The 72,089-nt window shown below is 31.4% G+C and overlaps 6 protein-coding genes, 1 non-coding gene and 1 pseudogene across 9 annotated transcripts; 1 reads left to right on the forward strand and 7 right to left on the reverse strand.

The window, feature by feature from the left end:
- Positions 1-332: 332 nt before the first annotated feature.
- On the reverse strand, positions 333-4,469 carry LOC100800937 (UDP-glycosyltransferase 83A1). Its single transcript, XM_006602873.4, has 3 exons — positions 3,873-4,469; positions 1,843-2,412; positions 333-805 (listed from the first exon to the last, which is right to left on the reverse strand). Exons 1-3 carry the CDS (start codon positions 4,357-4,359, stop codon positions 525-527), a joined length of 1,338 nt encoding a protein of 445 aa, XP_006602936.2. The 5' UTR covers positions 4,360-4,469; the 3' UTR covers positions 333-524.
- A 1,742-nt stretch (positions 4,470-6,211) lies between these two features.
- On the reverse strand, positions 6,212-6,299 carry MIR4368A (microRNA MIR4368a). Its single transcript, NR_048689.1, has one exon. It is a non-coding gene; the product is annotated as a microRNA MIR4368a (primary transcript).
- Positions 6,300-13,921: 7,622 nt separating this feature from the next.
- LOC100306416 (histone H3.2) lies at positions 13,922-14,792 on the reverse strand. Its single transcript, NM_001251580.3, has one exon. The coding sequence runs from the start codon at positions 14,705-14,707 to the stop codon at positions 14,297-14,299; it is 411 nt and encodes a 136-aa protein (NP_001238509.1). The 5' UTR covers positions 14,708-14,792; the 3' UTR covers positions 13,922-14,296.
- A 3,692-nt stretch (positions 14,793-18,484) lies between these two features.
- LOC100802012 (double-stranded RNA-binding protein 4) lies at positions 18,485-22,307 on the reverse strand (annotated as a pseudogene).
- A 2,150-nt stretch (positions 22,308-24,457) lies between these two features.
- Positions 24,458-34,133, forward strand: LOC100806616 (protein RIK). 3 transcript variants are annotated; one of them, XM_041012185.1, is made up of 13 exons: positions 24,458-24,868; positions 25,183-25,405; positions 27,169-27,270; positions 27,354-27,388; positions 27,478-27,553; positions 27,941-28,072; positions 28,160-28,237; positions 29,345-29,438; positions 29,545-29,662; positions 30,819-30,864; positions 30,955-31,485; positions 33,266-33,497; positions 33,641-34,133. In XM_041012185.1, the coding sequence occupies exons 1-13, from the start codon at positions 24,789-24,791 to the stop codon at positions 33,760-33,762; spliced, it is 1,869 nt and encodes a 622-aa protein (XP_040868119.1). In that variant the 5' UTR covers positions 24,458-24,788; the 3' UTR covers positions 33,763-34,133. The 3 variants fall into 3 exon arrangements, with proteins under 3 accessions (XP_040868119.1, XP_006602937.1, XP_040868120.1); XM_006602874.4 differs by having other exon boundaries at positions 30,819-31,485; XM_041012186.1 differs by lacking the exon at positions 33,641-34,133 and having other exon boundaries at positions 30,819-31,485; positions 32,172-33,411.
- Positions 34,134-36,347: 2,214 nt separating this feature from the next.
- Positions 36,348-39,422, reverse strand: LOC100807155 (glycine-rich RNA-binding protein 4, mitochondrial). The gene is made up of 5 exons (XM_003552517.4): positions 39,267-39,422; positions 38,372-38,516; positions 38,233-38,301; positions 37,667-37,773; positions 36,348-36,969 (listed from the first exon to the last, which is right to left on the reverse strand). Exons 2-5 carry the CDS (start codon positions 38,505-38,507, stop codon positions 36,547-36,549), a joined length of 735 nt encoding a protein of 244 aa, XP_003552565.1. The 5' UTR covers positions 38,508-38,516; positions 39,267-39,422; the 3' UTR covers positions 36,348-36,546.
- A 4,741-nt stretch (positions 39,423-44,163) lies between these two features.
- On the reverse strand, positions 44,164-47,067 carry LOC100802534 (exocyst complex component EXO70E2). Its single transcript, XM_006602875.4, has 2 exons — positions 46,782-47,067; positions 44,164-46,612 (listed from the first exon to the last, which is right to left on the reverse strand). The coding sequence occupies exon 2, from the start codon at positions 46,431-46,433 to the stop codon at positions 44,391-44,393; it is 2,043 nt and encodes a 680-aa protein (XP_006602938.1). The 5' UTR covers positions 46,434-46,612; positions 46,782-47,067; the 3' UTR covers positions 44,164-44,390.
- Positions 47,068-53,363: 6,296 nt separating this feature from the next.
- On the reverse strand, positions 53,364-60,392 carry LOC100807680 (serine carboxypeptidase-like 25). The gene is made up of 8 exons (XM_003552518.5): positions 59,891-60,392; positions 58,043-58,246; positions 57,211-57,386; positions 56,041-56,328; positions 55,307-55,437; positions 55,108-55,203; positions 54,587-54,692; positions 53,364-53,725 (listed from the first exon to the last, which is right to left on the reverse strand). The coding sequence occupies exons 1-8, from the start codon at positions 60,147-60,149 to the stop codon at positions 53,582-53,584; spliced, it is 1,404 nt and encodes a 467-aa protein (XP_003552566.1). The 5' UTR covers positions 60,150-60,392; the 3' UTR covers positions 53,364-53,581.
- Between the last annotated feature and the right edge of the window lie 11,697 nt (positions 60,393-72,089).

A 72,089-nucleotide genomic window follows, 5' to 3' on the forward strand; every position in this document is an offset into this window, starting at 1 on the left:
ACTTTCACAGAAATCAAAGATGGTCGGTGTTATATTGCTATATACAATTTTGGTCGTGTGCATGAATTCGTACTAATAAGCATTTCCATTTAGGACTAGAAATAAATCTCCTCCCTTCAAAATAGTGAACAGTTACTAAATTTTTCTGAGACAGTTAGTAAAGGTTAAGGAAAAATTTAGGAAACTAGAAATATTTTTTTCTGTTCAAAATAGTGAACAGTTACACACAGACCCTCTTTTTGTGTCAGAAAAGCTACCATACAGAATAAGGTTTCTTAGTCATCAAAGAAACAAGAAAAGGAATGGGAGAGAGGGGACAAAACCACCTTCAAGGATCAAGAATCAAAGAAAGGAAAGAACCAAAAAAATATGAGAAATAGATCCGGGTAAAGGTATCTAATCCTTTATCGTGGAAATAATGAGATTCATAATTTTCAATATACTCAAAAACTACATAACAGAATGAACAATTTTACTAACTAGTAACTAAATTACAACGATTTCCAAACTATACCAAAGCATTATTAATCTGCCCAGCTGATAAAGTTTTTGAGATTCTTTGAAGAGTGACCACCTTCTACTGTGTTATTCAAGGTCAATTCCTTCAGTTTCAATGACCTTGCTTTTATGCAGTCATCACCAAGTAATTGCTCTACCTTCTTCCTTATCTCTCCCTTTGATATGAATCCATTCTCATCCTTGTCTAATCCCAATCCAACCTTCCACACATCACAAATATGTGACTTGTTAACAAACTGATCCTGGGCTAATGGCCAACACAAGAAAGGTACGCCACCACATACACCTTCTATAGTAGAATTCCAACCACAGTGACTAATGAAACAAGCTATGGCAGGGTGGTTCAATATCTTCTTCTGTGGTGTACAACCTACAATTCTGCCTTTACTTCCATGAAATTCATCAAAGTATGCATTGTTTACCTCGTTATCATTACTCGGCCCTACAACCCAAAGAAAAGACGTGTCAAGGAAATCAAGTCCAAGAGCTAATTCCTTAAGTTTGTTGTGATCAATTACTGCCGAACTACCAAAGGAAATCAAGTCCAAAACATATTTAGTCAATATTATTCAACTAAAAATTACAACATATAATAAATTTATTAATTTTTATAAAAATTACATATAATCGTTACTACCATGATTTAATTTTAGTTAATAGGGTAAAAACAATTCTGCCTTTACTTCCATGATTTAATTTTTAGTTAATAGGGTAAATAATTTTTCACATTATTTATGCATTTTAATTAAATTACAAACACAAACACACACACACACACACACATATATATATATATATATATATATATATATATATAAATTAATCCTTTCATGTAATGATCATTGATTATGCAGGGAGACATAAGGTTAATATTATAATTGAGAAAGTCAATTTAACTCACAGGTATGAATCTCTCGTTTACATTTTTAATAAAAACTAATAAATTAACATTTATCGATAAAAATAAATTATTAATTATGCTATACTACCATAATAACAAAACAAAAATAACTAGTTGAATACAAAACCAAATTAAGCATAATTACTTCGCCCAATCCATAAAGAAGTTGAGATTCTTTGATGACTGACCACCTTCTAGTATGTTATTTATGATCATGTCCTTCAATTTCAATGACCTAGCTTTTATGTCTTCATCAACAAGCAGTTGATTCGCCTTCTTCCTTATCTCTTCCCTTAAAATTATTCCATTTTCATCCTTGTCTAGTCCAAGCCCAATCTTCCACACATCACATATATATGACGTGTCAAGATATTGATCAGTGGCACATGGCCAACACAAGAAAGGTACACCAGCACATATACCTTCAAGGGTAGAATTCCAACCACAGTGACTAATGAAGCAAGCCAATGCAGGGTGGTTCAATATCTTCTTCTGTGGTGCCCAACCAATTATTTTACCTTTACTTCCATGAAAATCATGTGGGTATGCATTAGCATTTTCCTTGTTGTCATTACTTGGACGTACAACCCAAATAAAAGGCTTGTCAAGGAGATCAAGTGCAAGAGCTAATTCTCCAAATTGGTTTGGATCCAATACTGCTAAACTGCCAAAGGAAACATATATGACAGATTGAGGTTGTTGTTGATCTAACCACTCTAAGCAAGTTGTGTCTTCTTCCCAGAATGAACTTTTGTTGCTCTCACTCTCCATCAATGGCCCAATGGATAGGAACTTTGGTGATATGGAAAATGCTCCAGGCTCAAGATCATAAGTAGTGTTGCAAAGCCACCACTCTCCTAACTCCGAAGTTTGCAGCTCTTGCACAAGATGGTCAAAGAATATCTTATTAAAGCCACGCCATGGAAAGTTTTGTGTGTTCATCGTAGGCATATTTGGAGAGAGTTGAATTTCTTGTTTTTTGGTAGGAAGTCCTGCAATGCCAAAGGGAAATAATGAAAACTCCGGTTGTCTCTACTTGCACTATTAATTAACCGAGTGATTGGGATCAACCATCAGGAAAATTTTGACGTGGGAAATACCAAGTTAACATCGACTATATTTGAAAGTTAACAAAAATTACGAAAATTTCTTTGTTCTTTTGCCATAATGAAGTAAATTAGGTTGACCCCTTCGGTTAACATAATTAAAATTGGAAGAATCAAATTACAAATCAAAAGCCAGCAGTACGAAATTTGCCATGTACAACTGAATTGCATGAAAATTATCAGTGACTTTGATTTACATGTATATCTAACTAATATTTTGAATAGTGGTATGATAACTTTCACGCGAGGTTCTGTAAAAAAAAAAAAAAAACAACTTTGACACGGGATTTAGATATTTAATGATAGAAGATGGAATGGCAAAATTTAACATAAAATGAAATAGCATACGTGTCATGGTATGGAACAAAATCAAATAAAATTATCATAACATTATGATTAAGTTCCTCTCCAGTGATTCCATCCAATATTTAATGATATTAATTGATGACTTGACTTGACAAATGATATAGTTAGTAAACACAATATACTAAGTAAAAAAACACAAAATATTTAGACTAGCTACAATAACCTAAAAAAAAGTATTCTAATTGTTGTGTTTTTGATAATACTTATAGGTAAATACATTTTTATGAAACAAAAATAAATAAATAAAAAATAAATATTTTTCTATTTTAAGAAAATTTAGGGTTGCAAATGAATCGACCTAAATCGAGTTCAATTTAATTTTGTTTGAGTTTAATTCAAGCTCAACATGAATATTTTTTTCAACTCATTTCAAGCTTAGGAGAAAAAAAGAAGATCAGTTCAGCTAGTTAGTTTGAATTATATGAATCAAAAGTCATTTTTTTTAAATTTTATAAATTTTAAATTTATTAATAGATTTTAGACAAAATTAAATTTATTCTATTAACTTTAAAGGATCATAAGGTATAACAAAAAAAATATAACTATAACAAAAGTTTACATAAATAAAAACTATCACACTTTACATATATAAAATTATAGAAAACATAATCAATTATATATATATTTGACCGATTCTTGAATTAAATGAGTTTAACTATATGCAACTCAAGTTTTATTCATTTATTTAACCACTTCATTTTTTAGTTTAAATTTAACTTTTTTAAGTCATGAATTACATTTATCGAGCTTAATATCAAATTAAATTTTAAATTATCTTTGAGCTGATTCGATTCATTGTGAACCCTAAATAAATTCATCATCTAAATATGGATGAAATTAGGATGGAGTGACCCTATTGTTTATATTGAAAACTTTTAAAGATTCATTTAATCAACTCAATAAAAACTTAGGATATCAAAATCTCACAATACAATGCATAAGGAACTAAAAATATAATTTTAGCCAAAAGAATTATTTACCTTGAGAATCAATAATGCCATCATCAATCAGCTTTGGGATGCAAGCAACAGAAGCCAAGGAAGTTGCAGATGCTGGACAGAGAAGAGCCCCTTTGATTCCCAGTCTGTGGCCAACTTCCAAAGCCCAACTCATAGTAAATGTAACAATAATACATGTGATCTTTTTGTCAACATCCAAGGCATTAACATCTTCTATGAGCTTTGGAAGCAAAGCAGGCATGTTGCTTTTAATAGACAAAAGAACTTTCGTAACATCACTTCTGTCATCTTCAGCATCCAAACCATCAGGGAGAGTCACCAACCCTACTTGCGAATGCTCGAGGTTGTCAGCACCAGAAGTCTTGGCTCGTTTGTGGTTGAACTCAGTGTGCACAAAAGTGACCTTGCAACCATGCTTGGCCAAAAGCTGAGAGAATTGCATAAGGGGGTTCACATGTCCTTGAACTGGAAATGGTATACAAAGAAAGTGAGGGATGCCCATTAGCATGAACTGTTGATGAAGGCAAACAAGAGAATTATTAGAAGACTCGAAGATAAAAGGGTGTGATTGTTATTTATTTGTTGAGTCAGGAGGGCTTGGTGAAATTAATGTTTGTAGTTTATATGCATAATGCTTTTTCTCTTATATAAAAGGTCATGGCTATTAAAACGCAAGTATATATGTAACGGAGGTACTTGATTGTACTATTCAAAGTTGGTGGGTTTGAATACACTGGCAAGGACATTTCAAATGGATAAATTATTATAAAATACATAGTCTCAATGAATTTTCATGCAACATTTAGTTAATTAAATATATTTTTTTTCTTCTAAAGTATAAATTTTAATTAAATCAACAAGAAAATATTAGTTTAAACCGTAGTTAGAGACTACACAAGAATTTCAGCTTCAAAGGTGAACCATACCCTACTTCTTCATCCTAGAAGCCGCCCGTACACAAGAATTTCAGCTTCAAAGGTGACCAAATTATTCATAGAATTATTATTTAAAATACTTATTTAAAATGACTTTAATGAAATCCCTCTATTTTATTTGGCTACGTGCTTTCATCTTATTTTGGCTGGTTGTGGTTGTCTTATCCTATCATTAAGTCTTGAAAAGCTTAAGAAATTACTTACTACTCCTTATGTCATATTATTATGTGGCTATAAGCAGAGCAGAAGTTTTGATAGCTCCACGCCACTGCCACTCTATTCTTTTTAGGCGCCAAACTCATGAAATTTTTGCCGCCAATTCTTCTTCACTTTATTTAAACCATAGATTATATTGTATTTTTAGCCATGCTAGTTGTTACTTGTAGATAAAGTTCATCAATATATGATTTTTTTTTTAAAAAGGAAACTTGGAGTATAAAAATGTATTATTCTATATAAAAGTTTAATTTTTATATATTTTTTATATAATTTTCTTACAGTAAATTATTAAGAAATATAATAGTTATAATTTTTAAAGTAATTATAATACAAATGAACAAATTTTTTTATATATAAAAAAAAAGCTTTTTACTTTTTAGTGTATCTTTTATTTAATTTTATTCTTATATATACTTTTAAGAGTAAGAAATTACATTAATTGTAATATGAAAATATACTTGAAGTAGAAGAATATTATATATATGATGACATCTTTTATTTAATTAAGAAATTACATTATTTTTTTCTTTTGCAAGTGTTTCTAGAAAAATTTACTTAAACATGCTCTAAAGAAGCTAAATCTACCATTTTATGATAATTCTGGCTAAAATAGAAAAATTACATACAAATAAAAAAGTTACTACATTTTTTTTCTAAAAAAAAGAAAAAACTATGATACATGCCTGATTTTTTGTTTTGTAAATGAAGTTGTATGAGAAGGGCACTTGGTGTGGTTCCTAATCCATTGAAGAGAAATTATTAAAATATGAAATCTGCTCTTATCTAAATTACCCTTATTTATTCAAATTAAGAGAACCTTTAGTAGAATATAGGAAGCTGCAAAGTTAGGATACTCATTTTATGTCAAAGTTTGGATTTTTTTATTTTTTCAACCCTAGTCTGGAAAGAGTGTGCAAAAGGGGCATTTATGCTTTAAGTTATTTACAAAATCCATTTTTGATTATGATTTTGTATTTTTGGTTTTCAATTTTTAATTTGTCTTCTTGTTCTTCCTTGTGGATATGGTATATTAACTTATGGCTTATGTATTTTGTGGGATCGATGGATCAATATGGGTTGCTGATATATATTATATTTGATTATTTATATTTTTTCTGATGGGATAGCAACCAGAAAAAGTATAAATAATTAAAAATAATATTCAATTCAAAGACGGTGTTTACATCAACACCGTCTTTGAAAGTAGGCATTCTAAAACGGTGCTTACATCAGCAACGTCTTAGAATGTTTACTTTCAAAGATGTTACTGAGGTAAGTACCGTCTTTGAATGCCTACTTTCAAAGATGATACTTACCTCAGCAACGTCTTAAAATGCATACTTTCAAAGACATTGCTGAGCACCATCTTTGAAAGTTGTTCACTTTCAAAGACAGTGTTTTGAAACTTGTCGTTGAAATTTTAAAGTTTTGACGACGTCATATTCAACGACGTTCGAAGAACAACGTTGTATCTCCTATTTGACCGTTGTAGAATCACTTTTTTTCTAGTAGTGCAGTTATTATGTCAACTGCTCTGCGGAATGTAGAAATGATATTTTACTCTAACTTTCTACAAGATTAATTCTACACAAAATACTGTTCATGGATACTCGTCATGGGTAACAGCTGACGTTTTAAGTCATACTTTTATAAGAAAAAAAAATTACCTAAATTCAAAATGCTTGTACAGATTAATGAATACATAAATACTGATCATGAACACTCGTCAAAGTCGATCGTGCGTAATTGCTAACGTGTTAAAACATAAAACTCCCTGCCCAGGAGAAATTTTGTCTAGCTAATATTCAAAGTTGGAGACATGTATCATCAATTCAACAGAAAAAAGAAATGTCATCATCCAAATACCAAAGTTACTTGTAGACAACATCTGCCACGTCGTAACTATATACATAAAGCATATAGGACCATATTAAATATATATATATATATATATATATATATATATATATATATATATATATATATATTGAGAATCGGAAATAAATAATAGTATTTGATTTTAGAGAAAGCATATATATTTGATTTAGAGGAAATAGAATCTCCATTATGTGTAGTAAATATGACTAGCCTATATAAATGGATACCGTAATGTCATTTACACATACAGTTTCAGTTTAATATGCTTCTAGTTATTATTGTTTAATATGGTATAAGAGCTAGCTCTCCGTGGGAGACTCAAAGCAGGGAATATACTCAAAGAATGAGACATCAACGGAGATGAAGTACCGTCGCAGAGTAGGAGAAAAAGGACAATATGAATGCGGTACCTGAGTAGACAATACAGTAGTGAAGGGCACACGATTGAAGCTTGGAGGTGTTGTCTCAATGAGATGGTCTATTTTTGTGCTCAACAACCCTATTTTGTTTAGGGTGTGAGCACATGAAGTTGTTGGATAATTGACGAGAATAAATGTTTTTCTCACTTACTTATATCTTCATTAACATCACCCTTATATTCCAACATAAGTTTGATGGAGAATACCTAGCCATAAATGTCTAAAATTGGCGAGATAAATATTCATGTATTATCATTGCGAAGAGAATGTATAGGGATACCAAATTGAGTCATGATAAAAAATTCAAAAGGGAAAACAATTCAGATCTATTCTTCTTTAGACACAGCCATGTATAACATGAAAAATTATGTGTAAAGGTTACAAAATATTTAAAATTAGAATGAGAAACAAATACAAGAGGGACCTCACACATCTGAATAGACTAAGGCAACCCTTTTTTTCACTCTATCAGGAAAGCTGAACTATCTTATAGTTACTCGACCAAATATTATTTTTGCAGTGTAGTGAGCCAGTTCTTGAATTCTCCTTGCCAAGATTATTAGGATGCAGTAATATGCATTCTGAAAGCATATTAATAGTGCTCCGGGAAAAGGTCTTATTTATGAAGACAAAGGACATGCTCGAATTGTTGGTTATTCTGATACAGATTGAGATTGGGCTGGTTCTCCTAGTGATAGACTCAGATATTGTGTGCTAATTTGAGGAAATTTAATATCCTGAAAGTGCAAGAAACAAAATGTTTTAATGAAATCCAGTGCTGAGGCAGAACACAGAGTTATGGGTTTCGTGACTTGTAAACTCATGTGGCTGAAGCATCTCCTAAGAGAGCTCAAGTTTGAAGACTCCCGTGCAAATGACAGTGATATGTTATAACTGGATAACATTGCATATTGCATCTAATCCAATCTTTTCGGAGAGAACAAAAGATATTGAGATAGATTATCACTTCATAAAAAAAATTAAGTTCAAACAAAATTATAAGATTTGTCAACTAATGATCAGATACATCTTCCCTAAGTCTTTGAGGGATTCTAAGATTTACTTTTAAATAGTTATTATAAAAAGTAATAAATTAAAATACAAAATTTTATTTTTAATAATAAAAATATACTAATTATAAATTAAAATATAAAATAAATGAAAAACTCCATAAATGAACAAGAGTCAAGTTTCTTTTCACTACAAGAATTTTTCTATATACATATGATACTTTTTAAGGATAGTCATTAAAATCATAGCTATAAATATTGTGTATCTACAATTACAAACATGGACCTATCAAAAAAAAATTGTTCTGAAAAAATAATAAATATAAATAGAGAAAACAGATTATTTTGTTAATATAAAAAAATTATAATGTGATTCAATTAATAATCACTACATATAAGTTTATCGACTTTTAAAAAAATTACATTAAAATCCTTAGTATCAAGATTTCTCTATTACTTAACAATATAAAAGCAAACTTTCTACATTATGAATATACAAAAATTAAACTCTCACAGGTACAAATTACACATGAATTTTCAATACAGAACCAAATTAAGCATACTTAATTACTTTGTCCACTCCATAAAGAAATTGAGATTCTTTGATGATTGACCGCCTTCTAGTATGTTATTTATTCATGTCCTTCAATTTCAATGACCTAGCTTTCAAGTCAACTATAGTGTAAATTTATATATATATATATATATATATATATATATATATATATATATATATATATATATATATATATATATATGTGTGTGTGTGTGTGTTCTTGAGTGTAGGAATTATTAATTGTTTTAAAATATATATATTTAAACATAATTAATTTTTTTATTGCAGGACTGTTAGAGTAAAATGTTTTGCTTTTTTTATAAAATTATGTGTCTGTTAATGTAAAGGTATAAGTATAAATATATATATAACTCATCAAGACATACAAGATATGACTTTTCACTAAAATTTAAAAGATGTAGCTATTCATCAAAAGTCATGAGATGTGTATTTTAAAAGATGAGATCACTTCATTAAAAGACATGATGAGATTATTATAAATAGAATCAATCTACATCCAGAAAAATAGAGAATAAAACCACAAAACTCGTCATATTCTTTCCATTTAAATCACTTCCTTTCTTTTGTTATGCACCAAGAGAATTGAGGAAACTATATTATCCTATAAACTACCATTGACGAACGCATAATGTGGGTGTAGAAATTATGTCAAGGAACTCTATTATTATTATATCATAAAGTGACTTCAGGGGTATACCTTATTACGTCCAATTTCTATAGAGATAGATGGGGACAAATCAAACCTATAATAGTGTTTTAGGCATATCTTGGAGATTTGTGTTTTTTCTTTATTGTTTCTTCTTTCTTGCAAGACCATTACCATAAATGATCTCTTCAAAGGTATTTTCAAGTTGTTACGGAGCCATCACCACCAATTCCCCGCAACAATCTTTAGGTTCCACTACCAATCAATAAAGATCGATTGTTCCAACAATCTTTAATTTTGAGTTTTGTCAAATATGATTATTCCAACCATCTTTAGATTTGAGTAGTAGCCAATAAAAGTTGTTCCAACAATCTTTAGGTTTAATTTTCAATCAATAAAGATTGCTCAAACAGGGGCATTTCATATACATAAATTTGTGTGACCAGTACTTATATATTGAGTTTTTATATTGCATTTCCTACTATGAGGACATTTTATAAATACACATGTATATAATATTAAGAAAATTTTAAAATTTGTGTGGGCAATTGCTTCCAATGTTTCCCAAGTAAACTCGTTCTTAGTCATCGGCAATGAATATATATTTCACTCTTATAACGTGATAACAAAAGAAAAACTATTGTTTTTAACTTATAAAAAAAATATTTTTTATTTAAAAAACTTACATAGTTACTATTCATTATTTGGAAAATGTATTTATGACCGGCTAGTTTCTTCCTATATTTAGAATAAACCTTGACAAATTAAGCATCAATGTTTCTTTGTAAGTTTTTTTTTTGGGGGGGGGGGGGGGGGGGGGGGTAAAAATTCTTTGCAAGTATTTAACCCTACACTCTATAAATGGAGCTACCAAAAAGGTAGCAGCAGCACCAACACGAAAGATCCAAAATGTAGTTTGATTCATTTTAGGGCAAACTAATAGCCTTCATTGCGTGCTTGTGAATCTAATAGGCTGGATTTTAAGGAAGATTAGTCAAACCTCATTTTAGTGGAAACAAAGTTGCAAGTGCATTCATTATGAGCTCATAAAGCAAAATATTCTTCTTTTTTTTCTTATGATGTGTGTGCTTTATTGAAGCTATTTTCAATTTCCATTAAAAAAAGAGCAATGTCTACAGATTGGGATTAAACTATTACCTCAACCACACTTGTTGGTCTGTTCCTTCTGCCACTTCCAATTAAACTGCCCAAGCTTCATATTACGAGAGCAATGTCTACAGATTGGTATCAAACTATATATTGTCTCAACCACACTTGGTAGTCTGATTCTTTGTAAACAAAGCGTTCTCCTTTGAGGGATCCCAATCAAACTTCCCAAGCTTCATTACTAGTGCATCACCAACCTCAGCTACATAACCTTCATTGTTTGCATGGTATATATCTTGATAGAGCTCCCACAATGGATCCTAGCTCGTCTCCGAGCCTCAATCAACTCGGTCATTACATCATGGATGCCAAAATCGTAGAAATGGTCATAAAATATTGTAGGCTGCAAAAAAAATAAAATTAAACACAACAAAAGTAAAGCTTAAAGATTCCAAGATTTGTGCAAGCAAACAGATTATCTTAATGCCTTAGTCCTTAGTCCTTGCAAACAAGAAACTACAATTTTTTAAGCGACTGTAATATTATTGAACTAACTTAAAAATGACAGGCTTATCATGAAAGCATTAGATGATATTGTATTATAAGGACTCACAGTTCCGGGATGAGTCAAAATATATGCATATTCCTGCATGAGCTTATCCTGTGGGAATGCCCAGTGACCCTGAAAATAAAATGAAATGTTAAATCCATTTTTCTCTTTCTCTAGCATGATTAAGTTGTAACTTGAACATAAGAAGCAGTAATAGTAATGCAACAGTGCCATGACTCACAATTACCTAGGAAAACAAAGATCAAACTTTGAAATCAATAGAAAACAAAGGAATCTTATGTTACAGCCACACACTTAAAGTGCAAAGTAACAGACAAAATACCACACAACACAATTCATTTCTGTAATCATTTAATCGCACCTCTTTCTAATTGATGTAGTAGAAGTTGTTCTACAGATCAAAGGGTGCCTGGGAACAATGGAAAAACGTGGAAATATTCCAAATGCTGCATCAGGCAACAGAACAGCTCCCATTTTATTTCTGCATATCATACAATAATATATTATACAATCAATTCATAAAACATTTAACATTCAATCATCGCATTGAATAGCAGAAGGGTGTACCAGTAAATTAACAATAACAGCACAACACACCACTATTCCTTTTTTTCTTATCTCAGCCTCACATCTAGAGCCATTAAAAACAAGTATCTGAAAATAAAAAATAAACCGAAAAAATAAAACTAAATCCATCTCCAATAAAAATTTTAAGTGAGTTTCTTAACTTATTTTTTTGTCCCCACAATATTTTTTATAATCCCCAAAGTATATGTAAAATTCACACACAATTTTATTTCAATAATAAAAAAATTATAAAACTTCAAAAAACTCACACTTTTATATTTTTTTTTCCCACTTAACTATGATTAAATTATGGTATTATTATTTATCAGATAAATATTATTTTTTTAACTAAGAAATTTACGCAAAATACATATCTTATTTTTACGAGATTGATTCTTCTTAAGTAGATTTACTCTAATAAAAAATAAACTATAACGCGGACAACGAGAGCTTTCCACGCCCAGAAGAGTTAAGTTGGGTGAGGAAAGTAAATATAAAGTCCTTATTTTCAGAACTCGGTGTTATCTTATCTACCGTTATTAAGGCTATTTTTGGAAGTTCCACCCTATATTTTAGATTTTTGAATAACAAAATGAACAAAGAATTTTACTCTATTCATCCTATAATAATCCTCTATAAAAAAATTAAAATAATTATTATTTTAACTTTTTAATGTATGATTAATTAATTTTTATTTAAAGTCACTTTTGATGTATTATACAGATATTTTGTTTTGGTATATTAAATTTTAAAAATTTTATTATAATTTTTATATTTTTAAAATTTATCATTTTTTTAATTTTTCACTAAGAATCTTAGTGTCCTGTTAAATTTTAAATTTTAAAACATTTTTTATTTATTATGGTTTGCAATTATTTTATTTGGTAGATTATATTTTAAAATTTTCAAATCATTTATATTTTCATGCTTTAGTCCTTTTTTAAAAAAATTGTTAAAAATGTTAGTGTCATTTTTTTTTATCTATAAGAAAACCTAAACCACAATTACAATGGGACGAAAGGAAATATTTATTATTTCACAAGTAAATATTTTTTAGAGAATTCAAATATACACAAATTTTCTTGGGATTAATCAACAAGGTGTTAGTTCGAGTAATATTAAACTCAATTATCTCTTAAACAAGGTCTTACATGAGAAGAAAAAATCATCCTTAAAAAAAAAGTTTCTTAAAAATAATGAGTCAATCAAATTTTTCTGATACAATTTAATATTATTTTAAAAATTGATATATCTAAAAAGTGCTCCAAATTATATGAATAGAGTATTTTAGTATCTTAAAGTTTTTAAACTTTTGTTTCTAACTTTAAAAAAGTATTTTATTTTAATTTTTTACTTAAAAATTATCATTATTTTGCATTAAAACTTTGAAGGATCAAATTTTAAAAATAAATAAATAATAACCAGTGTGTTGATATTAATATTATTGAAAAAAGATGCATGATGCGAGAATCATCTGTTCCTAGATCCTTTTCATGGATTATGCCGGGGGCATACCTATAAAATAAAGAGAGCAACTTTATTAGACATGTAACTGCTAACCCAAAGAAATTTAAAAATCAAAGCAAAAATTCCATGTAGCCACAACCCACAATCAATGAAAGTTACAGATAGAACTGTGCAACATGCACAACTGAATGCACCATAAAACTGCTCGGGCCTTCGTCCTTTCATCGAAATTCAACCCTTGACTCCATTAAGTACAATGAACTGAAGCACACACAATCGATGGAACAGAAAAGCAACAGTCATAGTATAATGTCTTTCTCTTGCCAAATTCTATATACTCACAAGTGTGGGAACATTTTCCTTCAAGCTAAAATCAGTGAATTTACAAATGAACTTGTATTGTGACCATATACAAATTCATTTGTAAAATTCACTAATTATACAAATGAATGAATTTTATTTTGTGGACTCGAATAAAATTCACTAGCTGAAAAAATGGTAGAAATTTGCAAAATCGGAAGTTGATGGGGGTTCAAGATTGCCAGGGCAATAAAATCCACAAGCCATTTCATTGAATCATTCGTTTCTTTCCAAAAGGACCCAAGTCCCATAATCTCATGACAAACTGCGAGATTTACAATGTCACCGACGACCGGGACAAACAGAAACATCCTGCTAAGAAACTCCAAACTATTGAATGCTTCTCTTTTAGAGAATGCAAAGGAAAAAAAAGTGCAATTTTACACATAAAAAGCACGCAAACTGCTATGTTGATTGTCACTCTTAGAATAGTTTTAATTTCTCCGGGATCAAGTTCTTCAAGACCATTCACATCTTCGTAACAATTTTCTTCAATAACCATAGCATTTTCATTAACTCCTCATAGTAACACAATATAATTACAAAAGCAAAGAGATTCACATTTCACATTCCACATAAACACACAGATGGAGAGGATTCCTACAACCAAACTCCCAAACACATCCTTCAAGACCAGAACCCTAACCCTAACCCTAAGCACCTAACACCCAAACCTCTCAACCTTGTTTCTAAGCCCTCTCGCCTCTGATCCTGCGTGCAAGCTGGATATCCTTGGGCATAATGGTAACCCTCTTAGCATGAATCGCGCAGAGGTTAGTGTCCTCGAACAACCCAACGAGGTAAGCCTCAGCAGCCTCCTGAAGCGCGGAAACAGCGCTGCTCTGGAAACGCAAATCGGTCTTGAAATCCTGCGCGATTTCTCTCACGAGCCTCTGAAACGGAAGCTTCCTGATGAGAAGCTCGGTGCTCTTCTGGTACTTTCTGATTTCCCTCAGCGCCACGGTTCCCGGCCTGAAGCGGTGGGGCTTCTTCACTCCTCCGGTCGCCGGAGCGGACTTCCGAGCGGCCTTGGTGGCGAGCTGCTTACGTGGCGCCTTGCCACCGGTGGACTTGCGAGCGGTTTGCTTCGTACGAGCCATATCGAAGTGAGAACGTAGTGAAGAAAGTGAAATGTGTTATTTTTTTCTCGGGAAAGTGAAGGAAAAGAAAATTTGAAACTGCGAGAAATAAATGGGTATTTGGTCGGATATATATATGGGGAAATTTTTGGAGAAGGAGATGAAGGGGAATGGCGCGGGAATTGAAAACTTTTTTTCGGAAGATGATAAGGGAAAAGCATGGCCGTTGATGGGAAGGGATATCAACGGTCGCCCGTCACTTAAACTAAGGGCACACGGATCGCTATCCGTGGCACTAGAAAGTAACCAATAGGGTTGTTTTGTCTCGTTAACAACAACTTTGGCATTGAGTATTGAGATTGAGAGGCAAAGTTCACGGAAATACTAGCTTGTTATTCTTTTAGTTTTATGCTTTAAAATTAATTAATTAAGTATAGGTTTAGTAAGATGCACATTGCTTATATTTTCTTATTTTTAAAGAAATAAAAATAAACTGAATTAAATATAACTTTAATACTTCAGTAAATAAAATATGTTCTTGTCCTCGAAAAATAAACTAGATTTGATTTTAGTCCTTTTAAAAAATTTATTGGCATTTCATCCCAGAATTTTAGAAATACTAGATTTTAGTCTGAGTGACATGGGAAAATATATGTAGGAGGAAGAAAGGGTGTGGGTTAGGGGTTAAGAATTTGAATGCTTTTTAATTTGGTGTTACTTGAAAAATAAAGGCAGCAAGCGAAGGGAAAGCAACAGAATTTTTAGTATAGAGTCATCAAGTGCAAGATGAAAGATGGAAGGTGGAAAAAATAAAGGTATAAGATGCTTCAGGTGTTGGATAAACATAAACTATGTGGGAAAGGATTGCAACTTACACCAAAGTTATTTGTCAAGCAATATTTAAAGGTAAGGGGGTAAGGTTATGTAAAAAGTTTATGCAATTTAAATTATTGCAAAAGATTGAAGGGTGGATGACTTAGGTGGTAAAGGTATGGAAATAGAGATGTAGATAGGTTGTTTCAGTGATAACAAAAGCTATTGGATGGGTTGGAAATCTCGTTAAACAATACAATTTTGAGAAAATAGAAGGAGCATGGGTTGGGTGCAAAGCAGAGAAATTAAGTATTTATTTACTGAAGTCAACATATTAAGTAATTATGTATAAACTCAAGGAACATGTAGAAGAGTTTTTCAACTAGACGTTGGAGAAAAATGTACCTTCAAAAGGTGCAAATATTTCTGGAAGCTTGCTTTGGATATATTATAATACCATAGTCAAGGGATGTGGTAAAAAAAAGTAGAACATTTAACACATTTGTTTTTTGAATGTGTAGTCTCGGCTAAAATATGAAAGGCGTGTTTAAGTTGATGGGAAATTATCTTGGTTTTACATAATGATGTACAGACAAATCTACGATTTTATGGGATTGTTAGATTGTGAATGGGCAAGAAAATATATAGGGTGTCAATATGGTTTGTACTAAAGCCGTTTTACAGATGTTTTTTCTCACTGTGTAGCATGTAACAGAAGAGATTATGACTTTATATACTTCTTTTTTTTATTATTAATAATAATAATAATAGTATTACTATATCAGTCTAAATGAAAAATAATAAAAATATTAATATTTAATAGTAAAGGAAGAAAATAACATTGATTAAATTTTCAAAACTATAAATGTCTGATTCATTTTCCTAAACTAAATAGTTAATTTTGTCTATGAAAGTGTGATGCATTAATTAATTAATTTCTTAAAAATAAAAAATATAAATTTAATCGATTCATTTTTCTAAACTAAATAGTTAATTTTGTCTATGAAAGTATGATGCATTAATTAATTAATTTTTTAAAAATAAAAAATATAAATTTAATTCATGAATATGTAAAAAGTGTATAAATTAATCTTATCGTTAAATTTGTGAGATTAAATTATCTACATAACTAATTTGTCTCACTTTTGTACGCAGATATTAAATATGAATTTTTATCTTTTAAAAATTAATTTGTTAGTGGATCACATTTTTATGGATGAATTTAGTTATTTACCTCATTTTTGTGAGTTATGATATTCAATATTAGAGAGAAAGGTACATTATCATTTATTTAATCCCTAACTATTATGAAAAAAGATTTTTTCGACGCTCAAAAAGCTATTTGACACCTAGAAAGAGAATTTAAAAAGAGAAAAAAAAAATAAGTATGATAAGTGATATGAAGAGATAGATAGAGAAAAAGTTGACATTTTTTCAATTTTGGTTCTTATAATTTTATTTTTTTTAGTCATGTAAGTTTGTGTGCTTTTCAAATCTAGTCTCTTTGAGAATCTAATTTTTTCTATCTATAGTCCCTATAAGTTTGCACTTACAAGGACCACAGTTGGAAAAACTCAAATTTACAAGGACTAAAAATGGACAAAATATCTTATAGGGACTAAAATTAAAAAAAAGAATTTACAAAGACCAAAAATGAAAAAAAAAACGTTAATTTAAACATATTTAAACTTTTAAAAATTATATCAATAATGATTTGTAATTAAATGATATTGTAAAACTATTTTACATTATTAGTGTATAGTTGTTAAACTCTTTATTTAATTAATATTGTTTTAGAAAATTAGAAATGTAATTAGTACACTTGATCTTTTTAAGAGACTTTATTTTTGTATTTTATTCCTCTTGAGTGTGTATAACGAAACATGTAGAAGGAGTTAGTGTGAGACAATATAAGTGACATGTTGAAGTTAGCACGGAACAATGTGTGTGAGACACAAAAGTTAGTGAGGTAGTGTGCATGATAGGCAAGAGTTAGCATGTGGCAGTGTGTGTGTGACAGGAAAACATTAGCATGGAGCAATGTGCGTGACAGGAAGGAGTTAACATGGGACAATATGTGTGACAGAGAAGAGTTAATGTGGGATAGTGTGCATGACAGACATGAGTTACTATAGAGCAGTGTGTGCGACAGACAAAAGTTAAAGTAGGGGCAGTGTGCGTGATAGACATGAGTTAGTGTGGGACAATATGCATATAGGAAGGAGTTAGCGTGGGACAATATAAGTGACATGTAAGAGTTAGCATGAGACAATGTGTGTGACGCTAAAGCTAGAATGGGACATGATAAGAGAAAGATACCCAAATACTAAACGTATTGATAGTCAAAATCCGTTTATTATTTCAACTTAGTAAAGAAGAAATAAGGAGCTCATGAGTTAAACTATTACTTGAAACTCATTGAGTAAAATAAAAAAACTTTAACTTCTTCCACACCAAATAAACTAATCACTAATCTTTTGAGTAGGCTCTCTTGTGCTTAAAGCATAAGAGTTTATGTTTTCATTAAGAGTTAGACTACAAAAAGAACTACCTATAAGCTAGATCAATATTGCAATTTAACAATACTTAAGCAATAAAACTTTTCCACTTAATGAAATAGTCTTGAGTTAAACTCTCCCTAGTTTTTTGCTCTAACAACTTAACAAGACCACATCTCAAGAGTATCCAAATCCCAAATCAAAATTCAAAACACTCTTGCTGATTATATTCACACCATTAACGGATGCACCATTCATTCAACTCTTCAATATTCTGATAATTTTCAAATTCATCAATCACTTAATAGCAAGTCATAAACGGATGCACAATTTATTCAACTCATTGTATTCTAATAATTATCAATTTCATCACTCATTTAATAGCGAGTAATGGCATGGCATCATCACACTTGCCATAATTAAAACTAATGAACAACTTGGAAATATGCAAGTTAGCAACAACTCAGCATAGAGCCAAAAGCCAAAATGAGCCACAGCCAACAACTTGGCGCCATTGATTCAAATGGATACAAGCTAATACCAAAATGCACTAGCAAATTAGTTTTCATTCTACAACAGAAGTTTCAAAATCCAAAGCATCACAAAATAAAACAAGTAAAAAATGTCCCAAAAGCATTCAAATATAACCAAAGATATCTATATTCTATACAACTCTCCCGACTCCCGGCTATGCTGCTGCCTATGCAGAAGGCCAAAATGATCATTAATCACTTTCACATGCTCCTGTGGCACTGAATAAGAAGCGATTCTGCTCAAAGAAAATGCCTTAATTGTCAACCTGCAAAATTCCCACAACAAAACGTTCAATTAATTAATACCAAACACATCTACAGGTAAACATCAAGCTTTGCTTCTAAACCAACATCTCTTTGTACATACAAAACTTGCTAGCTTTAATTACATAGCCACTAAAGCAAGCACATTCTCCCCACTACAATACACACACAAACAAACAAACTTATTTTACCCAGAAATACAATACCCCAATGGCTCATCTTAAACATGGTTGAATAAGTTTTATTTAGAATGAGAAGCATGCAGAAGATTGTTATAGGGATGGAATCAAATGCATGACTTATTACTAAAATAACACTTTTAAATTTTAATAAATCCTCTAATAAGGACCCATTCTCCTTTACTAAATATCCATTGGCTTATTGCAAGTTGACCCCATTAGAATTGACAAAGAGCATTAAGATCAATCTAGACAGTAGGAATGGGAAATGGGAAATGGGAACTTTCAAAATTATGGACAGATAAGGAATATACCAAAAAGAGAGAATAAAATTTATTGTTTACAACTAAAGTTACACAGACATGGAAAAGTATAAAAAAAAGGCTGAAGAGAAAGGGAAAAGGCAGTATGATAGTAAATAACAACAATGAGATATTAAGAAACTTACTATTCCAATCCCAACTTCTTATTAGCCTTTGACTTGTTCCTTTTCCGCTTTTTTGAACCTGAACCATCACCAACAGACAGTTCACGTGACCCATCACCAATAGACAGTGCACCAGAACCAATGCCAATGGACAGTTCACATGAAACACCAGCAGTAGACTGTTCTGGGCCTGGAAGGAGATTCAAATTTGGAACTTCAGTAATGGTGATGGCTTGAACGGATGATACATGTTCCCGCATCTGACATTCCTGATTGAAGGAAGGCACAGGAAGTGCAACTTTTGTCTCATTCCCATTAGCAGCCACAGGAACTGCAACCAGGGATGGTACATGTTTGACGGTTGCTGAACTAGCATTAATGCATTCCGATTTGGTCGATCTGACTGCACCAAAAGTACTATATTTCGACTTTATTGTCTCATATAGTAGCCCTGAGGTAGCACCATCTGTTTTATATATTCATTCAATTCAATTAGTTACTGCACAACCAAAAAGGAAAAAAATCTAAAAACATGTAGTAAAGAATACCTAGAATTGACGTAATAGCGTTACGTGCTGCTAACTGTTCAGCCTCTTTTTTGCTTCTAGCTGCATCACCAACGTATGTTGTACCCTGGAAGGTCATAGATGATACGAAAAGAGGAAGCAGCCCTTATAGCTGAACAGTGTTGTATGCAGGCTTTTCCACCTTCAGCTTAGCAGCATATTCATGTAAGATAGATTTTGACAAAGTAGTGTTCTGGAAAAAAGATCACAAGTAGTAATATAAGGATTTTATGACGAAATATAATATTGAATCATTTCCTATATGTCAATAGAAAGTTACTGATGACATCAGATACCAGCAGCGATCACTCAGCTCTTGTACAATGTCACTTTTCCCAAGCCCATAAAATAAGAACACAACTACTTCATGCTATACTGGACTGTTTCAAACCTTTAACAAAATAAAATAAAAAAGATAGAATTGTTTCCCCATAAGCAACAAATTTCATTTTTCATTATGATACTTCGATAGAACTTGTCACTAGTGAACAGATTTTGTGTACAAAACAAAAATCTGAAAATAAGTTAAACAAGAAATATAATTTCCACATAATTCAGTAGCTTAAAAAATTGATCCAAACAATCGAACAGCTAAGCATGTGTTTGGAAAGATGTTCACTTCTGATAAACACCAATCCAATGTGAGAGACAAATTAGCATTGAACAAGCTTTGGATTGCATGTTGGGCGTAAAACAAACACACTATAAATCAGACCAAAGACACGATATGTGTCACATCATAGTTATGAGTTCTCAAAAGGTCAGTGGAGAGGCTAGCCTAAAATGTCTTCACATGGACATGCATAAATCTATGCGGCCAAAAAAGATTATACGGAATATGGAACACACTGCAGTATTACACGCAGAGTCACAGACCCAAGATAGTTAGTTATACATAAAAACATTTTATAGCCAAAAGTGGATAACAAAATTTGGATCAACCAAAACTAAAATACAAATAAAACAATCCTAAGAATGCAAGACACAATGCAGTCTCAATGCATGTAGAACATATGGTCGACAAGCATAGCAATCTGAATCAAATAACACTAAACAAATTACTCAAGGGACAACATTGTATAACCCAAGTAGACAAGTAGTCAAATGATCGAGGTACTATGAATAATCAATCTATCTTAACTTGAAGTTAGTTAACAATTCTCAATTTTGACATGAAAATTAAATTACAACAAACCTCATGAGTAACAGGGCGCTCTTTTGTTTTAAATTTTACATGTAGGTTCTCTAGAGCCATTCTAGCCACATCCGCCTCGGCCGCTCTTAGGCGAGAGAAAGTATTTGGGGAAGTGTATTTCATTCCATCAACCCATACTGTTGACCTAAATTTTGGATCATGTTGGCGCCCCTCGTTAACATTTATGTACATAGGAAGTGATATATTACACTTTTGAGTGAAAGATTGCAAGCGAGTCTTGTATGGCGCATCAGGCAAACCTGATGAGATCAAATAACAAATTACAAATCTTTTGTGATAAAACTCAATATATTTAGATTCTGACCAAAACTTCCACAATAAAAAAACAACCATAGTAAGCATACAACACAAGTAGACCTAAGGAAACCAGTTTATACTGAACATAATTTAATCACAATGTGGTCAAATTTAAATATTTCAGGCTGTCTCTATTTTTTTCTTTCAACAATTTTTTTAAGACACTCTCCAAAATGATAAAATAAAATATTAGCTGCCAAGGCCATGCTGAAAGTGATTGCTCACAATTCACAACATCTAAAAAAAATACTAAAAATATTTTTTAACATATCAAAACTAACCCAGCAAACTCGTTCAACTAGCTTGATACATGAATTTCACCTCATTCAACAGAGATTTTTGGCTATTCAAAAGGAACTTTAAAGTAAATGGATATCATATATGAGGTCCATAAAAAGGGTACTAACTGAGAATCCATTTTACACACACACTGAGAAGTCTCACATACACAGATACACATATCCTAAATAATGAAAAGCTAGAATAAAAGACGACCCAGAAAAAAAAATGCTTCTTTTATCGAAAGGGTGAGAATCCGGAAAAAGGGGTGTTCTTACCAGGAGGAAGAGAAGCAGAAGAGGATGATAAAGGTTGGGATTGAGGCTGATAAGCAACTGGAATGGGAGGTGATGGTTGTTGCGGTGAAGGTGAAGGGGAAATGTTAGAGGAAGAAGCGTTGAATTGAGGAGTATCCATGAAATAAAATAAAGTGAAGAAATGAATTGAGTTTTCAGTGAAAACAAGAATTTGTTGTCGAGTCAATATAGTTGGCTTGTGATTCCCTTTTTTGACATCAAGTGCTAGATACAATGAACAATTAATTGAAACAATCAAGATTCATTTTTGGCAATGGAATAATGCCATTGGTGGGTACTACAGCATGTTTGAGGATTAAATGAAAACATATGGATTGATAAAATTAATTGAATAAATCATGTTTGTCAAGCAACTATGACACATTAATTACCATAATGCGTAGCATAGTAAAATGTAATGGTGACATTAGTACATTACACAAAAAATGCAAGTTTTTGGCAATCTGCTCTATACAAATCATATCAATTCACTCCAATTTACTTTGATTTTTTTTTATTGATTTGATAGTGTCAAGATCAGCTCGAAGACAGTTTTTTTTGGTAAACCAAAGTGATTGTATTAAAAGGTACTAGTGGTACCATATAAGAACATGACATACATATCCAAGCCAATAATATGGTTGTACATACACCTCCCTGCCTACAAAATATAATATGTTCATGAACATCATCATTTCAACCATTGTTGAGCAACCGACACCCCCAGCTACCAATTCATAAGAAGCACCATCCAATCGAAAAATTAAACCAAATTGGCTATAGGATAAAGTTATGATCAAATTGGTTAAACTAGCCGGTTTAAGTTAAATTTTAAAACATTGCTTTTATGGAGTAAAACAATATATTATTATTGAATAAAGTAATAATATGTTCATGAACATCATCATTTCAACCATTGTTGAGCAACCGACACCCCCAGCTACCAATTCATAAGAAGCACCATCCAATCGAAAAATTAAACCAAATTGGCTATAGGATAAAGTTATGATCAAATTGGTTAAACTAGCCGGTTTAAGTTAAATTTTAAAACATTGCTTTTATGGAGTAAAACAATATATTATTATTGAATAAAGTAATTTTTGCGTGAAATTTGAGGATTATATATTTATTATGGGTAGTTGCGGGGAAAAAAAATGTATCAAATTCTAATATTATGACTAATAATTGTATGAAAAAAAGGACGTGTCAAAATCTTGTATTAATTAAAGATGATGTCAATATAAAATATACAAATAAAGAATAATTTTTACCTAATAAGTTGATTTGTAGAATTGTTCAAATTTATATAAAATAGTATCATAACTTATTCTATAATCATTAAATGGTTGAATTAAACACAAACTCACATTCTAATAAAATACAATGAAATTTATGAATCTTATTTTGGTTTGTAGACATTCTTAAAATTTGTAATTGTAGGAAGCTGATTTAGAAAACTTTGAAAAAGATTGTATTCGTATATTGTAGGCGAAAATTGGAATAGTTATATATGATATGCTTATTTTGAAGCTTGAAAATGAAGAGTCTTGTGTGTCTTAAGAAGTATTAGTGAGGAACTTCTATTTTGATACACAACTAGTTTTTAACCAATACTGTATTACAAGAATTTAAAATGTAACAATCACATGAACAAGTGACATGCATTTGCATTTAGAATTGAGTTCAATTTACTGCTCTTTGACCGTGCTTTTATATGCCTATCAAGATTAAAAAAAAAACACAAAAAGCATATGAATTAAGAAGGCAATAGTAGGAAAAGCTAGCAACTTAGTATATGTAATCCACCAAAGAATGTTTTATTAACATTGAAGTACATATTAATCATAGTCAAAATAGAGGAGTTAGTGATAACAACATTTGTAAAAATAAAAAATATATTTATAATGACAAAATTTGTAAAAGTGAAAAAATACATCACTATTTATAAATAAAAACCAAGATGACAATATTTGTTTTTTACATTTATGACCAGTGAAACATAAATGTACCCTCTAGAATGTAGCACACTTGCCTATCACCATTTACCCTTTACAAGGGCATTCATGATAATTTTTTTGTCATTTTATTTATTTTCTTATCAGTACATTGCAGTGTAAAGTCAAGATATTTAGGGAGCATATGACAAATATATATATTATTTTAAAAAATTCATAATTTTAATCTAATCCTCCGCATTAATTGTCTATTTAATGTATGCAAATGGAAGATTAAATTAAAGTTACAAAATTTTTGAAATTTATGGACTAAAATAAAAAAAAACATGTTAGAAATTAAAAAAAAGACAGAAATTACAATTTAGCAAAAAAAATGAATGTATAAAAAAATCAAATGTTACCAATAAAATTCATTAAAAAATAATACTCCATATGCACAACTCATCTTTGCTTTAGTACGGAAAAAAAAACAGAAACAGACGACGGTAGTTTTGTCAAACCCCGTCGATATCGTTTAATCCATGCATTGTGTCGTTTAACCCATCTGGCGTCACGCAACTGTACGACGTTAGGCGGTAGGCACAAAACCCCGTTTCACACTTTGACCGACCAATCGCGTTCGTTCCAACCCAACACCGACGCTCGCGTGAATCCTTTTTCGTTTTCGGGTATCGAAAACGAAGAAGCAAAGAGAACCAAAGCGCCACGCAATTGCACTTCTTCTTCTTCTTCTTCTTCTTCTTCTTCTTCTTCTTTGGCAACTCAGAATCGCTTAAACAATGACAGAGGATAGCATCGTTAGGGTTTCTTCTTCCAACGAAACCTCCGCGGCCAACGAGGCTTCGCAGACGCGGCAGAGGTAAAATCTTCTTCACTGTAATGCCTTCCTTTTCGTGTTTTTGCAAATTAAGTGAAATTGGCTTGGATTTTGTGCGGTGTTGATTCTATTGATTTATTTGTCATTCTGCTTTGTTTTTATTTGGTTCATGGAATGGTGATTATTTGTATGGTGTGTGTAGTGCTTGAGATTTTAGAATTAGGGTTGCATCAGCATCCGAGCTGAATTGCATGTTGTGATCCATGTAGCTTACCTCACCTAGTGGGATAAGAAGCTGTTTTTTGTATGGACATGTGATGGATTTGGATTTGGTGAGTGTTTTGGTTTCTGTGTAGAAAGAAGAGAAAGTGGGATCAACCGGCGGAGTCATTGATGCCAGTTGGGATGACAGTCCCTGGAGCACTCCCTTTGAGCAATGCCGTGACTCTTGGAGGGGTTGCATTTCCCGCCATGGCTCCGGTGATCTCCGGCACTCTTTTGACAAATCCTCTGGCAGCTTCTGCTCAGCTTCCGCAACATGCAGCTGCAGCTGCTGTTGCCGCGCAAAAGTTGAATCAAGTGAGTGTGAGACTTTTAATCTCTTATGGTGTTTATCATGTTTGCTGGTGCTCCTTCTTGCTTAAAACTGCTATGTCATCATTTTATTGTTTTGGTTTTGGGGAAGGGGAGTGTGTAGTTGTTACATGAAATTTTATCCTAGGATTTGTAATATGGGAACTGTAGGGAGATCTTTGAAGGTGCAATAAACACAATAAAGGGGGACGAATTGTGCTCCACCAGCATTTCTTTAATTTGAAAAACCAAAGCCTTGGTCCAATACGAAGTAATATTGCAGCACAGAAGTTTATAGGGAAAAGTTACAACTATGCAAAAACAAGGATCTGTCTGATGTTGAATTTTCCAGTATTAATAAGACTATGGGTGTGTTATATAAGCAAACTTTTTTGGGGGGAGGGAGTTGGAGTTGGAATATAAGTAATACTTATTAGTTAGTTATAACAGTCAGCTATTAGAGAGAGGACAAAAAAACCCAGCAGAACAGTGGAGTGCTGGGAATCTTATTTTCCTCCTGGGTCTTAAGATACTCACTGAAGCAAATTTGCATAAACAGAACTAAAATGAAGATAAGATGCAAAGATGTAAAGGGAAACAAAATGATAAACAAGAGCTTGAGCATTCAATTTTATGTTGGTTTTGCCGAAAATGAGCCTATATCTAGTCTCCTGTTGAACACCGGAGATTTTACTGAAGCTGAGTTGTATTTCTTCTACCTTACTCTTTCCAATTTAGAATAAGTTATTTAAAAAAAAATCTCACATTTTTTTTCTCTGAATAATGTATTTTATTGTACAGATGAGAGCCACTTTGTTTCTATTCTGATGATACAATGTTTTTCCCTTCCGAGCTCTGATAACATAGTATAATCTAAATATATCGTGCAGAGAGTACTTCTAAGAGAATTCTCCACATTTCTTCAATTCCTGTTATGCACTATTAGGCGATCAAACTTGCTTATAAAGAATTATGTAATCCCTTTAAGTGCAGTACAACACCTTTTCACTGGACCTTGTACACCCTTGTCTATGCATGTGTGTAACTGTGTCACAGGGACTGTGTGCTAATATTATGAAATTGATGAGTAGACTATCAGCTTAGCTTTACTGAGTTACACTCGAAGTGATCTTCTCTAGACTTAATCCTCTTGGAACTTGCTCCATGACGAGTTCTTGATATTGAAACTTTAGAAATTCTGCAAAATTGATTTTGCAGTTTGATAATAACATGATTTGGTTGATAATAACATGATTTAGGCTGGTTCTATTTAAGATCAAATTATAAGTTTTTAGCTTGTACCCAGTATATTGCAATTTGAAATTTAGCCTGATTCCTTTGTACTTCTGAGAGTCACCGCTCATAGGTTTTCAAAATGGGTGTTGGGATGGGGTGAAATCAGTGACTATATTTTTGTCCTTTGTTATCATCTATATACTACTGTCTCAGTGATTATATTGATTTTTATTTTTATTTCATTTTATGTGATGGTGCATGTTTTGAGAAATGCGTGTTCTGTTGTCACACGCTCGCATGTATTCTTTTTCTTCTAGTTTCCTTAGAATAATTGCTCAAGTGTAGATGGATGCTGTATAACCTGTCTAATTTAATAAGTTTTTATCTACCTAGATATTTTGCAGTATGCTTATGATGCCTTTTTTCCCCGACACTTTTACATTATTTTTTATTATGGATTGCTTTTGTTTATGTTAAATAATATTTCAACTTTCAAGTTCCATATCTTAATGGTGAGATGAATTTTCTTGTAGCATAAGATCCAAGATGAATTAATAATTGCTCGAGAAATTGTCATAAATGATGCAGAGTCTTCTGTTCGCTACAAGTTGACAAAACGCCAAACACAAGAGGAGGTGACTTAAGTACAATCAATTCTACAATCTTTTAACACCAAACTCTTAATTTTTATCTTTAATGATTGATCTTCTTCATGCAGATCCAGAGGTGCACTGGTGCCATAGTTATAACTAGGTTTGTTGGTCATTTAAGGCATTTCTAAAACCCTTTTGGTGTTTTCTATACTCCTGCATGTAATGTATATATCCTGAATTTTTCCATAGGGGAAAGTATCGGCTGCCTAATGCACCACATGATGGAGAGAAGCCACTGTACCTTCACATCTCTGCAGGAGCTCATGTAAAAACTGCTGCTTGATTTCATATAGCATGATCATTGGGTTAAATAATCAAATTTCATTAGATATTTTGTGTAATTCTTTGTTTTGATACTAAAGTAAACATTTATTACTTTATAGATTGGAAAGCTTTGAGATGTCAAAATTAAAATAATGTCTAATCAAAGCAATAAATGAAATGTCATGTGAAAGGGATTGGTGGATGTTTGTAACTGAAAATGTTTTCTTATTCTTTTAAAAAGAAGCACATGTCTTGTTTGTATCATCACTCATGACTCAGTAATACACAAATTGGTAGTGTTTGTTTTGACATTCACTAATGGTAGTGTTACACATGAACGAATTATGTAATTTAGTTTTGCTTTTGGTGATATCAAATTTTATTGCAGATAAAAGAGACAGCAGAACGGATTTTAGCTGTTGATCGTGCTGCTGCAATGATTGAAGAAATTCTCAAACAGGTGCAAAATTCACAGTCAATTTCTTCCGTCACACCTTCCGCTTTGGTTAATGGAGTGAAGGTAGACATTCATTTATTACTAGCTTATGCACATTGTTCTGATGTGATGTGTTTAAGTGTTAACAACCAAAATTTCTTACTGAATCAGATGCTGAGTACATGCGTGTTTTTGGGCTTTGATGCTGATCCTTCATTGAACATTGTTGCTCGTATACGTGGACCAAATGTAAGCCCTTCCCTACCCAAGTGATTTATCTAGTCAATGTTGGAGGTTGGGTTCATCTATGACCTGATGTGAATTAGTCTGCAACAAATTTTATAAGACGATTGCTAGAGCCTAGAAGTTTTTTTAGGTCTCTTTCGATTTGTGATGTGACCCCTTGGTCATCTGCTGTTTTTGTTTTCATACTACTATAACCTTTCACTCATGTCTTTGTTCTCAACTTATGATTTGATGGTGCGAAAATACTTCAGTGTTACTAGGAGTACTGATTTTCCAAGAGTTGATTAAGCAATAAAAGGGCGGACGGACTGGGGGACTGGAGGAGTCAGGAGTGTTGTTACAGTTTATGGTTACATGAGAAATACTAGGAACACACTCTTTGTCACTCTGTTTTAAACACACCCTCTTTTATTTGTTGAAATTTATGGAAAATGACCAAATTTTGTGGTCGCACATCATATTTAATGATTCTCTCTTGATTTTGTAGTTTCAATAAATTTTAACCAATTAGAGAGAGTGTGTTCCTAGCACTTCTCATATTTACATATGGCATTGTAATACTTGTTAGGTGCTGAAAGTGATATTCAGATGGATGGAATTGGAGAATGGTTCTTCTGATGACTTTTGAAGCACATTTTGTATGAATACTTTAATCCAAGAGATTGGGGTGAAAATATGTCCACACACAATCACAAGTCACAAGAACAAAGGATGTTTATCAAATATTTATTTACAAGAATAAAAAATAGAGACTGAACATTCTCTGATTCACGCCGAACACATCAATCATCAATGAATAAAACTGTATTACCCCCCCCAAAAAAAAAAATTAAAATAAAATAAAATAAAAATCTGGACTTGTGCTAAATAGTAGTCTCATCCTATGCTTCAGAAATAGTTAGCCTGCCTAGGCTAATATTTTTTATTCAATGTCGAGCATCATTACATTTTTGTTTCCATTTGCTGGATATATTTCTTTAGTGTTTTCTGAATTTTACATTGTGTATGACGAAGTCGAGATAATCTAATGCTTCAAGCTTTCTCTGACATCTCCATACGATTGGGAGAAATTATTTTGGTGTTGGTGGTGGTTTGGATTTGAACGTGCAGGATCAGTATATAAATCACATTATGAATGAAACAGGAGCGACAGTTGTACTGAGAGGACGTGGTTCAGGAAACAATGAATGCTTGAATGGAGAAGGTACCTTTTCGTTTCTGTGATCTGGACTTGTACAGGCATGGTATTTGAGCAAAGCTTATGTTTTAATTGTACATGTTTTTCAATTTAATTACTTTTCTGCTTGCAGATGGACAGCAGCCCCTGCATCTGTTTTTGTCTAGTAACAATGCGAAAAGTCTTGAAGATGCTAAGCTTTTGGCTGAAAATCTTTTGGATACAATCTGTACGGAGTGTGGTGCTTCAAGGTATTTAATTTTTATACTAATTGGGATATGGGATCTGTGGTCAGATGTTTTTCCTCCCGAGTGAAATATTTCTGAAATTTTGTGCCCTCGTCAGATTTTAGCTCTTGCATGAAGAAATGATTTTTCTTTCTTTCTAAAATTCTTAATTTCTTGCATTTGATCATTCATGGAGCATGACACCTACCTTTTGTTAATTCAAATTTACAGCATACTGTTTTCAACATGCAACATACCTTTTTCATTCGTGGATTATTTTTAGCACTTGCGCATTTGCTGTGAATTATTGGTGTATTACTTTGGTTCCATTGAGGAAAAGGAGGCCTAAATAGTAACTTTCTCTGTCCATCCTGGAAAAACATAGACCCTCTTTTTAATACGAGGGATTTGATCTCATTTTAAGCTAGACTAGAAAGATATCAATCAGAGACTCAGATGCCTGGCCGTGCACCTGGTGCCTGATGTGAGGTCTTCACCTCTTTAAACAGTTGCTGCTTTAAGGTGCTCTTAGTAATTTGAAAAAATTGTTATACTTTAAGATGAGACAGAAGTAGCAAATGAACATTCTAGCTTTTACACAAGTCCTTACTATGAGGACTAGCCTAACCCTGTATACCCTACAGTCAAGTTTCAGGTTGACACCTAGGAGCTTTTGCCCTCCATTCAGTCCATGACAGAATCTCATTTAGGGTTGCATAATTTATTTTTCATGAATGTAGGTTCTCTTCCTGTTGTTGTCCTATTCACTGATCACTCTTATAATTATCCTGCTGTCACTATTATTTTGTTTACAATTTGAGTACTTCTTGGTTGCAGGTATAGTTCTTTAATATAGCTGTGTACTTTGATTTGGCAGTTTTAACCCTGGATTTCGTTAGATGATTCATTTGTTAAATTTAGAACTTTTGGTTTGTATTGAAGTTAAATTTAGTTTTAATTTTTTGTGAAACTGGGATTTAGTTTAAGAGGGCAGTTTGTGGGTGGGAAGTTGAGGTTTGATAAATCTGATTGGTAGTAGAGAAAATTTCCCCTGCCTTCTGCCATTTCAATGCTTTAAGCTAGTGTTGTTTGACTATATTTATTGTTGGTACTGTGATAAACTATTTTATGTTGGATTCATATAAGTTTTAGGGAATAACTTATGATTTAACTGTCATAGGGTTTCATCATGTAAGGTTTATAGTGCTGTTCCACCTCCACAGCAGGCATACACTGCTGTTCCACCTCCCCAGCAGGTATATAGCGCTGTTCCACCACCCCAGCAGGTTTATAGTGGCCCTTCTTTGTTGAAGCAGATTCCTGCTGCCATTTCACCCCCACAAGTTTATAGTGCTGTTCCACCCCCACAGCAGTTGTTGACTGGAGTTCAGAGTTCTGGAATTGACCTAGAGGCAGGTGCCAGCCTAATCACTAGTTCAATGTCAGCAGCTGGGGTCTTGACACCGGTTCCTCCAGCTTCCTTGGTTGGAGTGACTGGTGTCACTGGTGCCCTCACTTTGGGGACTACACCCCAATCTATAAGACATTTAAGCTCTGGGCCTCAAGCAAACATGACTGGTTATACTCCTCCCCCTTTAGTATCAGGTGGTACTAGCTATATTGGATATGGCGGATTATATCCTCAAGCTACCCCTTTGCAACAAGTTGCCCTTGCCTTGAGACACTCACCTCCTGTTGCATCAACAGTTGCTCCCACAACATCAGCATCAAACAGAGGATCCAAGTCAACCTTAAGCTCTGATCTTGAAAAGGAGAAACGGCCGCCTCAGAGACGAAAGTTTCAAGAATTGCCAGTTGGTTCAAAAGACACAACAAAACTCAATCAGGTCATTGCATTGTCATTGATAAATTCTTTATATACATCATTGCATGCATCAAGGGAAATATCATTCAAGTCCCTTCATTAAACAACACAAAACCATCCCAGAAACTCCACTTTCTTTCAAAACCTTGGTTGAGTTGACACCAACTCCTAACATTTTTATGCAGAGGGTTAGACTGCCTTTTTATCAGTTATATGTAGACAGGTTTGTGGTATGGTTAATGTCTCCAAATTGACTGATTTGATAGCAATGAATCTCCCCACTGGTGGGATGGAAGTAATATTTTGTTGATTTTACCTTTTCACTATTGTTCCTATCTCCCAGGTCTTCTGATTGCAGCATTGGGAATGATTCTTATACTTACATGAGGCATGCATTTTGTGTGTTCACTTCCAGTAGTATCTTGTATGTTTAGATGAACTTTTTCCATTTGAGAAAGAAAAAATGAAATAAATTAAACCACTTGTGAATACATATCAGGAACAGGGAGCCATGTTCTTTTAATGTTTTCTTTTTAACTACATTTATAGCTTTCTGTCGATACCTTACCCTCCAGAATTGAATTCTTATAACTTTCTCGAACAAAGAAAAATAAAAGTGCAAAACTTTTCTCTCAAACACTGTCAATCTGTAGCTCTGCTGATTTAAACATGTTATCTTGTGCTGACTGTTAATGCTTAATATTCCAGGTATTTTCTCTGACCTTCTATGAAGCAAAAAGCCTGACACTGGACCTGTCTGTTGGGCCATTGGTTTGTATGTTTGACAGGGTTTTCAGTTTTGGAGGAGTAGTAGGGTGCTTGTGGCTTCACAGCATATGCCCTTTCCAATCCAAGATGTTATTCTAATATTTTCCTTCATTGGTAAAATTGCTGCAAAAGATGTTGTGGCATGCTTTTCAGCCATGCCCTCCTCTAGTCCTGCATATATGGACTGTCAATTTCCTGAAGAAAAGGGTTTACCATACCAGCACCAAATTGATGCCAATCCTTTAAATTGAAATAAAGACAAGTTAGAGATAGGAGAAAATATAAAACTAAGGAATGAGATATCATAGCAAGGTATAATAAAAAAGGAATAAAATAAAAATTGTATGTATGGACAAAGTAAATTAAAAAAGCTCTTTCCCATGATTGGTTATCCTTTGAAGAGACACTCTTAGAACATCTTACACCACCATGAAGTCTTGCTAGACATAATCCCAAGTCCTTTGAAATGATTCATAAAGAGAAAGAGATGAAAACTTGCATCTTTTGTGCTACCAATCAATCCATTCCTGACCAAAAAATTGAGTTTCAAGTGTCACTATTAAACCCATTGATCACTAAAATATCCAGTTGTGTGCAAGATTTTTTTTCTTCTTATTTTACATCAATGCTGCATTCGGTATTGGGTCTCAAACCCTATTATCAGGAAAATTTGAGCTGCAGATTTACATTTATCTTTACATTATCTATTGGGAGCTTGACAATATATTCCTATGCACATATCTTAATGTATTATCTATCCGTTTACTCCATCTGGCTAGTTTTTTTTACTTTCCTGGTTTTTATTATCATGTATGTAACAGTATAGTAGATCATTCTAGAATGATACACTACTAACAAGTCACTGCCCGTTTATCCCCTTGTTTGTTTTACCTCGTTTTTTGTATTCGTTTTTCTCGTTTGTAGTTCAGTGTTAATTTGACTTTGTAGTTTGGCATGTTGAAACAATTAATGAAGTATCTGATTCAAAAGTTGTGTTTGGGTTTTTGTTTTCTCCCACTCTAACTCAATTGCAGAGATTGCAACCTCTAAAAACTAATGAACAATCTGATGGTCCGGTTGTGAGGAATATATCAACAATGCCTGCCCCTAAGAAGTTGGTTCAGCCATCATCCAATGGAATGCCACCACCTCTACTAAGAACCATGCCCCCACCACCACCTCCACCTAAATTTTGTGGTCCATCTGAAGTTAAAGTACAGGCCAAGAACAAGACTTTGCTTAAGACAAAATCTGATGCAGTTCCTGGTTAGAATTAAGCCTGCTTTTACTATATTTGGGTCAATGTTTTCTCTCTATGGAACATTTATCTTTTATTATGTCTGACCCTGTAATTTAACTTTACAATGCCTTCTTTTGTATCTTTATACGTTTTAATGTATTTATTTCAGATACTTTGGTCAAGCTAATGGAATATGGAGAGGAGGATGATGATGATATTGATTCTAGTGAGGAATCACTTCCTCATGACGCCGGAGCAACTGGGGTTCAAAAGCCTTTCTGGGCTTTATGAGCTACAAGGTGCATATTGGACTATATATGTAAATATTTATTGTTTGGGTTGGGACTAGTTCTTGCTGGTTACATACTCTTCTTCCCGGGGTGGAAAGGGAAGCCCTTAGCATGATTTTTGGAGCCAAATAATTTGGTTGAGTAGCACTTTAAAGGTTTTAGTTGCCCATTCTCATATGCTTCGTAAGAGAGGTTTATATGTTGTAATTTTTTGGCCCTATTTGAGTAAGCATGTACCGGTAGTCTCTTTTTAGTGGTTTAGTAGGCCACTAAAGTAACGATGCTGTGATAAGGGACAGTTTTTTCCTTCTTCCCCCCATTGTTAATTATTCATCCTGGCTGAATGAAACGAAGCTACCAGGTTAGATGGAACAAGCAATTGCAAAAGCGCACACAAACACACACACATTATTATTTTTCCATGGGTTATCATCTTCACACACATCTGCACCCGGTTCAATGATTTAAAAACACAAGTTGTATTGGATGTGATATAAATTGCTCAAAATTGTGTATAATATAAATTAAATCATATTAGTGGATTCTCGTTCAAGTTCCTTGGTTTGTCATATGTGGCAGTGACAACATAGATTTGTTTTTTAATTTGATTTTAACATTAGTGTGGCTGCTCATCTAATGGTCACGACACCAAAGTTACAGTTAAAGAAATGGTCAACGGTAGGAATTGAGTGAAATTTCCACTAGTGCCAACTGCCAACTGAAGCACCTAGAGCAACAAAGAATCCAATTCCCCTTGACAATAAATTAAAGCTCAAAAATCAAATCACATCCTTGGAGATAGCAAGTAGGTCATTCAGAGTGCAAATGTGCAATCATTTTGAGAAACAACGTAAAGAAACTTGTCTTTTCTGGAGATCTTATTGCCAATTTAGAGGATGGACTACTAAGAATGTTCTAGTTCTGGTTAGGACATTCAAAATTCCGATATATTAACCTCGGGAATGTTGATGCCTTCTAATGTTCTTTTCGACTATACTAATTTTGTTAATATCTTTACAAGAAAAGAAAAATAAACACTGATTTTACACTTATTGTCACGGCGTGATAACGAAGCTAGGCTCTGGTGCACGGCCCGATAAGTAATATGAACATCACAAGGAGACTTGAATCCTGCACCTTCCTATGTGTATCTTACACCCCTTCTTCCGCTTGAAATTATCCTATTACCCTTAATGAATTAGCACCTCTCCCCAAACCTAATACCTCTCCTTCAGAGAATCCTGCACCTCCCTCCCTCCCACGTGAAACTACTCCTCCTCCCTCCCTTGATGCGGCACACCTCCCCCTACCTCCTCTTTTAGCCCAAAATGTTTAAGGAATGAAATTCCATAGAGGGGGTTTTGAAAAGTATTACTGGGCTTGCGGAATACTCATTTTGGAAGCAAAAATAATCTTTATGAAAAGTCTGTTCTAAAAGGGCTATTTTTCTTCTAGAATGATCACTCCGGAAAAACTTTTCTAGAAGCGAAAATAGCCGTTCCAAAATAGACTTTCTGAAATGGTTATTTTTGCTTTTAAGATAGGTAAAAACTTCGTACCCCATTGCCCGGAGGCTCTTCGCTATGCAAAGGTATGGGGGAGGGATGTTGTACGCAGCCTTACCCTTGCATATGCAAAGAGGCTGTTTCCGGATTCGAACCCATGACCAACAAGTCACCAAGGCACAACTTTACCGCTGCACCAGGGCTCGCCCTCGCTTTTAAGATAGGTATTCCAAAAAAAGTTTTTCGGAGTGGCCATTCCAGAAGCAAAAATAACTATTTTGGAATAGGCTTTCCGGAAAGGCTATTTTTGCTTCCAGAATGGGTGTTTCGGAAAAAGTTTTCCAAAGTGACTATCCTGGAAGCAAAAATAGTCGTTTCAAAACTGACTTTCCAAAAACAGATCCACAACGTGAATATGAAACGTTGAAACGTACTTGTGACATGCAAAATTGGAGGAGAGAGACTTTTGCTTTGAATCCCTTGATGGTTGTGGGAAGAAGACGTGAGTTGGAGAAGAAGAGAAAAATTGGAAAGCAAGGTGCCCTACGGGAAGAAGAGAAGAACGGATGGAAGTCACTGCATCTGCGGTTGTTGCGGGAGAAAGAGGAAGAAAGGATAGACGGGTTTTTTAAAAAATGGAAGGTGCAGGATTCAAGTCCTCATCACAAGACCAATGGCTTTGAAAACTATTTTAGGTGATCCTTGTTGATATGTGAATTCGTGTTACCACAAATGTAATTAGTTAGCATTGCTATGGCCATGGCTGCCACAGCCCACGAGTTCCATTATCATCTCCATATCCACCATCATCAAACCCTGAGCCTGGATATGGCAGTGACCACAGCCCACAAATGTAGTATAATTCTGCCAATAGCCTGACTAAATGATTACCAACATCATTTACTCAGGACTGTTTTCCAAAATCAGTTGTCTTGAGATCCATTTGAATGACAAACTCCATCGAATAGCTGCCAACTTCAATAAACTGTCGTCCAAACTCCGGCTTTCCGTTATTAAAACATGTCAACTAATTTTATTGACTATAAGGTTTGTGTACTCGTTTATCATTCCAGGTGTTGAATGGTTGAAAACTAAAATCATTATAAATGGAGTTCAACTCCTAGAAAAATCTTATTTTACATCAGTCGTTGAGCAGACAAACTATCAAGTTCAAGCCAATGAACATATGAAAATCAAGAGGGTGGAAAAAGAAATTGGAAACACATTTGTTTATCATAAACTCCAGGTGTTACTTGCTCTAGGCAAGGTGAAAATTCTCATCAGCGGTTCTGAGCGTAGTCGGTAGGTCCATCATTGTTCTCCCTCACATTGTCTTCAAGTGGCTCAATGAATTCATCATTGTCTGCACCTGCTGTGTCATTTTGGTTGCTGCTGAATTCACCGCTAGCTGAGCCAAAATCTCCACCAGAGTTTTCATTGAATTGGTAATTACTAGCATTACCACCACCAGTGTAACTAGTTTCAGCATTGCCACCACTATAGCTGCTAGTAACATTATAACCGCCACTTCCATAGTTTCCACCCCTATTATAGCCACCACCACCACCATATCCACCTCCACTTCCATAGTTTCCACCCCCATTGTAGCCACCACCACCACTGCCATATCCACCATCACCACCAAACCCTGGACGTGACCTTTCTGTAGCATAATTCACCCGTATCCTCCGACCATGAAGATCCTGCAACAACACTATTAGTTGAGATGCCAAAGAAACATTGCCTACTTTCTAAAATTGGCAGATATCAGCAAGATTAATCTTCTGCAACTAACAGTAATAATTATTTGATGCTAAATTCTAATACAACCAGTAATATGAAGAATTGTATCCTTATTCTTTCTTTCTTTATTTAGATGGACAAGATTGAATTTTAATTGGCAAATATTTTACTAAATCTTTATACAATTCAAATTCTCAATCTAGGTTTTGAAATTCAATTCCATAGTGTAAAATTTTTAAACTGACTCTTGGAATAAATAAAAATTGTAATAAAGGCTATTTAATGAAAAGCATTCTTGAATACGATTATGTAGGTAACAATAACACAATTTATTTACACTCAAGTTCAAGAAGCCTCAACCGTTACAGAATAAATGTTTTTGAGTTTGAAGCTTAATTTCTGAATCTGAACTCTCAAGCCACTTGCATATGCATATGCAACAAAATTTATCATCTTTGCATTCAACATGTCTATCTTACCTCTGCCAAATAACAGCAATTGCTTACTCCAGGTATGCATATAAGGTTTTCTTACTATATATAATAATATGAAGACAACTTTATAATTTTTTCGTATATGAGGATATAACACCATGCTTACCATGTGAAAGTGTCATGAATGTCAATTTTAAAAGTTAGCACGGAAAACAGATAATACCTGGCCATCCATGCCCTGAATGGCAGAAGATGCATCCTCACTTGTTGCAAAAGTTACAAAGCCAAAACCTCTTGACCTGCCAGTTTCACGATCCATAATAACCTTGACTGGAAAAATATCCAAAACAAACAGTTTCAGCTTCATTTTATGAAATACGAATGCTTGGCAGCCAAACATTTTAATGCTTGTTATATGAACAATTGATTGTCACTTTCCAGTTTGTCAACAAATGCAGCTGGTGACAATTAAAGCACTCTATCATCACCACCAACTACTATTGTGAAATTAATTCTAAGAAAACAGAGGAACAAAGTAAAGTACAGCCACAAAAGAAACAATGGCATAAGTACACAACTATAAATGAGTAACCTTTATTTTATCAAAACAAAAAATGAAAGCCACTCTAGCAAACTATATACATAATGAGAGCATCATATTGTATTCTTTGGCTCACTTTGTGAAATTCGGGAAATAAAAGTTTACAACTGGATTTTTCTTTAGCATGATATTATTACCTTTACCTGAAAAAATGAAAAACTAATAGACTGTGTAAGTAAGAAAAATACCATCAATTACTTCTCCATAGCGAGCAAAAGACTCTCGCAAACTCATATCATCAGTGCTGTAAGAAATACCTGCAATGAAAATTGAAAATTTGTAGCTATGTTCCATTCTGAAAAGATTCAGCACAATCAGCTAAAGTACCTCCGACGAAAAGCTTTGCAGATGACATGGATCTAATTGCTTGGAAAAGTGAAGGGGTAGACGCCGAAAAATCCTGATTGATGTGCTTGACAGCAGAATTCTTGAGCAGATTTCCAATTTTATTTAAGAACGCCATTGCTCAAACCTACAAAAGCATCGCACGGCAAAAAGTTCATACAGTATATTAACTGTTCAATATAACTTGTGCTCTTCAGCATACAAAAGTTCCACCCCCGGTCACATTCTTACACATTATAAAGAATCATTAATACAATTGCAATCTAATTTCAAATTAACCATAGCACAAAATTAAAAGTGACCATTAAAGGTTATGGACTTGTGATTGAACTCTACTCTCCACAGCATCAAGTCTGTGTGGTTTATGATCCAATCCACTTGGCAGATAGACTAGAGATTGGGTCCTAGGTGCGGAAAAAAGTATCCTCACTCAACAGCAGCGATGATCTCATAGTAGGCATGGATAAATTCTGCCAGTATCATTATTAGAAGCAATTCATTCCCAATTAAAATTACAAACTTATAATAGCCCTTTGCACCCAAAACTTTGCCACACTAGAATGACACTACATCAGCAAAACTCTATTTATTCTTAATCCATGTTCATATGTGCAATAGATACGCCACAAAATTCTAAGCAGAAAAGGCCACAAACTAGAAAGGCATAAAAAAGTAATCAGAAACAAAATTGAGAATACCCACTTGTATTTTAAACAAAAAGAACTCTTGCGGACCTTAAAAATCAAATCTTTACCGCAACAAACCCAATAACAAGGGGTTGCGGGAAAAAATGAACCAGACAAGCTTTCAGAGAAAAACGGTGAAATTATGATGGAAATAGGAAAATTGAAAGAAATTTGTGAACTTGAGATCTCACCGCCTTTGAAAAGCACTGTTATGTGGTGGTTCTGTTCTGTTCTTCTGAGGTGTGTGTAGAGACTGAGACTGAGACTGAGAATGTGAAGCTGCTATAACCTAAAACCCTTGAAAATCCACGCTGACCTAAATTAGGGCTTTGGCTCTGCAAATTGACACGTGGCTATTCGATATTTTATTTCTGACTAACTATATTGAGTTCAATTGGCATGAACAATTAATAACAATTTTAATATAAGTTATAAAATAATTATTATGATGTTAAAAAAATTAACATATGTAAAAATTTATAATTAAGTAGCTATGTACAAATAAATTTAATTAAAGTATTTGTAGACTATATTAGTATCTTTCATTAAAAAATTTAAAAATTAAAATACAATAGTAAAATTTTATGTAATTAATTCAAACAAATAAGTAAAACATGTGATTAATTTAATTTTTAACAAAACATGAAAAAATTATATATATATATATATATATATATGCTTATTCAAATAATTTTAAAAAAATATAAATTAAGTATTAAATAGAAAGGGATTTGAATATTAAAAAAGTACACATGGACTATACAAGTTTTTTTTATTATATTTTTATATCATTATTCAATTTTATATTATCATGTATGATAAATTTGTTCAAAATCATATTTATAAGTTTTGTATGATAGTTTATAATATAGAGTTAATAAATGTTGTATAAATTTTATGGATATATTTTATTGAAATAAAACTAGAAATTAAAAAAATTAAAAAATTATTATATGTATGGGATGTTTCAAATGAGAATAAATTTTAAATGAAAAATGAGGAGAAATAATAATAACAATTAGATTAAGCTTAAAAACAATTGAGTGCTGTGATTAAAATACAAATTTTAAAAAAAAATACGTGCCTTGTTCTTTTCAATTTGTTTTAGTTTCACCTTCGATTATATTTTAGCTTAATAGGTTTCCCTTTCCCTTGAGACTGAACAACATAAAAGTCCCAATTCATCACAAATCCAATCCACACACACACGAATGAACTGGTGTTGCGCCGCAGCGTGGACGAAGGAGGAGGATCAATCAACACGTCAAGAAAGACTAGTATGTGAAGCAGACCTCATGACAGAAAGCACGTCACAGCTTTTAATAGGACTTTTAATCTCATTCAATTATTTTTTGTTAATTGTAATCCAAAGGTTGAAATTGATTGTTATAATTTTTTATTTAAGAACTATTCTCATTTAAAACATCTTTTTATATATATATATATATATATATATATATATATATATATATATATATATTATAATAGACTAAACTAAAATTTTGGTCTTATGTTTAAATCTTTTTACTTTAGTCTGTTAAATTATTTTGTTAGTTTATAAATTTGACTTGATCAACTTGAAAATACTATGAAAAATATCTCATCAAACAAATGTTTATCTCATTAATCAAAATTATTTTTCTTAGTGTCAAAAACAGAGAAAAACACATCTCATAAAAACAATAAATGTATATGAGGGTCAACTTTTTTTAGCTATTATAATTCAAATAAATTTATTAATATGGGCTAGAGTATTCACCAAAAGAATAGGTCACGTTTGTAACTTGTGAATCTCAATATTAAATATGATGTGGTTAATCAATTGATTGAGAAATAATTAATCTGGTGAAGTTATCATTGAATCATTTGAATAATATCTAAATTTATTTTTTGATAGGAATAATTATTTGTTAGATTTTTTTTTACATTGAATTCTGAATTAATTAAAATATTTTTTTCTTGATAAATTAAAGGATTTAGAGAAAAAAAAAATATCACCCCAAGTTTAAGATTCACTATAGTATTTGTTTTTTAAAAGGAGATCTCTTGCTAGCAACATAAATGACTCCTACATAGTTCTTCACTAGCCCTGTTTAATTGGATGGTGCTGTACTTAATCTAATTGACTGCAATAGTATATAATTTGTTTTAAAATGTGGAAGATCTCAACCCCTAAAGCACACATTTTTATACACCATATGTATATAGTTGTCTAATGTTGGTGACTAAATATTAATACACCTTGCTTGTCTATTAAGTTTATTTTAAAAGTGACTAGTCCCAGTTTCAATTCCCAGTTTCCCATTGCTATTCAACAGAGAAATACTTAAAAAATCAGTGATGCAACATTTTGACATGGACAAGAAAAATTCGTTACACGAGAATAGAGATTGTAACATTAATTGTAGAAGTTGAAGTTTCTTTTGACTCATTCCCATGCCAGCAACATTAGTATTTATTTTTCCCTAAAGTCTGTAAATGCTACTAAGATCGTTTCATCAGTGCTACAGTCCAGGTAGTTGAAATACTTACCTGGTCTTATGAATTATGATACCGTGGTTGATTGAGACTCAAATCTCTATAGTTAGGACAGGTTGTGACCTAATAATTAGTGACACAAATGAAAATGTCCACTACCCGTGATGAAGGACAATTGATTGCTGCTATAGAAGAATTAACGAATTGAAAGGGTTTTTTTTATATATAATTATTATTATACATTTGAAGGTTGGTTTTCAACAACTTGGGGCACTACTTGAAGAAGTGATCTAATGAAGATCTAGCACGTGACATGTTTTTGTTGACTGCTTCTAAGCCTTACAAATAGTTGAAGATTCAATTTAGGTAAGTCTACACCCTAATTCACGTTTTTGTTGCTCCATATGTGTTACCATTTCTTAGTCATTTACTTCAGGTGTCTTTGTCTATAAAGCTTTAGTTTGTTTGGTTGAATAATTAATCGCATCCTTATTACTACTGTGGTTCCAATTCACGTTATTGGTTTTTTTAAAAAAATTTATACATTATGTAAAATCTTGGTATATGGTGATTTAGTACTAACCTTTTACCCTGTAATAATATACGGCTGGAAATCTGCAACAGTAAGATTCTTCGTTTCCCTCAACTATCATCTTTTTGGACAACCTTTTTTCCCCTCTTGGTGTTTAGAATCTCCTTTCATTAATTTTTTTTATTGAAGACATTTTTTGCAAAATAGCATCTGTCATTTATAGAAATTATTAATATTTAATCACTCTAGTTGAGGTATTTACCATGTATATATATATATATATATATATATATATATATATATATATATATATATATATATATATATATTTATTCGCTTAAAATTATTCAATTAATGCATATTTATATTATTATATTTATTTTTATTTTCAATAGAATCTTAAATTCATTAAATATTTATTTTTATTTTCAATAGAATCTTAAATTCATTAAATTAATTATAGAATCTTAAACTAGTTATAATAAATAAGAACCATATAAATTAATATTTAATTTATGATATGCTTTTTTTTATCAAAGTAAAAATGTAAAAAATATCCAATTATAAATATATGTTAAAATATAATAATTTGTTCTATTATAAAATATACTCGTGTAAAATTTAAAAAATTCTATTAGGAATAAGGATTAAGGACAATTTTAATTGATTCACACAACTAAATTTTACAAAGTAAAATCTAAATTAATTTACACAGATATATTTTATTATTATGAGACATACACATGCACACATTCAGCCACATATAATTTATTCGGGGTGAAGGACCATGGTTGGAATTATAGTACCCCCTATTAAGAATTTCTTGAAGCTTTAAAAAAATAATTTTAAACACAGCTCACATTCATCAAATATCTACATAATACATCTTAGAAAAAGACATAGTTTTTGGTCAAAGGGTGAGGATACTTAAAAGAACAGCCACATCTCTTCTCTTCAAACAGGACTCATTGCCACTTAGCATATACAGATAAAAAAAACGTGTCAATGTGGTCCAGCCATGTTAAACTTAAAATAAGGCCAACCAATAAGAACCTTAAACATTTTTCATTTGTTTATTCATTCTCATTCAAAACCCCTTTTTCTTTAAACATTTTTTATGAGAGAAGGAACTAGAAGGAGAAGTTGTTGTTTGAGGCAACCCCTTGGTGGGTGCCCCTTAACGGTCCATTACTTTATTCCTTTATGTTTTGCGGGGTATGATGGTGGGCAAGGGGTCTTATATTATCTTCATAACTCACATGGCATGACAAAAAGAGTTAGGTCCGAATTCAATTTCCCATTTAAAATATTGATCAATGATGTTGACCAATGATGTTTGCATTCAGGACCCTCCAAAGATTTCAAGTTGCTCAAGGAAGTGTCTCTTTCAGTTAATAGAGTTACACTTCCAGGAGGGAAAGACCAAGTGCTCTTCACCAATTTGTTAATAAGCAGTGTTTGACTCTTTAAACTTCTCTTAAAAATAAAAGTCCCTCTTCACCAATTAGTCTATGCAAAAATTCTCATTTTATAATTCATTAAAAAAATTGCTTCTTTCATTTTTAAGATTTATTTCTAAAATTATTTTTCTCATCTCCTTTGAAGAAGAAGAAGAAAGTCCCAATATATTACACTTGAAAATGAAGGCACTGCAATAGGTAACTAATTCTTTTTGCAGGCCGTTTGGTGAATGCATCTGGCTTGAAAATCTCAAGTTGACTTCAAATTTCTCATTTCCTGACAATTTCATCAGATACAGGTCAAATTTATAATATCTTTATTGCCTTATCAAGAGCCATTTCAACTACTATTTCTAGATTTTGACCACTATAGATTTATTTGATGACCATGCACTGGAGTCAAAATGCTTACCGGTAATTTGACTTGGCTTATGGTCCTACTCTTATATGCCTCCAATATAACTTAAAGTTCTATGCAAGTTATAACCGTGCTAACTGCTAAGGTGTAGTAGGAATTGAATTAAAAGAGAATTTGAATATAATAGAACCATGTTTTTGGTTAAGGTCAGTAATTATCTCCATCCTTTTAGATTTATTGCATGTGATGAACACATAAACTTTAAAGAGAAAGAAAACAGAATATTGTATTACTCCTATTTTGGAATCAAATTTAAGTAAATCAAAACAATACATTGCAAAAGGGCAGCATAACTCTGAAACTCTTAGAATCATTAAATATAATACATACTAAGTGGGACAATAAGGTTTTGACATGAACCCTAACCTGTTTATGAACCCATAGAAACCTGTGTTAAGAGAACAGGATTATTCTTGCCTATCTGCTATCACCTCCTATGAGGATTTTGCAACAACTTTTGAGATCCTTCAAAGAAATCCAAAAGGTAGTTTTCTAAATCATCAGGACTGTACTTAATGATTTTGTCACTTGTGTACGAACTGAACCTTCCAACAAACGACCTATAAGCTTGGATTACTTTGACAGATATAGAAATCCGCAAATCTTCACGAAGCTGAAAATCAGGGATAATCCAAGCTGTCTGGATCCTGTAAACATCCTCAAAGCCAAGGTAGAAGCTTCGCAGCCTCTCTTTAACAAGACTTTTTGAGACCGAAGTTATACCCGGAACAAAAACTCCCTCATCCTTAAGCAAGTTGAGAATGGAACTCCAACTAGCTCTCTCATATTTCATTGCATGCTGCTGAAACTTCCAGTTGTGCTTTCGAATCCATTCATCTCCATGTACGAGCCTGAGTTCAGACCCCTTAACCTTTTCAGCCATATAATGCAGGTTGTTCATTAAGAACAAGTGCTGCAAGGAGACTTCTTTGTATAACTTGGACTTCTCCTCAAGGTTGCTTTCCAAGATTGAAGCAATTGATCGGAAGTGGAGGGCCATTGAGGAAACTCTACTTGGAGATCCCTGGCTTCTGTTATCTTCTTCTGTACCAGGGCTCATGTCAGGTGACAGCGAAATGGCATCCTCATCTTGGTCCTTCAAAAGCAGATTGAGTATGTCACTGTAGTCGGTAAGGGCTCTAAGATAATTCATAACATATTTGGTCAAAGGATGTATCCCACCACCTACAAAAGGAGTTGATGATACATTTGTTGCAATGGCATTTTCAAATTCAAGAAATGTCACCCTCACACAATCGCCTAATCTCTTCAGAACCTCATGACATTCAATTTTTACTGAGGAACCAACCTCATCTGAATACAAAGCATCAATGTCTGGCATAAGGTCTTGTAGAACCTCATATATGTCAAGAACGCGGAACAATTTCTCGGGTTGGTGAGGGCCAATGGACATGGCTTCACCGAAATTCAGAAGCTGCAACATCGAAGCCTTAGATGCATCAACAAAACAAGATAGACCAACAGGCTCACCCTCCCCAAAAATCTGGTCACTAAGCCACCTCTCACTTGCAAGATACACCCTAACAAAAATTTTCACAGCCCAAATCCATCTTTTGATTTTTGAATTCAGAGTACCCCACTCCATTTTCAAGACATCCTCGATGCTTAGCCTTTCCATTTCAAGAATGAAGAGGCACTCATCTAAGGCATCCCTCCGGACAATTATATAAGCATTAGAACATTCCTGGACATAATTAGAAGCAAAAAGCAAGTTTGCAATACACCTGAGATCCGGGATCACGGCTGGATGAACCAAATCAATGATATGCTCCTCATAAGCTCTGCTGACACTATCTCTTTGAAGTGATTCCTCAACTAATTCGTCACCTAAAGAGACTATGGAGTTCTCATCAGCAGCATCTTCCTCATTGGAGCGAAAAGAGACATACTCAGGCTCAAAACGTTGCCTGTTCTGGATAAGCAAGTTCCTGAATTCTTCTTCAAGCCGCGCCATAGCTGTTTGAAGAACACTATAAGCCCTCTGCATACACTTGTACTCTTGATCCTCTTTCTTCAAATGCAAACTTTCCAACTTCTCAATCAACCGGCGGGCTTCATTAGCAGCATTAAGATACTCAGATGCTTCCATAGGCCCTAAATCCCAAATCATGGACTGATCTTCCTCCCATCTCATAATCTTCTCCTGAATCACATTAAGCCTTTCTTCAATAGCACTAACACCCTCATCATCATCATAATCATCATGAAGATCATCACTGCCATCATGATCATCACCACCATCCTCCCCCTGCCCTTGTTTCCCCTCATCCTTCTCACTACGTATGGACATGGAGGACAATCTAGTGCCAAGATCTGCCAGAATTTTCTTGGCATCACTAGTAAGGGTCTTATTTGGCCCCAATGCCTTCACAATATGCCTAACTGCAGCAATCAAATTCTCCTCCCTTTCCAGCTCCCCAATCACAGGCTCGGACTCCTCTACAGCCATTGAAAAAAAAACAAACTTCAACAAACAACAATCACCGAAACAAGTTCAAACCTTTTCAACTCCAAAATCAACCTCAACACTTCCTTCTCCACAACCAATACACCCCCTTCAAGAATTTACACACCCACCAAATTCAACACCAAAGGTTCATATGGGTAAGAAGAGAAACCTCCTTATGCCTGCACAAAACCCCCAAAACAAATTAATTGTTATCATAGACACAGCACAAAACCCAATACAACAACCACTAAAATAAACATATTGAAACCCCCAGATGAATAAGAAACAATAACAAGAGGATAATAATAATAAAAAAAGAAAAGAAAAGGGAACACATAAAAACATTACCTTTATTTCCTAAATATGAGGCACACCCCACAAAAGTCTGAGTGAAGAAGAAGCAGAAGAATTGAATGGTGAGTAAGATCTGGAAGGACAGCAGAAGCATCAAAAGCACTGAACGCTATTTTGACTTTTATGAACTCAGACAGTTTTGTAAAAATGGAGATAGTGAAGGAAAAGAAAGAGCTCTTTTTGGGCTTTTAAAACAGACAAAATAAATAACAATATATGAAACATAATGGCGTGGCTGTGATTTCTATGACCAATCTAAGCCTACAACTTGTTGCTAACAATAACAGTATATCCAAAAAAAGAAGAAGCAATTTATCCTTTAAAAATATTGAAAATTTTCGTACTGGTTCTTGTTCTATTTGGTTTGTACGACTTTCACCTTTTCTTGTTTAATATTTTTTTTCCTTACATTATTGGACGTCTCTGTATTTTATTTATTTATTTATAGTATATATACTTTGGAAAAACATAGTTGATTTAGATAATTAGACATTAAAAAAGAATTCTTTGAAAGTGAATTTATTTTTAAAATAAGTACATAATGTTCTTTTTGTCTTTAAAATCAACATATTAAAAGTAAGATACAAATTAAATCATTTATCAATATATAATTACTTATTTTTAAGAATGAACACAGCTTAAGAAAAATATTTGAATGCACTAGTAAGATACTAACCTAGTATTATTCTTTTATTGACTAAATATTATTCTCTTCATTTTTCATATTATTTGTTTTTCAAACAATACATATTTTAAAGAAATTTATTAGATAAAATAATTTTTAATAAAAAAACTTAGAATGTAGTTATAAATTTATTTGAATATTTAGGTGAAATAATGTTTTAAAAATTGCCCATGGCATGATATATCTAAACCAATTCAATAGGTTGATGCACGAATTTCTTCTACTACTGCTGTGCTTTTTTACTTAGACCCTTGTCTTTTCCTTGGGGGGAGTTTTTCTTCCTCTGACAACTTTTGGTTAGGTTAGGTAATAATAAATATTTTTTTTTCTAAATTTGGATAACTTTCTTGATAATAAGAAAAGACAAAATGTTAATCAGTAGTAAGATCATGAGAAAAAAAAAAAAGGGATGTGTATTTATTTGACATGGATTTATTTGATTCGTGCAAGAGTGTGTCAGTACGTACACTGATGCACTTATAGTATCTCCTAGCACTATAGTATTTTTCTTAAAAAATAAAAAGTCATAAATATAATATTTTCACGACGTGTTGTAGCGCTAACAAGAGTGAATGTGATGGTGAATAATTTGGACGGCACGAATTTAATAATAATAAATAGATAATAAAGAAGGTAGCATTATTTTTCTTTAAAGTATATAAACCGTGAATCACAAAATTATTTGATATCTGGGCTCCATTGCTGCTGTATCGGGCTCCTTTTCAATAATTTCCTTTAAATCAAATCAACACTCCCTTTCCATATTGCCTGATTTATTGCCGCAGAAAATAAGCACACACGTGCATGTTCGGTTTGAGGTTAAGAAATTTATTTTCTATTTAGAATTCATTTTGGATATAATTTATATATTTGGTTTCACATTAAAAAAAAATAATTTTGTGTTAAACAATTTGAATAGTTTTTATATTTGTCCCAAAATTTTATTAAATTTTACTTATAAAAAATCATTTAAACAAAAACTATATCACTTCAAAATTAATTTTAACCAAAATTAATTTTATTTAAAATCAATTTTATCAATGTATATCTAAACACAAAAATAATGACCTTCAATTTGCACCCAAGTATAAAAGAAAGAAAGTTAAAATATATTTTTCACCGTTATAAATATCAAAAAGTTCGAAAGTCATTCCTAACAAAATTTAGGATGTTTTTTGTCCTCCTAAAATTGAAATGTGTTGTTTTTTAATTTGGAGTTAATTTGTTGGCAAGTGTAATAAAATTGTCACACTAATAAAGTATAAAGTATTTGGAAGTCCGAGTATCGAATCCATAAAGACTTTGTTTTGTACCTAGATTAATGCAAAACCAATTTATAAGCAAGAGATAAGAAATTTAAAATAACAGATAAAGATAGATAGTAGATAACATAAAAATTTAAAGATAAAAATAAAAGATAAAAAAGATAAAAGATTTAAATTAAAAGATGATAAATATTAAAAAATAGAAGATAAAAAAAGATAGATGAGAAAAATACATAAAGTTCTAATTCTAGATGTTTGCTTTGATGCATGGGCATAATTCAATCACTTTATGTCTAACAATGATTTTATTAAGATATCTCTTTCTTTTAGTTCTGTTAGAAATTACTTTCTGTCGAGCGACTAATCTCTAAAACTGATGCATGTAGAACTTTTCGTGTATTTCTATTAAAGATTACCCTCTGTCGAGCACCTAATTCCTAAAGATGATGCAAGAAAGAATGATACATGAAATTAAAATAAGAAATGATAATATGAAAGAAAACACTTGTTTGCATTGATAAATATGAAGTGTACAATACATCTTTTGGCTTTTTAGGTCTGTCAGACCCTAACTAAGGGTTTAGTCTCTCATAACCACAAGGAGTCTTACACTTAAAGAAGGGTATAGAAATTGATGGAGGAGAAGGGATGGAAAAAAGACATAAAAAGAAAGATTTCCCCAATTAGAGATAATCAGGCTTAGTATGTATTCATTATAGCTCTGAGTCTCTTGGGTTGTGTGTGGTGGTCTTTTTCCTTTGACTTGACTCCCTTTTTATAGTTGCTAAAGTGGATTTGGGCTTGCGTACTCACGCTTAGCACGCTCTCCTTGCTTAGTGCAAGTACCAGTTTTCGCACTTAGCGCATGCTGCGCGCTGAGCGCGTCTTGGGCTGGGGCTGATGCTCAAACCTTCATCTTTTTTTCGTATTTTCTGCATCTTTTTGCTTTTAATCCCTCCATTTTTTATATCTACAAACCATAAACAAAAAATATCAATTCCTATCATTTAATCCAAAAACAACTGTTAAATAAATATTTTTAAAGATATTTTCAATATATTTTTATTATAAAAAATGACTCATATTTAGCAGTTATCAGGAGTCATCTTGAATGAATCCGAGTCTGTGACATTTTTCAAAACTTAAATTATAGGCTAAAATATGTTTTTTTGTCTCTATAAATATCAAAATATTCGAAATTTGTCTCTGCAAAATTTTGAGTCTCTTTTTCGTCCTCGAAAAATTAAAATTTGTTACTTTTTTGTCCAAACATAGGTTCGAGTAGATTCAAGCCTGCATGTATTAAGCTTTGTTTATGGTTACGCCAGCAATGTACAGACCAAAGCTACCATTCCAAATGCATAAAAGACAGGACCCCCGTCTCTTTGAGCTCTATTTTTCTGAATCAATTATTGATGAATGAGTCATTTCTGACTTAATTGAAGAAATAGTTTTATTTAGAACGTAAATCGCTCTTGTGACATGCTATCTTTCCCCTCTTCATTCCCAAGTAAAGGGTGAGTCTCATGTTTTTGTGGATCGTGGTCTCACGCACTAATCCCTACAAGTGCTCGTAGTAGGCCACTCTTTCATTGGTTCCATTGATAACTATGAGAGTGACTTATTTCTCAGGGTTAAAAATCGCCACAAAATGAAGAAAAAAACCTACAAATTTGTAAATTCCTCTTCCATGACTTTTTTCATCTTCTCTATGGACTAGACTAATATGAGAGATAGGTGAATTCAGAAGTTAGGTTGTTGAGTTTGTTTGCGACATTTGATTTCGATAAAACATTAGAATTTGTATTCGTAATGTTAAGTTTGAAAGTAAAGGTGTTAGGTTTTTGTAAGAAAGAGAAATTCAAAGAAGAAGATGATGATGACAAGGTTAATAAGGTAGTGTTGACCATTTCAATTGAACAAAACATTAAAAAAAGAAAAAGAAAAAAATGTCTTTTTAAATTAGAAAAAGATGAAAAATTTAGGGAACAAGGAGATTAGGAAAAAGGAATTTACAAATTTGTGGGGAGATGGGTTTTGTATTTTTGTGATGGTATTTAACCCTAGAAATGACCCACTCTTATAATCATAGAGTGACACATGGGTTTGAATACCAGAACCTACATTCGGGTTAAAAAGTAACATATTTTCATTTTTCAAGAACAAAAAAATACTCAAAATTTGATAGAAACAGATTTAGAATATTTTGATGTTTATAGGGATGAAAAACATATTTAATTTAGCCAAGAAATAACTTTGGTCAATATGTGATTTTAAAGTCCTATGGTTACAAGTTTGACATTTGTGGTGTTGGTATTGATGGATTACTGGATGCCACTAAATGAAACAACCGAAAATCTATTCTAAATGAACATTGATAGTGGATAAAAAAACTTCTTAATTTGGCAAAATGTATTTTCTAATATTTTCAAAAAAGTAAAATGTCATAAGGTATTACAAAATATATAAAATATGTTAAAAGAAATTTAAAATACTTAAGTTTCTTGAAATTATAATTGTCCTCTATACATTTTCATTCTTTGAAAATATTCTATGATTTTTTATGTTAATACTATCAAGTAATTTGAATTCTTTATTATTTTTGTTTCAATAGAATTTTTTCATTTTTTTCATTCTTCTTAATCCTTAAGCAACCCATGTCAAGAGAGACTATTTATTTGTGTGATTCTTGGAAAAATAACTTCATAACCTTATCTAAACGTTTTAAGTAATTTGAAATTGTATCTTTCGAGATTTTGTTTAATCAATCTTTCCTTATCTCTTATCTTTATTATTGTTTTTAATATAATATATTATTATACTAATATCTTTTCAAAAAATATAAGAATCTAGTATATTAAAATAATTTAATTTATTTTTTCCGTTACTAAAATATATATTTAAATAATCTTTATTTAAATAATTATTGAATTATTTTTGAGATGTTACATAAAACTATCTTTTATGCAATGTGATATGTGTTTTGTTTTATTACTGTAACAATATTAAAAATTAGACTAAATGATTTGAACGTGGAACATGTAACTTTTGTATTAAATTTCTTATGTTTATTTAAACTTTAGGTTAAAAAAATCCAATGAGACAATATATAGTTTTTTATGGGAGTAATTTTTTTTATATACATTAACAAATAAATAAAAAAATCTGACCAGACATAACGTGCATCCGCTAATGCGTGTCTACATACTCTTATAAAATAGTTACAAATATAATAGTTTTTATAACTTGTGAAACAGTGTTAAATTTAATTTTCTGTTATATTTAGTATGAAAGGTCCCAGATGCAATTATTCCGGACTAGGATTTTTCTAGGGTTTAAAGTTGCCTAACCACAACAAAAGTATGTGTAATCTATCCTACTCATATACCTTGTACGCTTTATATAAGTTCTTAAGGCCTGATATTATCATATCCTATTTCCTTAATTATAGGATAAGATATGATATACTCAAAAAGATAGTTAAGATGTGATGATAGAGGTATATTTTATATATAACTAAATATGATAAGATATTTAAAAACATATTTAATGAGAGAAGATCTTAATTTTCTCGGATTTGACCTTAGCTTGTATCACCGGATTATTTGTGTGGGAACAAATTGGTCGGTGACCGATTGAAGTGTAAGATATTGAGTTAGATCAATCCAATACCAATTGGAGGATACACAATCCTTTAGTTTGGAGTGTTTTGCACAAAGAGACTGAAACATAACTTAAAAATACTGTTGGGTGGGTTTGGCCTACCACAGGCCGAAGAGTACAATGAAAAAATTAAAAATAATAATATCAGTTTTTAGAATTAAATATATTTTTAATCTCTCAAAACAGAAAAATATTTATTTTTAGTTTCACAAATTTAAAACATAAATTTTCTCTCCACTATAGTGAGAAATAGATGTTCCATGAACTAACTTTATTAAGTATGTTGAACACTATTGTGACTAATAGATTGACAGTTCATCACGAGTCAAAGGATGGTTTCTTATCCACGGAGCTGAATTCTAACAACAGAAATTGCAACCCTTCAAACAAGTCAAATTTGTTTGTATGATATGCAAAATATTCTTTGACTTAATCTAAAATGAAAATAACTAGCCATAACAATTGCAATGAGGATTGTTATGGGTGGTAAAACGGGCTTGCCTAGCTAACCCATTTTTTTAAGCCGGTCAGATAGATCACAATATGTTTTGACCAACAAAAAATGAACTCTTTGAATTGGGCATTTTTTTTTTCTAAAAAAGAAGTTATGATTCAAGATTTAACCTTTATTTTGATATGAAAGTGGTGTTGTATTTAGAATCTAATATTTTAATTTTAATTAAAGAAATGATTTTCTTCAATCATTGTTTTAGTTTTTATAATTTTTTTGGTCGTTCAGTCTACCAACTTTTCAATCCACACCCTTAAACAAACTAAATTGCATTTTTTCAGCTCATATCAAAATTAGGCAAACTGGGCCAAAATAGATCGACCTGGCTCGTTTTGCTTACATCCATTGGGAATCTAGCCACAAGATATTTTATCTTTCCGTCTTATTATAATTAAATTTAAAATACTAACTAAAAGATTATAACAGGCAAAAAGAAGAAAAAAAAATGCACATTTTAGAATTTATAATCGACACTTTCTCTTTCCACCAACCCCTTTTGTTAATTTGTTGACAACGAAAAATGTCATAAACTTTGTTCAGAACGATAACAAACAAAGCAATAGAAATTAGCACCTCTAGACTTTTACACTTGTTTCCGTCTTTTTTAATTTCCTTTGTCATTCTTTTTTTTTCCCATCCTTTTTCTTAACACAATCTGAATTTTGCTTTTCTAGGACTTTGGAAGAGGCTTTCCTTCAAGGAATGATTTGAATAACTGAAGTGCTGCTCTTGGCTTGAATAGTGGCACTTCATGCCCTGCTCCTCTCACTGTCGCGAATGTTACCCCTTCGTACACCTCTGTCCACCCTCCAACCTTCACGTTGCAAAACCCATAATTGAATTAACTTACATAATTTTAGGTGTGAATAGAATTTTCCATTTCCATATAAAATGTACCCTTATATTATATATAGGAAAAAATACACTTATCTCTCACGATATCCTCTTAAATGACATTCACACTCTCTAGTTTTTAAAAAAAAACACTCACCTCCCCTAAATAAAATCAAAGAAGGGGTTGTGCCCCTTATTTAAACAAGGGATGTGTGTCACATCATTAAATAATGTTATACAAAGGTGAGTGTCTATTTGAAAGTCAGAGAAAGTGTGCGTGTCATATATATATATATATATATCCCCATGTAGTACCATTTAAGGACCTAATTTTACTATGTATAAGATAAGATTTGCCACATAATTGCATCCTTTTTATGTTGGGCCAAAACGTAGTTCCGCTTCACAAGGGTGAATGAAGTTAAGTACGGGCAGCAGCTGTATGTATTAACAAAGTGAATGTACTAGGACTCTAGGACACTAGAACCTTTACACTTTAAGCAAGTTCAACATTTGGCATCAGGTGAAGATTGATATATAGACCAGAAATGTTTAAACACTCTAGGACTCAAGGACATTAATTAATGAGTAAGGAGTGCAAGAGTCCAATCCATTATCCATTATAATTTGATGTTTATATATATATAAAAAAATCTTATTTACCATGTGCCAAAGTGTCCCATTAGAGACTCAGAGTAGCTCTATTATAAATCCTAGCTAGCTAGATAGCTAATAGCAATAAAACTACAGTATATAAGACACACGGCAATAGCAACTAAGTAATTTAGTAATACTACTACATATATATGAGAGAGGAAGAACAATTTTCAAATGCACTCACCTGATTTTTGACATACCAAGGATACCATGGTATTTTAGTTGACAACTTAAGCTGGGCAAGGGCATATCTTGTTGCTGTGACAGGCACCACTGAGTCCACGTCCCCACTGTATTAGCAAAAAAGTGTCAAACATAATTAATATGCATCTACCCATTAATCATTGATTTGGATCCTCTCTAGCCAGCTGCACTATCTCGTGTAAGAGAAAAAGAGACATTGAGGCTATTAATGAGACTTGCTAAAACATTTAGACGCAATTCTTAACATGCTTTTCGTACCGTTCTCTAATTAAAAATTAAAAATTCGAGTTTCACTCCAATATCTTGTAAGGACTTTTCAGTATTATGTAGATTATTAAAGTGAAACTCTAACTTTAACTAAACAACAATATTGACTAAAAGTATAGAAGTATTTAAGAAATTGCATCAGTTTTTTTATACTTATCCCATGTTTCTTTCCCTTTCTAGAACTAGATGGTACACGAATAGGAGAGCTATAAATTAATGCATTTCAAAACCAACCTGAACACCCAAACTCTTATTCCGTGAGCTATCAATTCTCTATAAATTGGAAGAACAGATACATCAGTATCATTCCAGTTCCGATTCAAAACCTCGCTGGATCAAATGAAAACCAACATGATCATCAATTAATCAACCCTTTGTACATGATAACTCATTTTGCAATTAAAACTTGAGATTCAACCCTTCATAAACTAACCTGCAAGCAGTCCACCTATAAGGAATACCGGTTTTGTTGGCATGGAGTGCTTTCTGAACATCAGGCCTGTTGTAGTAAATCTCTGCATACTTTTCCGTACATGGATCATAACCAGACCAATGACTAAAATCCTGAGAATAAATAAATTTTCCATAAGCTCATATCAACAAGATTATTGTCTCATATATGTAGCAACAATATCATATGAGAAACTTTAATGTCAACAATTTAATCTCACGTAAATAATCAAAATTAATTAACTTTTATCTTACGTAAAACTGCCAATGTGTTCGTACTTATTTTTTAAAAGGTATACATTATTACTACGTCACAACAAACTTTTTTTTTTTCTTTTGACAAATGTCACAACATTTTATTTATTAATATTTAAATTTGTAATTTAGTAATATACCTTCATGTACATTTTTCTTTTTTGGTGATCAAGATATCTTTATGAGAGACAGAGACCAATTCTCTAAGATATAGTTATTTAAGGAATCAACCTCTTTTAACATGGTTTTTCATATATACAACCCTGAAAATCAAATCTCTGATCACACATACTTAAGAGACATGGTTATTTGTTAACCATATCATACTATGAGGTTGGTTTCATGTACTTTTTTTGAATACTAACATGTTCCTTCTTAAGAGAAGATGTGACAAGACATAATTATAAAAAAAAAAAATTAATTACAGTGGCAGATAGCAGTAGTGGATGGAAAATTAAATACCACATGGGGTCGGTGAGGTAAACGCATGGTGCGGCGGTTGGCAGAGCTACTACTACCATCAGAGTTGTTGCATGGAGGAGCATAGATGTTGTACTGATCAATATTACCAAACTCTTGATCCATGGCATAGCTATACACAGACTCACACTCATCAGATTCCTTCTGCCTGTGAAAATCACATGTACTCATTAGTTGCCGGTAAGTCTGGTCGGAGATCATAGCATGGCTCCACCAATACGTCACTGTGCCCAAGTTATCATAGTAGTTGTCTGTCACTGCATTTCCTACCTGCATTGCATCATTAATATTATCAAAACTTCACCATCAATATTCTCCTCCTTCTTATAATACCATCTTTAATCTTTTACATCTTATCTTAAAATGTCAAAATATCAGTGCCTCTAGACTCATGTATAAGCAAACAAACTATCATTCCTAAAACATCTTTTATTTCATTCTAGTTCTATTTTCAATATCTCTCATTTCTATACATGATAACAAGTTTCAATGAAAAATATTTTAGAAATAACTTTATTTTTAACTTGAGATTAAAAAAATTAAATAATGTTGGCTAATTTTCATAAGCAATGTGAAATTAAATTAGTTTTGCTTATATATGAATTCAGGAAGTACATTTTAAGTTGTTAAAAGTGGTAATTTACTTTATAAAGTCTCACGTTGGACAAGTAAAACGAAAAATATTAATAATATACTCTTTGATACACTCTTTTAAACACATTCTTTAAAATTTTTTGAAAATTACAAAAGATAATGAGTCCTATATCATATTTAATGACTTTCTTGTAATTTTATAATTTTCAATAAATTTTAATCAATGATAAGATATGTGTTAGAAGGAGAGTGTTAGAGAGTATATTGCTAACATTACTCCAAGTAAAATATATAAAAGGATAGAGAAATTAAAACCAATTAGTACAATATTTTGTGGATGTTACAACCTCCTATGCAAGTCCACATTAACCTATGAGACTTGCACTTCAAACAAAAATATTTACTACACATTTGTATTTTGATGTAATGTACTGTAGTAATAAATAGTTTTTCCTTCATTAGAACTTACCACTTTTATATACTTAAAATGAATCTTATGTACTGAAGTCAATAAAGCTGTTTATGATTATAAATGCAAAAAGAGAGTTGAGGGTTTACCATGATTCCTTTGAGATTGATGGGGTGCTTGGTTTTTGCGTTGTAGGTCAAGATTTCCTTGGCTAATTGAGGAACATAATGGCCTGCATAGCTCTCTCCAGTGATATAAAGTTCCCGGTTTTTGTAACGAGGGAATCTTTCTAGCCATTGTATAACAAATTCCAGAGAATCTTGAGCTGAACAGTGAAGTGAACACATAAGCATACAAGTATAGGATTCATTAGTCATAGCAAAAAAATAAATAAATAAAATGGTTCCAACCATATTGCAATTCAATACATGAAAATATGTTTAAGAAAAGCAAAGAAAATGACATGGTAAATATCACAATTCTTTTTTGAGACTACAACATTTTGATGCTAATCAAGTCAAATGGATAAAAAGAAAAATTGAACTCTAGCCTACATATCTAGGTGTTATTTTCAGCTGAATCACGTTTTGGAAGTTTCAATTACGATCACGATAAATTTTTGTACTGAAGCGAGAATGCTACAATCAAGTACAAATGTGACTTGTTTAAAGAGGTACGTGGTTGGTCCATACATAAATTATTATGTGATGAACGTGGACCACCAAAATTGGTCCATCGTTATCAATTGGCAATTATGTTCGGGGACACACATATCAACTCATCATAATAATAATGTTAGAAGTAGTAATTTAATTTGCTGAACCTCGTCCATTCAACTGCTCAATTTCTATCACCAATTATAACATGCTCATCTTTATTATTTTCCATGGCCTACCAAAAAAAAATCATCACCAAGAAACATATATGATCCGTGAAGGGTGGAGGCAATTAATGTGGGGACGGGAGGGATGTGGGCCCTACCGGTGCGGCGGTCACCGGTGTTGAGGAGGTCAGAGGAGCGGTTGGCGTAGGAGAAGCCTACGCCGGCCGGAGCTTCCAAGAACAATAGGTTGGCCACTGTGTTCCACGAAAACTTGTTAATGTATAGCCCAGAAGCTGTTTTGTTTATTCTAAATGGGCCAATCTCTTCAGATGCTCCATATGCCACTGATGAACATCCTGGACCTAATTTACCACAAAAATTATTGCACACTTAAGTTAAAAAAATGGATCTAAAAGTCAAAACATTCTAATATAAATAAATTGAATAATGAAGTATAAAGTAATGTTAAAAAAATAGCTGGTTTTAGCCTGTTTATAGTTAAAAATATAAAAATGCATTCCATACTTAACAGATAAAACAGTAAAAGATTTACTTAAAGAATATGGTAAAATGCATTCTAATAAGTGTACTTACAATCAAGATAGTGGTTAAGATACTAAATGAAAAAGTTTTTTTTATAGAAAAAAGTTGTATTATAAAGTGCTATTAAATCATTTCTACTCTAAACATTAGTAATAGACTTCTAATGTAGTACAGTAATGTTCAATAAAAGATTTTATTGATTACTAGTTGCTTAATAACAAGACCCATGTTGTTTTTATTACTAGTAAAAGTTTTTCTTATATTTATTTTAAAAAATGATTTAAAACAAGTTTAAATAAAGTTCAATTAAATGCTTATAGATGTGCATTTTAGAAAGGCATAGGCATGCATTCTGCTACACACTAGTATAGGGTTGTATTGATGGTGTGCCAATGCCAGCTGACAAGTTGCATAACAGAACCTTAAATAATGGCTCTGAGGCTACTTAATCATCAATGAGGCTGGTTTTTAGTTGCTTTCAAGCATTAAGTGTCATGCGTGTGTATGCGTGCGTGTATATGAGAGAAAGATAAAAGAGAGAGAGAGAGGCCAGAAGTTCACTGTGGCCTTGTGCGTGTATGTTGCTTTGTACCATTCATCGTTAGTTAGGTCATCATTCCAAGCTATCCATTGCCATTTGCCAACCCACTCATGTGGGCTCTACGTACACTTTCTTTTGTTTCTTTCACGGTACAAAAATTCAATGCATTTCTACATCCAATTTCATTTTTAAATTTTTCATTTTCTCTCCCTTAATTAAATTAAATATAATGACACACTGTAATGCAAGTGTAACCCCCCCAAAAAAAAAATCAATGAGACAGCAGGCTTAATTAAAGAAGCCATTGCAAAAATATAAATAAAAAGTAGTAATTAAGCAACACGGAAAAGAATAAATGTTTTGCATTGCCAATAGGCGGTATTTAAGGAAAATGAAATGAAACGTATCATTAATTAAAGATGCAAAGAAAAATATTTAAGAGGTTCAAAAAAAGATAGTATTTGTACATTCTGTATTTTTGTTGACTAGTGTATGTCGGTAGCAGAATAGTATTAGCTGTATTTTACACTGTTTCTTAGCGTTACTAATTAAAAGCAAATGGATTAAAATACCAAATAGGAAGCAAAGTAAACCATAACACTAATCTATGGGCTATATAACAGTTGATTAAAAAAAAAGCGATATAACAGTGACTTTAGGATTATTATAGACTATTAAAAAATACTAATGAATTTGCATGCAATTGCTCTCACTTAATCAAAATGCATGCTAAAGTAACTTTGGTGTGTGTGTGAAGAAGAAATTATTAGATAATCTCAAATCATTACATATCTAACTCTATGAAAAAATTTAAAATACTTAATTATATGTTATATAGAGATTAGTAGAGACATGATGCTTCCAGACAATATAATAATAATAATTTATGAGATAAGGGAGTTGAGTAGATATAAGTTCTAACCTCCATTGAGCCAAATGACCAAAGGTTTGGTGAGAGGATTTTGGGCAGCTTCAGTGAGCCAGTAAAAGAGAGCTCTACCAGCAACCTTGTTAACAGTAACATAGCCAGAAAACTGCTGAAATGACACTTTTGGCTGACCAGGGAGTTCCAAAATCCTATCAGCAGCTTCTCCTCCTCCTTCTGCTTTAGCAAACCTGGCTCCAACTAAGACCATAAGCAACAAAATCACCACATGAGCAAAGATCTGTCTTTGAGCCATGACTTGGTGTTGGTGGACTTAGTGAAAATGAAGAAAAAGGATTATGAGTATGACCAAAGTGGTATATGGCTTAAGAGAAAAGAGAAAAAAAAATGTCTCACTTGCTGGTTGTCAATGAGGGTGAAGGTGTTAAGCGTTAGTGTACTCTTGGGAGGATTAAATAGGAGAGAGAGCATGAGGGACAGGGGGAGGGGGGAGTTATGAGTGTCATAAACAACTTTGGCTCATTAGCTACAAACCAATTTTTTGTTCAAAACACTATTTTGGCCCTATTTTGTGTAGCTAGTACTATACTAATTTTGGTTTTTCTTAAATCCAAAGAATGTAGATACAGAAACTGTAGAGGAAGAAAAAATGGTGTTTGAAAAGGTGTCAGTTGGTTACACCTAGTTGAGGTTAGGTAAGACTTTGGAGTTTCAAACTTTCAATAAAATAATTTTATTTGTGGAAAATATGAAAATTATCAATAATTTAAGCTTAATTAGGGGACTAAAAATGATAAGGAGGCTAAAAATATAAATACATCATAATTTAAAGGGTCTTACTAAGGTAGTTGCACTGGTTAAAAGATTCAAAATATTATATATTTTTTGTCCCAAAATAAATGTTACATTCAAAAAAATCTCAAAATGTTATTTTAGTTTTTTTTAATCTAATATTAATTGTTTTTTTTATTGATTTTTACAATAAATTTTATTTTAATTTTCTGATGTAATATTAATATTTCATCTAAGACTAGTTTTATAAAATTATTATTTTTTATCACCATTTTATTAACTTTTATTAATTCATGTAAGATAATTTAAGACCACACTTATTTTAAAATACATCAAGTAATACTAGTATCATTTTTAAAAAGTTCACAATACAAATGTATTGGAAATTAGAGTAAAAATGTATTAATTACAATTTTTAATGTTTTTTTTTCATTTTTTATAACCTTCAAAAGTGTCCATTGGTTAGCATTGGAGTATTTAGTAAATCTGAAAATTGGGACCGAGTACGTTTTGTTTCTCTTTGAGAGAGAGAGAAAAAAAAGCCTTGTATTATGCGCAATCACATTGATCATTAGGAAAGGATTGAAAGGAGGGGTTCGTATTAAATAGCAACAAATTCAAGCTAAGACGAATGATTTTGATGATGGGTTCCTTAAAATCTTATGTAACTGAAACTGGCTCACATGGTCTTTGCATGACCGCGAAACTGTGGCTCTGATCCACCATTAATTAAGCACAAGAACTTTGACTAGACCTCCTTTTATTTCTTCCTTTTTTTTTTTCTTGGCTCTATCTATTCCTATTAAATCTAGTTATCTTCAATCTGGCCTTTGTTCACAAAAGTTAGAAAATATCTAATTTGTCTTGTACAATACTTATAATTGAACACATTATGATTCTTCTTTTGTCACATTGTGTTCAAGACTTGCAGTGCGTAGTTCATAATCACAGTTTTTTTGGCTCATGATTTTGGAGCTCTCAAATTATTCTCGTCATTGTAGACTAGATGAACAATTGGTAGTAGCCCAAATACATTATCAAGCATTTGCAACGTTTAAAAATTAAAATTCAGGAAGGCTCAGTCATCAGTTTTAAATGCTCATGCACTATTCTGCCAATTACATATACATGATCAGAGCCCAGAGCTGATTTGAAACAACGTGATGTCATTTACATTTTCTGAATCGAATAGTGACTTCTCATTTTACCAATTTCATCAAGCATCCACTCAAATGGGGGGATAAAAAATATTATTTTACACCACAACAAAACAACGAGTGTCGATTGCATATATCCTTAACGACAAGAAAATGGGAAAAATAGAAGATAATAAAGAAGTGCAATGACAAAAGAAGAGAGAAAAAAAAATTGTATAAATTATATTGTGAGCAAAATTAAAGTTTGAAAGGAATAAAATTTCATCAATATCTATAATTTATGACTTGAATACAAGAGGAGAACCCAATTAAAAAATTTGTCCATTAAATTCAAGAGTCTCGTAACATTAGGTTAAGTATCACATTAATTTTTTTATTTTAGAGTGACTATTTGATCTTAACCCCTTTCCCAGACATTGAATGTTTCACTCACCTATAAATATAGATAATGTATTATAATTTTTAATGAAACATTAATTGTTATGACTTTGTATAAAAAGTGAGCCTAATCCAAAAAAATTGATTCATTGTACTTCTTCCTTCTTTCTCATAATAACTATGATCCTATGTTGTTTTATACGGGGGGAAATAATAAATAAAAGAAAGAAATAATTTTATAAAACTAATTTTATTAAATAGAAAAAAACAATATTAATATTAGATTCAAAAATAAAAATGACATTTATTAAGGATATTAATGAAAAGAAATTAATGTTATATTCAAAAATCAAATATAACACTTTGAGATAATTTTTTCCCTTACATGCAACACTTATTCTGAAAATACTAAAAGTTTCTTAAACTTATTTTGTGAATAAAAAATGCAACGGAGGGAATACTAATATAAGAGAGTATTTCATGACGCATATACTATCACATTAAACTTCTTATTCTATTTGATGTTAGACTAACAACTTAGTCGTCATTAGAGATAGTGTTTTTTATTTAAAAATATTAATATTATTGAATAATAAAAATTAGAGGTTTATATAATTATTAATAAGTTGTTGGTCATTAGTACAAGATTAAATTTTCTTTAAAAAAATATGAAATCTTGTGAATGAAAAAAAAAAAAAAGAGATTCACACACTCATGCACCAAGTATGCTCGGTGGTAAAGCTTATTTAAAGGTGTAAGACCAGTATGCTTATAATTTTGTTTCGATATTGTTCTTCCAAACATCAAACTATAATTAATCAAGGATAATGGAATTATATGCTAAAAATAGATCACTTAATATATTATTTGCCCTTGATATGACTTTAAATTAAAAAAAAATAAGACTCGCGTTATTTTAATAAAAATTCATGTGAATTTCACTTAATTATTAAAAAGAATACGTATATCAGAGAGTATATGTAACCAAAAAAAAATCAGAGAGCATATTGTAACTAATATTAACATTCTTTTTAAAATAATATATATAACATGCCTAATTTACGATACACACAGGCTATCCATACGTAAATGTGAGTAATCTGATCTTCTTTAACGTAAATATACTCTCAGTTTTCTGATGCTTAAAAAAAAAATACACTCTGCATTATTATACAGATCACTACTTAATTTTTATTTTTTTTTACAGTTACGGATCACTCCTTCTATAATCTTACAATTTTGTCCATTAAAATACCCGACCGACTAATTCTTTTTTTTTTTGCTGACGTTAAAATACCCGACTAATGTTATAAAGAAATTGTGTATTAGTGTATAAGTATAATGTAGTACATATCTTGCATTTAACACCTCAAGTACTAGATGTAAATATGTAATTTGCATGCTAGTGTGCTTTTTTATAGAAGTTGTAGAAAAAGAAACAAGCATACCTTATTATATTATATATTCAAGATATTTAATCTTTTCAGTTAAATTAACCAGCGTATATTTTTAAAAAAGTATTTGTACTTCATGAGGTCATATACTCTTGTGATAAATATCACAAAGTGGGTGTGAATTGATCTTGGATTTAAGTCTTAAGTACGTAATTTTATTAAATATCTAAGGAAAGATTTTTTTTGTTTATAATAATCTTATTTAACTTAAATAAAATTATTTTTAATGAAAGATACCTATAATTTAAATCAAAATAATCATATAGTAAGTTCATCAAATAAAAAAAATCAAAACAAATCAGAATAAAATAAAGCAAATATAATTATTAAACAAAACAAAATCAATTGCGAAAAACCAATTACTTTTCATATTAATTTATTAATTAGCACATATTTCATCACATAAAGAGTTAGAGGTTTTTCTTTTGCACTATTGATAATATAAAATTACATTACAGAAAGAAAATGATAAATCCTAAAAAAATAGATAGTTTCAATGCTAGCTGGGGATCGAGCAGAGAACGATGATGCACACTCACATGTTCCTTATTCTGTTAGTAGTTAAACTACAAAATACATGATCAAATAACTGATAAGATAATCTCCATTTTCGTGAAACTGAAGAATTATTATGCCCAGCAAACGGATATTGTCCTTTTTTCTATTTAGAGCCAAGAAATTAAGATGAAAAAGAAAAGGACATTACATTATCTACTCATTCTGAAAATAGAATGGTGTGGCCGCTGACATTATATGGCTCCTTTGAACCTGTGTTGCCAAGCTGCCCTACAAGCAAGTTGCTTGCAAATGTTATTAACTAAAAAAATTACTTCCAAATAGTCTGAACCCTGTAAATTGGTATGTAAATTAATGAGATCAAAGGTATATACGTATGTTTGTGTTACCCTTTGTGGGACTCAACCTCCCTAAAGCTTCTATCCCCTGTTAGGTTATATTACAACATATTTTAATTAATTTTTAATTTTTTATTAATTAAAAAATTTATTTGACTTAAAAAGTTTTTTTAAGTAATCGTTAGTGTTTTTCTAAAAAAAATTTAAAGTTATTTTTTAAAATATTAATTTCTTACTTTTTTATATTTTCTTTCATTTTATGTTCAACATATTTATTGAATTTTTTTATCATTTTTTTTAAAAATAAATTATGATTTTATTATTTTTATTCACTTTATATTTTTTAAGTATTTCAACAACTAATTTCAAATACTTATAATTTAATAAATTAATTTTTTAACTTTCATTAACTTTTCAACTTTTAGTTTCCAGTTAACTTTTTAATTAGTTTTATCAAACATAACATTAGAAATGTCTCTCAATACTAGAACAATTCAGATGATTTTCTAATAAGTATTATTTTTAAAAAAGTTTTGATTTTTATAGTAACTATCTTAGAAATTATACAAATAATAATTTAAAATTAAACCATAACCATTTTATATTATTATCTGTGTATAGTTATTAAACCCATTTTTAAAAGAATATAGTTTATAAAAGTTTAACGACTATATATATTATTAGTGTACACTTTTGTATATTGACGATCAATCATAGTTAATGATATATATATATATATATATATATGAGTGACATTTAACGTTGTTAAAATAAGATTATTTTTTTACTAAGATGTGACATTTGGTTAATGGTGTAAAAAATACCAATTAAATTTAGTTTATAAAACCAAATAATTATTAAAACATTGTTTCAGCTTGTTATTGATACCTACTACTCATTAATTGCATCAAAAGTTAATATTCATGGGAACACTTAATCACTTTTAATTTACTTTTTATTGGTAGCATATAAATAGAAGAATAAGAGTAATAGTATTGAAATATTTCATTATCTAATCCTATATGATTATCCTTATTTTTTTCTTTTTTTCCTCTCTAGTGTCAAATAACACTAACATTTTCCATTCACTAAATGTGTTATATTGGATGATTGCATCTTTTTATTGGTTGTTGCATGCTACATGTGGTGCGAGTGTATGACTATTTTTATCTATGTAATTGTACATATGCATGCTTTTCATACAATTTTGATTAATGGTTTGTGTATGATTTTTTTTTCTTTTCCGGCACATGCATATTTTAATTAATTAATAATATAAAAATGTAGACTAATAAAAACTAATATATATATATATATATATATATATATATATATATATATGAATCAGTATTATAAAAATTTTAGAGAAAAAAGGTCATGTATTATAATGTAAATTAATTTTATATTATAATTCAATTACAAACAATTATATTATATGATAATTTTATTAAATTTTATAATAATTATGTTAAAATTTATATTAATAATAAATTATGATTCAATTTATATTGATATGATTATTAAATTCATATTTTTTTATTGAGTCTTGTTAAGCAGTATTCTTAAAATATTAGTTAAAAATTTTTAAAAATATTTATTATATAAATTATAAGAGAAGCATAAAAAATTATGAATAATTCAATTTTTTGTCTTTTATTAAAAATATTTTTATTTTAAATTCTTTAACTAATATACTTAAAATACCTATTAATGTTTATTTTTTATTATATATATTCAATATCTCTAATAAAAAGAACATGCAATTAGACAATTTTTGAAAGGACAGGGGATGAAAAGCAAGTGGATGGAGTAATTGGAATTTGAGCTTTGTATAGGGACATAGTTAGGCCCCATAATTAACCTGGCTCGTACCTAAATTCAAAGGCATTGATTGAAGACTGATCAGTAGGCTATTTGTCACTGTCACATCTCATTCTTATGGTCAATGCTCATCTTCTCCCTCCCTCAAACCCGCACGGAACTTGAAAGACCCCTCCCACCACTTAAATTATCAAGTACCGGTATATAGTGTGATAACTTATTTATTAATTTAACATCATACATCTTATCCTAACTATAAGTTCACATCTTCGATATGAAATTTAATTATACTACCATGCCAAGTGTTAACATAAGGAACCCAAGTCAATCACAGTCATATAGTAAGCTACATATCATACATCTTATCACAACTAATTTAACCACAAGTTCTCCGATATAAAAGCAAAAATGATAGTGTATGTATTAAGATTTTTATTTTTAATAATGATGACATATTAAGTTAATACTTACAAGACATTCATTTGCTTTCTGAATTTCATTTTTACATAAATTTAGATAACGTAACTTAAATTTGCACGGTGCCATAATTTTTCATTGGATCCGTGCTGTTTATAGACATAAAAATGACTTCCTTTTTATTGTTTTTTAAACTAAGGTTTAATTTTAAAAAAAAAACAAAAGAACTAGGTTTTTATGTCTATAAATTTTTTATGTAAGTTATTAATATGCTTCAACTAAACCTAGGTAAAAGTATGTTAACAAATGTGTGTATATATATATATATATATATATATATATATATATTTGCGTCATGTATGTATCTCTTGCTTCATACGTTTCCATGTTACTTTACCGAGTATCCACTCAAAAAGTTTTGATGTGTTATGGTTCTGAGTGAGCAAGTTCTGAAAGTAGTAGTACTATCAGATTGTCAGATATCATCACAAATGCAGTAATTATACTACACACGTGTCTTTGGAAGTGGGTCTCGTGAGAGCAATGTACTAGTAGTAGCTTCAACTGAGATTATAAATACTTGTTAAATATTTTAATTTTTAAAAGTAATGTTCACTTTATTTTAATTTGGCGTAAAACAATAGTAGTAAAAACAAAATATAAATAATAAATAACTTTTGCCAAGTCAACTCATTTTAAAAAATAAAATTTCAAAAGCTAAAATACATGATCCTGCAAAATTAAGACTAATATGTAAATTTGCCCATTATTTATTATGACCTAACACAATGAATGATGGATCGATAATTAGTAGGCGTTGTTCCCTTTTCTAACCCAAAAGAATTAAAAGTTGTTTGGACGTGCCTTCTTTTAATTAAGAAACATATTTAATTAAAAATATGCTTAAATTATAGTATTTTTAATTTTTTTAACTAATAAAATTTTTTCATTTTATATTAATCTAAAAAAAATCTTCTTAATTAGAAAACTTAAAAAAATTCAAATCACAAAAATATTTATAAAACACAAACAAAACCATTAAGTCCTGTTTCTAACGAAAGAAAAGCTAAGTAAGTATGAATATCAAAGAAAAGGAAAGAAAATTCACTTTTCAACCATTCCTTTGAGTTGAAATTAACAATAAATATTGTAGGAAGTATAAGGGATCCACTGAATCAACTTTCTTTGCAAAACTAAGGGAATTTGTGAAGATTGAGTACAAAAATTGCTATTTTTACAAAATTGTCCTCTTGTGGGAAACAATCTTAGAGAGAGAGAGCTCATAATCGAATTTGAGCACCATATTCGAATATGGTAACGAGTGAGAGAGAGGCAATCGAATATGAATCCCCGACCAATTCGAATATGATAGAACAAAATATACGCCTTTCCGAATTTGATCATTCTACAAGACAAAAAAGATATACACACTTCAGAATAAGTTTGTTTCAAAAAAGAAATATCGTTTTTTAAAAATAACACATGGATATAATGAGAATTTCACAAATGCTTTATTTATATATTTTTATTTTATTATTGTTAAATCATTTTCTTTTTTCTCACATCATCTCTTTTTATCTTTATCCAACAATCTCACTTTTCACTATTTTTCGTATCTCTTTCTTTTACATTCATTCATTTTTTTCCACATCCTTTTCTTTTTCTTTCATTACAACCCAACACTATGTTAGTTAATAGTAGGTGCAAGTAATAATGAGTTTCTGAGGGATTGTATGCTTCTTCAAATTTGAATTTCTTTTTGTTGACAATTTAAAGATGTTCAAATCACTGTTCAATAAAGGGAAAAAGCAAAATAAAATATATAAGTGCGTTTGTTCAACCTTTGTCTGAACGTAGCACGGCACATGCATGGTTACAAAAAGTTTTTTGCAGCTGAGATTAAACTTAACATACATGAATCCCAAGCACGACAGACAGGAGACAAAAATTTTACATTCTCTTCATCGTCCATTCGCGATGGGATAGGTATTTGGTCATAGACAAAAAACAATGATGAATAATTAGTTTTCTTAGTCACGTGATCAAACACATAACGGTAGAAAAAGGAAATAGCTACTTGGTTCTAGCTCACGGCGCAGAAGGTTTGACTGTTCGAGTAGTTCTTAGAAAATGTTAGACTTTAATTAATTTGATGCAAACTGTTTAAGTTCATTGCATAAGTACTTAAGAATTTACACAAAGAAAACATTAGATACATAAAATTTGACTTAATCGTAGGAAAATAACAAATTAAATAAGGTAGTAGTTGGAAAATGATTGTTTGGACTATCCTATGAAAAATCAATATCTTCATCATATGCTTCTCGTTCAAAAAGTTATTATGAGTTGAAAAAAAAAACATCTTACTAATGAATAATTTGGTAAAGTAGAGTAAAATGAAATAAAATATAACGAAAAAATAAATATTTGAATTAAAGTTCACTGTGGTAAAAGTGAGACTCATTCTAGTTTTTAAATTTTGTCCTTCAATTGCTACGGTGATGGTACCAAATAAGGAGTAAAAGAATTTTGTTTTATTTTTTGTAAAATTTATACAGATACACATTTAGATACACATTTAGTTTGTGTTTGATTATAAGGATGAAAATAATATTAATTATGAAAATAAAAATGACTCTTGTTGGTTTGGTAAAATGATAAATATGTGAAATAAGTTTAAAAATGGTGGGATCTAGCTGTATTATTTCATACTTATTTTTATTTATATATATATATATTTTCAAACAAACAAATTTATTTATCATTTTATTTCTCATATATTTTTTATTTTTTTATTATTTTTATTGACTTTTTTCTCTCATTTATACCCAACACAGCCTTAATTGTTCAAAATATAAGAGAGTCTATCCTGGTAGGTGCATTAACTATTGCAGCACAGAAGACTACATTCATATTTTTGACATTTTTGCACAGTACAATAAACTCTCTCTTCGAGAAGAGAAATTATTAGGCACCCAGGTCTAGAGTCTAGACTCCTATGTATTTGGTAATTGTTTTGATTAACTTTTATGTACTAACACATAGTATTTATTTATTTATTTTATTAATTTACGTATAAGACAAAAATTAATACTAGTCAACTACTTACGTGAAGGTATTTAATGAAAACCATAATAATTAGTAATATTCTCTGTTCTTGATTATAAGAAAAAAAATATTTCATATTTATTAAAAAAAATAAGTTAATTTTATTAAATTGTATTATTTTTAATTAAAAATATTTTTTTAAAAAAATTATCCTTCAATGTTAATTATAATATTTTATTTTATTTTTTAAATGAAAGATATTTTAAGAATAATTAATCTCATTAAATAAAACATAAACAACTAAATTTTTTTTTATATTTTGAATAAAGAATTTTTGTTTCTTAGGAAATTGGGGGAGGGATTTGTTTTTGGTGAAGTATAATAATTTTGTACCACCTAATATACATTCTTCGGAACCGCGGAGAAGTCCTCAAAGTCTCAACTAAACCCAGCGAGAAGATAAACAAAGCCCACACCCCACAACACCATCACAACCTAATATCTTCAATATCTGTAGCCAAGAAACAACGAAAACCACAAATCAAAACTATCAAGGTGCGTTGCCTTTATTAATATATTTTTTAAAAATTTGAGTTGAAGATTCTGTTGATTATAAGGTTCTTGTTTGGTCATGGAAGTGTTGGAATATGCATGTGTATATTTTGACCGATTTGAGTTATTGAATTTAAGTTCGAGGTTGTAGAGGTGACAGATATCCATGCTTGTCTGGTTAATCATAAGGTAGCTGAAGGCTTTGAGAATTGGCAAATGCACAATAAGTGACCTTAAAGCACCGGTTAAAAAACTTTTCAGTAATTTTTTTTTCTTAGGAGAGAGAAAATTAAGGGGGTGTTTGGTTTGGTTGTTTTCTGTTTTCATTTTTACTGAAAACAGAAAACTGTAATGAAAATGTGTTTGGTTTAATTTCTGAAAACACATTTTCAGTGAAAATGAAAACAGGAAACAACTAGAAAATGAAAACAATAAATTTTCGTTTTCAGTGTTTTCAGTTGAGTACAGAAACCTCATTTCGGTTAAAATGAAATTGCAGTGATAATGAATGTAGTTTTAAGCAAATCTAAAAATACAAAAAGACAATAAATCAATATATCATAAATTTTCAGTATTTTTATTTCATGAAAACCGAAAATAAGAAATCAAACCAAACATGTTTTCAGAATTCAAATTTTTTAAAAATGAAAACAGTTTTCAAAAAATAGAAACAGGAAATGAAAACAGAAAATGAAAATGCAAACCAAACACACCCTAAGTTTGTGTATAACCATTTTTGTATTTTCTTATGATTTTCATATTAAATATTTTTTAGTTCTTTAATCAATATCCTAAAAATATTAGTTAGTAACACCCTTTTGATAATTTGATTCTTTTGGTGAGGAACAAAGTTGGAGTAGTGGAAATCAATTTTATGCCTGGGAAGGCTTTTATTTATTTCACATTTGGTCATGGCCACTTAATGTGATGAAAGTTTAATGCATGTGGCCAGGGAAGAAAAATGAAATGTCAAATGTGGCGTGCTATGAGGTGTTGTAATACAACTGTGGAAAGTGTGGAGTATGTGCTGAGGAGTGGAGTGGTGTGGGCTTAGTGCAGTGCAGTGAAGTGGAAGACAAACAGTGTTGCCTCTGCTGGGACCTCTCAGGCCTGCAGAGTTAGTGTTGTGTGCAATAGTAGTTTGGTGAACAAAAGTTTTTTTTTCTTCTAGAGAAGCTTATTTGATGACAGAGAAATTTTTCTCTGCTGGAGTATTTGACAACTATAGTTTAAGCTAATTTATAATTTTTTAAATTAATTTATTAGTTTGTTTAATTAAAATCAAAATACTTAGTTAACGATTTCATTTCACTAGTTTATATATAGACTTTTTCTATGGTTTAAGTTATAAAATCATATTATTATTATTAGCCACCTTTAATACTTTAATAAAACTCTTCATTTATCACGTCTGTTAAGATTAATTTACTTATTTTAGTAATTTTCTCTTTTAGTGTGTGTTTCAGAAATCATTTGAATTAGTTTATCCCTTAAGTTTAGACATACACTTATTTATTAATTTGTCTTTGTGTTGTTTTCTGGCTCATCTTTCTATTCTCGTGTCAACCATCCAAATTGAAATTTGAGTTCTTTACTGAAACAAAAATTCTGTCTTACAATCATTTCATTTTATATTATTTTAATTATGAAGTTCTTTATAATATACCTTTAATTTTCTTTTAATTCACAATTTTATCATCTCATCTATAGGCACATCAATTATACACTTGCGATTGAACTTGACTTGAATTTGTGTCAAGCT

The sequence above is a fragment of the Glycine max genome, chromosome 18, assembly GCF_000004515.6.
Source record: "Glycine max cultivar Williams 82 chromosome 18, Glycine_max_v4.0, whole genome shotgun sequence".
Taxonomy (NCBI): Eukaryota; Viridiplantae; Streptophyta; class Magnoliopsida; order Fabales; family Fabaceae; genus Glycine; species Glycine max.

Excerpts from the sequence above, each read along its gene's own strand:
- LOC100800937 (XM_006602873.4), bottom strand. The coding sequence starts at position 4,359 with ATGCTAATGGGCATCCCTCACTTTCTTTGTATACCATTTCCAGTTCAA. Across the intron at positions 2,413-3,872 it reads TGGCATTATTGATTCTCAAG|GACTTCCTACCAAAAAACAA; the intron begins GTAAATAATTCT and ends TTGGCATTGCAG. Across the intron at positions 806-1,842 it reads TTGGAATTCTACCCTTGAAG|GTGTATGTGGTGGCGTACCT; the intron begins GTATATGTGCTG and ends CTACTATAGAAG.
- LOC100807680 (XM_003552518.5), bottom strand. The coding sequence starts at position 60,149 with ATGGCTCAAAGACAGATCTTTGCTCATGTGGTGATTTTGTTGCTTATG. Across the intron at positions 56,329-57,210 it reads TCAATCTCAAAGGAATCATG|GTAGGAAATGCAGTGACAGA; the intron begins GTAAACCCTCAA and ends GATGCAATGCAG. Across the intron at positions 53,726-54,586 it reads CTTGGTATGTCAAAAATCAG|GTTGGAGGGTGGACAGAGGT; the intron begins GTGAGTGCATTT and ends TGCAACGTGAAG.
- LOC100802534 (XM_006602875.4), bottom strand. The coding sequence starts at position 46,433 with ATGGCTGTAGAGGAGTCCGAGCCTGTGATTGGGGAGCTGGAAAGGGAG.
- LOC100806616 (XM_006602874.4), top strand. The coding sequence starts at position 24,789 with ATGACAGAGGATAGCATCGTTAGGGTTTCTTCTTCCAACGAAACCTCC. Across the intron at positions 28,073-28,159 it reads CTTTGGTTAATGGAGTGAAG|ATGCTGAGTACATGCGTGTT; the intron begins GTAGACATTCAT and ends TTACTGAATCAG. Across the intron at positions 29,439-29,544 it reads TGAATGCTTGAATGGAGAAG|ATGGACAGCAGCCCCTGCAT; the intron begins GTACCTTTTCGT and ends TTCTGCTTGCAG.
- LOC100807155 (XM_003552517.4), bottom strand. The coding sequence starts at position 38,507 with ATGGCGTTCTTAAATAAAATTGGAAATCTGCTCAAGAATTCTGCTGTC. Across the intron at positions 38,302-38,371 it reads TGCAAAGCTTTTCGTCGGAG|GTATTTCTTACAGCACTGAT; the intron begins GTACTTTAGCTG and ends TTTTCATTGCAG. Across the intron at positions 37,774-38,232 it reads CTATGGAGAAGTAATTGATG|TCAAGGTTATTATGGATCGT; the intron begins GTATTTTTCTTA and ends ATATTTTTCCAG.
- LOC100306416 (NM_001251580.3), bottom strand. The coding sequence starts at position 14,707 with ATGGCTCGTACGAAGCAAACCGCTCGCAAGTCCACCGGTGGCAAGGCG.